This window comes from Pseudophryne corroboree, chromosome 1 (genome assembly GCF_028390025.1).
Source record: "Pseudophryne corroboree isolate aPseCor3 chromosome 1, aPseCor3.hap2, whole genome shotgun sequence".
NCBI lineage: Eukaryota > Metazoa > Chordata > Amphibia > Anura > Myobatrachidae > Pseudophryne > Pseudophryne corroboree.
The window spans coordinates 594,593,306-594,665,394 of record NC_086444.1 but is presented as its reverse complement, the minus strand read 5'-3'; the positions used below and the strand labels follow the sequence as shown (position 1 = coordinate 594,665,394).

Sequence of the window (72,089 nt, the reverse complement as noted above, 5' to 3'; positions counted from 1 at the left end):
CATAATATTAAGAATTACACACTGATCTAAAAACTATTGTCCATACAACACAGCTATGCCTATGTGTTGATCACCAAATAATGTAGGTCAATAAATCAATACCCTCTGTGAGTATGCCACCATATAATTTGTTGTGAACATCATAAATTGAGGCTGCACCCAGGTTTATTGTGATAAAGTATATTCCACACTGTACCTAAAAGTAGGTTAATTTTTAGGGAATTATCGTCTCAGTATACACAGAAATTTTTTATATATATTTCTCGGAAATTTTCATATATATATATATATACCACTGCTAACGGTATTTATTGGCGAGTTCTACACATTCATTGTCTAGCTCTAAATAATAATTTGACTGAAAGGAATAACAATCAAAAGGAAAAACCTGGACCCTAATTAACTAAACAATTGCAATTAAACAATATGTATCCTTATGTAATTCCTTTTCCGTAAGAACAATGAATAAGGATTAAGATGAAAGATCAGCAACTCATAACCAATTACTTCTGCTGTCTATCCGTCATGAGTTAGGACAAGATTGTCGACACAGCGGCCGGCAGATGAGAGAGCAGCGGTCAGAGTTCCTAGCTGATTTGAAGAAAGATAGAAGCCGTACTTCTTTTCCCGTTAGGATGTTCACAGTGTCCTGATATCAAAAGACATTGCAGACCACTATGTCATAATTCAGGAATGAGTGTTAGCCGAAAGAGTATTAGATCACAGTAATTGCTGATTAGTGTGTGATATTAATTAGGTCTACTGATTAGCATACTCAGCATGAACACTTCTTATCATAACATTGCAGCACAGGAAAAAAACCTTTGGTACACAAATCTAAACTCTTCATCAATCACTAAGGAGAACTGTTAAATCTCAATAAATTATTTAAGCTGTTTGAACCAATTATGGTAAAATCACATCATATTATAGCTAGATTATAGCTTACAATATTGTTGCAGTTTTTGTTATAGTAATTGTATCGAATCTAGGTACCAAGCTTTTGAACTAACACAGAAGTTTGTTAGTAGAAACTCGAGTTAAGCAGGAATATAGACAATAGTTACAGCAGACCTGACCACTCCATAACAGCCGTTTTCCCGTCATGAATTGAGGTCTCTAGACCAATACAGCGGACGGTGAGCGAGTGTATAGGGGTGGACCAGGTATTGTCTGTAAGAAAAAAGATAACAGTGGCCGTACTGCTGTCCACGTTAGTGCGGTTGCAGCTCCCTGATATCAAGAGACATTGCAGGGACGCTGCACCGCAATCGTGGATGAGAGCTGGCCGAAATATTTACCGTGTACGTATCTAAGACGAGCGGTCCCAGGTGGAGCAGAGGGTATTAAATGAGCCAGTGGTTAGACAGGTCTTTAGCGGCGGAATTGCCGTGTTAGGTCTTTGCGGCAGGATTGCCGTGATGACGCGTTTCACCCGTAGGGCTTGCTCACATCACTGCACCGTCTGACATAAGGATACATATTGTTTAATTGCAATTGTTTAGTTAATTAGGGTCCAGGTTTTTCCTTTTGATTGTTATTCCTTTCAGTCAAATTATTATTTAGAGCTAGACAATGAATGTGTAGAACTCGCCAATAAATACCGTTAGCAGTGGTATATATATATATATATGAAAATTTCCGAGAAATATATATAAAAAATTTCTGTGTATACTGAGACGATAATTCCCTAAAAATTAACCTACTTTTAGGTACAGTGTGGAATATACTTTATCACAATAAACCTGGGTGCAGCCTCAATTTATGATGTTCACAACAAATTATATGGTGGCATACTCACAGAGGGTATTGATTTATTGACCTACATTATTTGGTGATCAACACATAGGCATAGCTGTGTTGTATGGACAATAGTTTTTAGATCAGTGTGTAATTCTTAATATTATGTTTGTTATATTTTTCATATTTTAATGATATAAAATAAAAGTTATGTTTTATGAGTACTATGGACATTAATAAACCTGTCTTGGACTTTTAAGAGTGCCCCCAAAACTGAATTTGATCTAAGCTGCTCCACAGTGTAAACAATTCTTCGACAAATCGACTCCATTATAAATTATCCATGTAGTGCAAAAAAAACAGGAAAATATATAGAGCCAAATTAAAATATCCGCGGAAGCGTTCCGCAAGTTAGATCACAATAGCCTGATTTTGCTTGCAACCTATGGAGGTGTGAGCAGAAACAGTGAACCATAACTAGCCAAGATATGAGCAGCTCACGTGTAATTGAATCTAGTCCACGGGTGGGGTATTATTTAAGCTGGGGGGGCCGCTTAACACTTCCAGTGAATATTCGAGGACCACAAACACAATATCTTGTATATACAATACTGATCGGGTCTGAATTGCGCATGCGTATGGAGCGCCGGGCAGCAACCGGATGGTGCGAACAAAGCGATCGCATGGGCAATCACAAGGTGATTGACAGGAAGAGGCCGTTTGTGGGTGGCAACTGACCGTTTTAGAAGAGTGTCCAGAAAAAATGCAGGAGGGACCAGGCGTTTGGAGGGAGGGTTTCTGATGTCGGATCCGGCCCCGATCGTCGCACTGGAAGAGTAAGTCCTGGCCTGTGCAGAGACTGCACAAACTTCTGTTTGTGCAGCTCTCTGCACTTGCGATCGCACACCTGCACAGCAAATACTCCCTCCCCCTGTAGGCGGTGACTACCTGATCGCAGCAGTGCAAAAAACGCCTGCTAGCGATCAGGTCTGAATCAGGCCCATAGTTATGTATATAACTATAAAAACACACACCACAATATACATTACATTGCATATGTAGTTTTTTTTATAGGCAAAATACAAATTTTTAAAAAACACAGTAATCCAGCAATAAAAAAAAAACAAAAAAAAAAACCAGTGCTGAAAACAAACAAACAAACAAACAAACAAACAAACAAACAGCATCCTGTGTAAAGCTGTTATTCACTAATCCTGTCTCTCCCTGGGCACAGTTACTAGCTCCCCCTCCCCCTCCCCTGGACCCATATATCAGTCTCTATCCTCCCCTAAACCCATATAGCAGTCTCTACCCTCCTTCCCCCCTCCCCTGACCTATATAGCAGTCTCTACCCCCCTTCCCCACCCTACCCTGGACCCATATAGAAGCTTTTAAAGTTAAGCACAGATCCCCTTACCTTATTTTCACAGTGGCAGATCCGCTGCCCAGATGATCCGCTGCCCGCTGTCTGCTGCCAGATGATCCGCGCTGCCCGCTGTACTGCCCGGAGTTGCTGCTGCTGTCCGCTCCTGCTGTGACTCCACCCCCCTGCCGCCCAGCGCATGATGTCACAGAGGAAATCCTGGTCAGCAGACCCTGTGATGTGACCGGGATTTCCTCAGCGGCGCCGCGTCTGGGAGCTGTGTAGCGCAATGACAGGCGGCTCAGCCAGTCAAGCCGCTTGTCATTGCATACTGGTGGGGGACAGCGGGCCAAGTAGGATCGGTTTACGAGCCGCATCCGGCCCGCAGGCCGCATGTTGCCCACCCCTAATCTAGTCCATAGTGTGCACTGTTTTAATACAATGTGATTTAAGTTTTGTTAAATATGTTGCGCTCACCTAGAACTATGTGCATGCAAGTGTAAATAAAATTGTCTAGGGAAATTTCACACCTAAGGCATCAGAGCCATGGAGAAAGACTGTAAGCTTGCAAGCAGGCTCCTCTTACCTCTTTGAAACCACTGACACTGCAGTCCCTGTCAGGTCCGGTTCTAGAACTTGTGGCGCCCAGGGCGTATGTTTCCTTTGGTGTGTGTCCCCGCAGGTAAAACAGGGCATGGCTTCATAGGGGAGGGGCGTGGCCACAGTTATGCCTCCTGTAGTGGTGCCCCCAGTAGTTATGCCCCTTGTAGCTGTGGCCCCTGTAGTTGTGCCTCCAGTAGATTTGCCTCCAGTAGTTGTGCCCCCTGTAGTTGTGCGCCCAGTAGATTTGCCCGAGTAGTTGTGCCCCCTGTTCGATGTGCCCCCTAGTAGCGCCGCTTACACACACACAAAAAAACAAAACAAACAATACTCACCAGCCAAGCTCCCGCTTCCCGACCGCTGCTGCCACTGCTGCTCCGTCTCTGGCCGCCCGCTCCTCTCTATGGGAGAGACGTCATGACGTTTCTCCCATAGCGCAGCACAGACACTAGAGGTCAATTATAGCCTCTAGCGTTTGGTGCAGCCGGAGTGCGGGATGCGGGTGGGCGGCGGGTGCCTGCGAGGTGAAACTTTCCGGAGCTTGTTCCCGATAAGCAATGCCATATCTACTGAAGCCTATGGACTGCTTAATGCAGAGTTCCACTGAGAAGAATCCTGCGGCTTGCACATGCGCAGTAGGACTCCCGGGTCTAGGGATGGCCATTGATCATCGATGATTGAAAATCATCGATGGTTTATGGCCAATGTAGATTATTTTTGCCATTGATGGGGAGAACCAGATGGTTTCCATCGATGGTTTAGTGCTACCAAATGTATTTTTTCCACTTCTATTGTCTGGGCATGGAGCTTAGCCCCACCCCCTGACACCTGCGAAGCCCTGCCCCAGGTTCTGATTGGCCCGCAGTTTGTGTTACATTAATGCAGGGGTGACCATCGATCGGTAAAACCATTGATGGTTCCCTTATAGATAGTTTTACACCATCGATGTTATCCATCAATGGTACATCGATGGTGACAATCGATGGATAACCCACCGATGGCCATCCCTACCCGAGTCATAAACTTGGAAGTCCTCACAGTGCAAAGGACAGCTTTCTTCAGATGAACCGTCCTTTGCATTTTAATCGTATTTATTCATGCATACAGTATAAATAAACGCCGCTATATATGCAATAAGTGGTGGGATGTATCACAGGCAATGAGATGAAAGGTACATCCTGCCACGTCTGTTATTAACCAGTATTGTTTTGTAACTATTTTGTTCCCAACAGAAAATATGCTAGTGCTATACAAGTAAAGGTGCATACACACTAGAGATGAGCGCCTGAAATTTTTCGGGTTTTGTGTTTTGGTTTTGGGTTCGGTTCCGCGGCCGTGTTTTGGGTTCGAACGCGTTTTGGCAAAACCTCACCGAATTATTTTTGTCGGATTCGGGTGTGTTTTGGATTCGGGTGTTTTTTTCCAAAAACACTAAAAAACAGCTTAAATCATAGAATTTGGGGGTCATTTTGATCCCAAAGTATTATTAACCTCAAAAACCATAATTTACACTCATTTTCAGTCTATTCTGAATACCTCACACCTCACAATATTATTTTTAGTCCTAAAATTTGCACCGAGGTCGCTGTGTGAGTAAGATAAGCGACCCTAGTGGCCGACACAAACACCGGGCCCATCTAGGAGTGGCACTGCAGTGTCACGCAGGATGTCCCTTCCAAAAAACCCTCCCCAAACAGCACATGACGCAAAGAAAAAAAGAGGCGCAATGAGGTAGCTGTGTGAGTAAGATTAGCGACCCTAGTGGCCGACACAAACACCGGGCCCATCTAGGAGTGGCACTGCAGTGTCACGCAGGATGGCCCTTCCAAAAAACCCTCCCCAAACAGCACATGACGCAAAGAAAAAAAGAGGCGCAATGAGGTAGCTGACTGTGTGAGTAAGATTAGCGACCCTAGTGGCCGACACAAACACCGGGCACATCTAGGAGTGGCACTGCAGTGTCACGCAGGATGTCCCTTCCAAAAAACCCTCCCCAAACAGCACATGACGCAAAGAAAAAAAGAGGCGCAATGAGGTAGCTGTGTGAGTAAGATTAGCGACCCTAGTGGCCGACACAAACACCGGGCCCATCTAGGAGTGGCACTGCAGTGTCACGCAGGATGTCCCTTCCAAAAAACCCTCCCCAAACAGCACATGACGCAAAGAAAAAAAGAGGCTTTTTACTGATATTTGGTGTTTTGGATTTGACATGCTCTGTACTATGACATTGGGCATCGGCCTTGGCAGACGACGTTGCTGGCATTTCATCGTCTCGGCCATGACTAGTGGCAGCAGCTTCAGCACGAGGTGGAAGTGGATCTTGATCTTTCCCTAATTTTGGAACCTCAACTTTTTTGTTCTCCATATTTTATAGGCAGAACTAAAAGGCACCTCAGGTAAACAATGGAGATGGATGGATTGGATACTAGTATACAATTATGGACGGACTGCCACGGTTAGGTGGTATAAAAAAACCACGGTTAGGTGGTATATAATACAATTATGGATGGACGGACTGCCTGCCGAGTGCCGACACAGAGGTAGCCACAGCCGTGAACTACCGCACTGTACACTGGTTGATAAAGAGATAGTAGTATACTCGTAACAACTAGTATGACGACGGTATAAAGAATGAAAAAAAAACCACGGTTAGGTGGTATATATTATAATACAATTATGGTTGGACGGACTGCCTGCCGAGTGCCGACACAGAGGTAGCCACAGCCGTGAACTACCGCACTGTACACTGGTTGATAAAGAGATAGTAGTATACTCGTAACAACTAGTATGACGACGGTATAAAGAATGAAAAAAAAACCACGGTTAGGTGGTATATATTATAATACAATTATGGTTGGACGGACTGCCTGCCGAGTGCCGACACAGAGGTAGCCACAGCCGTGAACTACCGCACTGTACACTGGTTGATAAAGAGATAGTAGTATACTCGTAACAACTAGTATGACGACGGTATAAAGAATGAAAAAAAAACCACGGTTAGGTGGTATATATTATAATACAATTATGGATGGACGGACTGCCTGCCGAGTGCCGACACAGAGGTAGCCACAGCCGTGAACTACCGCACTGTACACTGGTTGATAAAGAGATAGTAGTATTATCACTGACCTGGTTTGGGAGTGTTGTGGACTCGGGGCTTCTTCCGATGACCGGGAAGAGGAACCGCCACTGGGTCGTAGTAGAGATGGCCGGATGTAGGTCTTCCTCATGCAGAACTAAGACGGCAGGCGGGAGGCCCAGAGGAATTCTTGTAGGTCTCCTGTAAGACAAGACTTGTAGAAATAATGAAGGCTGGGGTACTGAGATATTGGAGACACTGTGGTATTGAAGGCACTGAGGTACTGGGAGTACAGGGAGTGCTGGGAGACCCTTGGAGGCACGGAGGTGTTTGGAGGCACGGAGGTGCTTGGAGGCACGGAGGTGTTTGGAGACACCGAGGTGTTTGGAGGGACGAGGTGCTTGGAGGCACGAGGTGCTTGGAGACACGGAGGTAACTGGAGGCACGGAGGTGCTTTGAGGCGCGGAGGTGCTTGGAGGCACGGGGTGCTTGGAGGCACGAGGTGCTTGGAGGCACGGAGGTGCTTGGAGGCACGGAGGTAACTGGAGGCACGGAGGTAACTGGAGGCACGGAGGTAACTGGAGGCACGGAGGTGCTTGAGGCGCGGAGGTGCTTGGAGGCACGAGGTGCTTGGAGGCACGAGGTGCTTGGAGGCACGGAGGTGCTTGGAGGCACGGAGGTGCTTGGAGGCACGAGGTGCTTGGAGACACGGAGGTAACTGGAGGCACGGAGGTGCTTGTAGGCACAGGATGCTTGGAAGCACAGGTTGCTTGTAGGCACAGGATGCTTGGAAGCACAGGTTGCTTGTAGGCACAGGATGCTTGGAAGCACAGGATGCTTGCAGGGACAGGATGCTTGGAAGCACAGGATGCTTGCAGGGACAGGATGCTTGGAAGCACAGGATGCTTGCAGGGACAGGATGCTTGGAAGCACAGGATGCTTGCAGGGACAGGATGCTTGGAAGCACAGGATGCTTGCAGGGACAGGATGCTTGGAAGCACAGGATGCTTGCAGGGACGAGGGAGCTCTGGATCATAGCTTCCACAGGAGAAACGAAGATACTCAGGCATCGGATCTCTGCCTGGTATCTGATTTTAAATTCCCCGCCCTAGCCTGATTGGCGGAGCAGGCAGGTGACGTCAGACCTGCTCCGCCTCCTTGCCCTTGCTTGTGATGGCGGCGCCCTTGCTTCCGGGAAGCCGCCGGAGAGCAGCGCCGACCCGCCGCTGAAGCCGGAGACTGACAGGGGAAGAGAGGCGCCGGGCAGACCAGGCCACCCGCAGGGACAAGCGCGGTCGCCGCTGCCCGAGGTTCGTGACAGTACCCCCTCCTCCAGGAGTGGCCCCTGGACACTTCCCGGGCTTAGTCGGATGTCTGGAGTGGAAGATCCGAATCAGACGAGGAGCCGTTACTTCAGTAGCCCCAATCCAACTTCTCTCCTCAGGTCCATAACCCTTCCAGTCCACCAAGTACTGTAATTTTTTATGAAGATAACGAGAGTCCAGAATAGCTTTGATTTCAAACTCCGCTCCAGCTTCTGCCACTACGGACGTTGGCCTTGGGAGTGCTGAGTGGAATCGATTCAGTATGAGGGGACGGAGTAGAGAAACATGGAAGGCGTTAGGTATGCGAAGATGGGCAGGCAAACCCAGTTTACAGACCACAGGATTTAAGACTTGTAGCACAGGGTAAGGACCGATGAACCTTGGAGCGAATTTCATGGTGGGCACCTTCAACCGGAGATTCCGTGTGGACAGCCATACCCTGTCCCCAACTTTATATTGAGGTGCGGCTTGCCGTTTCTTATCTGCAAAGAACTTGTACCGAACAGAAACCTGCTTAAGATTAGCATGAACCTTTCTCCAAATTTGTCCAAAGTGTCGTAGAGTGGACGCTACAGCAGGAACCTCTATTATCGGAAGGCTTGGAAATTCCGGAACACGGGGATGGAACCCGTAGTTGACGAAAAATGGTGATTCCCCAGTGGAAGAATGAAACAAATGGTTATGGGCAAACTCCGCCCAAGGCAACAACTCCACCCAGTTGTCCTGTGAAGGAGAGAGATACAACCGAAGAAAAGTCTCTAGATCTTGATTGACTCGTTCCGTTTGTCCATTTGTTTGGGGATGATAAGCCGACGAAAACTTAAGTTTAATGTGTAGAGTTGAACAAAGGGCTTTCCAAAACCTGGCGGTGAACTGTACTCCACGGTCAGAAACAATCTCTTGTGGCAACCCATGCAAACGAAAATGTTCTCGGATAAACAATAGAGCCAGTTTCGGTGCTGTCGGAAGACCAGTCAAGGGCACAAAGTGTGCCATCTTCGAAAAACGGTCAACGATAACCCAAACGGTGTTGCAACCCTTGGAACAGGGCAAGTCAGTGATGAAGTCCATGGAAATGTGAGTCCAGGGTCTCACAGGGATAGGCAGAGGACGAAGTAACCCTGCAGGAGGCAGACGAGGAGATTTATGTTGTGTACATTGGGGACATGAATTAACGCAATCTTGTACATCCTTCCTCATGGTGTTCCACCAGTAAGACCTTTGCAGAAACTTGTACATCTTCTGAGCGCCGGGATGACCGGAAAACTTGGAGTTATGGACCCACCGTAGTATTCCTGGGCGGAATCTAGCTGGTACGGACATTCTTCCAGGAGGAGGAGCTGGAGTAGTTAAAGCAGCAGAGACAGAAACTGGATTCAGAATTAAACCCCGCTCCGGAGGTTCATCCTCGTCTGTGGGAACCTGTGAACGGGAAAGCGCATCTGCTTTAATATTGAGAGTCCCGGCACGGTACTTGATAATGAACGAGAATCGGGAAAAGAAAAGTGCCCATCTCGCCTGGCGAGGATTCAAACATTGTGCGGATTTGATGTACAGTAAATTCTTGTGATCCGTGTAGATGGTAAACACATGTTTAGCCCCTTCTAGAAGATATCTCCATTCTTCCAAGGCAGATTTGATTGCCAAGAGTTCCTGGTCTCCAATAGAGTAATTTCGTTCGGCTGGAGAGAATTTACGAGAGTGGAAGCCACACGGATGTAATTTCTTATCAGAGGAATGCTGGGAGAGGACAGCCCCCACCCCGACTGAAGATGCATCAACTTCTAAGAAGAAGGGTTCCTCGAAATTTGGTTGTTGGAGAACTGGAGCCGTCGTGAAAGCTAACTTTAAGCGAGAAAAAGCTACAATGGCTTCCGGAGGCCACAAACTAGGATTAGAACCCTTTCTCGTCAGGGCAGTAATGGGTGCAACAATGGTGGAGAAACCTTTAATGAATTTCCTGTAGTAGTTCGCAAAGCCCAGGAACCTTTGTATTGCTTTCAGGGAAAGAGGCTGAGTCCAATCACGAATGGCCGACAACTTTTCCGGATCCATGCGAAGCTCCGTCCCCGAGATGACATAACCGAGGAACGGAATAGATGTTACTTCAAAGGTACATTTGGAAAGCTTGGCGTAGAGATGATTCTCTTGTAAACGGTGTAGCACCTCTTTGACTTGAGTCCTGTGTTCGACAAGATTCTTGGAAAAAATCAGTATGTCGTCCAGATATACCACAACGCTCTGATACAGCATATCACGAAAGATTTCGTTGACGAATCCCTGGAAAACCGCGGGAGCATTACTAAGACCAAACGGCATCACCAAGTATTCGTAATGCCCATCTCGGGTATTAAAGGCAGTCTTCCATTCATCCCCCTCTCGGATGCGTATAAGATTATAAGCTCCTCTCAAGTCGAGTTTTGAAAAAATGCGGGCACCACGAACCCTATCAAATAACTCTGTGATTAGTGGCAAGGGGTATTTATTCTTAATAGTAATGTCGTTTAGGCCGCGGTAGTCGATGCATGGTCTCAACCCCCCGTCCTTTTTCTTCACGAAAAAGAAGCCTGCACCAGCAGGGGAGGAAGAGGGGCGAATGAATCCCTTGAGCATATTGGACTTAATATACTCCGACATGGCTTGAGTCTCGGGAAGAGACAGAGGATATGTGCGACCACGAGGTGGCGTCTTCCCTGGGACAAGGTCAATAGGGCAGTCCCAAGGCCTGTGAGGTGGTAACAGGTCAGCAGCTTGTTCCGAAAATACGTCCTTGTACCCTTGATATGCCTCCGGAATGTGCTCTTCATCCGTTTTGGAGGTAACACGGAGCGGACAAACAGGAGTAAGACAATTAGTGTGACAAAAGGAACTCCAGGACAGAATTTGTGACGACTTCCAATCGATGTGGGGGTTATGACTTTTCAGCCAAGGCATTCCAAGAACCAGATCATGGGGCATTTCTGGGATTACCAAGAGTTCCAAATCTTCCTGATGTAGAGCCCCGACCCGCAGCTTAACTGGCCCCGTGCGCCACATTATGAGACCTTTGGAAATTCTAGTCCCGTTGATAGCCGTCAGTGAAATTGGCCGCTCGATAGGCCGTAACTTTAAACCCAAACTTTGGGCACAGAAGGAAGAAACGAAGTTCCCTGCAGCTCCGGAATCCAATAGGGCTTCACAAGACCTGGAGACTGAATTGGAGACTAGAGTTACTGGAAGCAAGCAGTCCGAAGTTGGAGAAGCTTTTGTCGTAACTCCCAGCTTGACTCCTCCGGAACAAGCTAGGTCTGCCCGTTTCCCGGACGGACTTTACAAGATTTAAGAAAATGATCTGCGGCTCCACAGTAAAGGCAGAGTTTACCCTCACGACGACGCTGTCGTTCTTCCGGAGACAGTCGGGAGCGGTTAATTTGCATGGGCTCATCTGAGCTAGGTGAGGCCACCGGCCTAGGAGTAGGATTCCGGAACCTGGAACGATCCGAACGGTTACGTTCTCTTCCACGCTCCTGCATCCGAAGATCCACCTTGACGCAAAGGGAAATCAAATCTTCTAATGGATCCGGCAGATCTCTAGTAACCAGCTCGTCTTTCAGCCGGTCGGAAAGACCGTTCCAGAAGGCAGCTCTCAGGGCATCATTATTCCAGCGTAGTTCGGAAGCAATGGTCTGGAAATGAACCACGTACTGGCCCACGGAACGGGCGCCCTGCCGAACACGGAGCAAATCGGAAGAAGCAGTGGTCATTCTGCCGGGCTCGTCGAAAATCCTTCGAAAGGACGAGATGAAGTTGGTGTAGTTGGAAACCATGGGATCAGATCGTTCCCATAATGGAGACACCCAATCCAAAGCAGAACCTTCCAACAGAGAAATAATATATGCTACCTTGGACCGGTCTGTAGGAAAGTTGTGTGCAAGTAGCTCGAAATGTACCTCGCACTGGTTCAAGAAACCACGACAATTTTTGGGATTCCCATTATAGCGGGACGGAGTAGGCAACTGAAGGCGTGGAGTGACACCGGCCGATGGTTGAACATTGCTGGCAACGGCAACTGGTGCGACTGCTGGAACAGGAGCCGGAATTACTGAGGCCAGAGACGCCTGAATCTGATCCAGACGCCCGGACAACTGCTGGAGGTACTGCATCACCTGACCTTGTGCTGCTTCCTGACTTTGCACTCGAGAAGCCAGGTTCTGGATGGCACTAGAGTCCGTGTTCCGATCCCCCGAGTCCATGAGGCCTGAGTATACTATCACTGACCTGGTTTGGGAGTGTTGTGGACTCGGGGCTTCTTCCGATGACCGGGAAGAGGAACCGCCACTGGGTCGTAGTAGAGATGGCCGGATGTAGGTCTTCCTCATGCAGAACTAAGACGGCAGGCGGGAGGCCCAGAGGAATTCTTGTAGGTCTCCTGTAAGACAAGACTTGTAGAAATAATGAAGGCTGGGGTACTGAGATATTGGAGACACTGTGGTATTGAAGGCACTGAGGTACTGGGAGTACAGGGAGTGCTGGGAGACCCTTGGAGGCACGGAGGTGTTTGGAGGCACGGAGGTGCTTGGAGGCACGGAGGTGTTTGGAGACACCGAGGTGTTTGGAGGGACGAGGTGCTTGGAGGCACGAGGTGCTTGGAGACACGGAGGTAACTGGAGGCACGGAGGTGCTTTGAGGCGCGGAGGTGCTTGGAGGCACGGGGTGCTTGGAGGCACGAGGTGCTTGGAGGCACGGAGGTGCTTGGAGGCACGGAGGTAACTGGAGGCACGGAGGTAACTGGAGGCACGGAGGTAACTGGAGGCACGGAGGTGCTTGAGGCGCGGAGGTGCTTGGAGGCACGAGGTGCTTGGAGGCACGAGGTGCTTGGAGGCACGGAGGTGCTTGGAGGCACGGAGGTGCTTGGAGGCACGAGGTGCTTGGAGACACGGAGGTAACTGGAGGCACGGAGGTGCTTGTAGGCACAGGATGCTTGGAAGCACAGGTTGCTTGTAGGCACAGGATGCTTGGAAGCACAGGTTGCTTGTAGGCACAGGATGCTTGGAAGCACAGGATGCTTGCAGGGACAGGATGCTTGGAAGCACAGGATGCTTGCAGGGACAGGATGCTTGGAAGCACAGGATGCTTGCAGGGACAGGATGCTTGGAAGCACAGGATGCTTGCAGGGACAGGATGCTTGGAAGCACAGGATGCTTGCAGGGACAGGATGCTTGGAAGCACAGGATGCTTGCAGGGACGAGGGAGCTCTGGATCATAGCTTCCACAGGAGAAACGAAGATACTCAGGCATCGGATCTCTGCCTGGTATCTGATTTTAAATTCCCCGCCCTAGCCTGATTGGCGGAGCAGGCAGGTGACGTCAGACCTGCTCCGCCTCCTTGCCCTTGCTTGTGATGGCGGCGCCCTTGCTTCCGGGAAGCCGCCGGAGAGCAGCGCCGACCCGCCGCTGAAGCCGGAGACTGACAGGGGAAGAGAGGCGCCGGGCAGACCAGGCCACCCGCAGGGACAAGCGCGGTCGCCGCTGCCCGAGGTTCGTGACAAGTATACTCGTAACAACTAGTATGACGACGGTATAAAGAATGAAAAAAAAAACACGGTTAGGTGGTATATAATACAATTATGGTTGGACGGACTGCCTGCCGAGTGCCGACACAGAGGTAGCCACAGCCGTGAACTACCGCACTGTACACTGGTTGATAAAGAGATAGTAGTATACTCGTAACAACTAGTATGACGACGGTATAAAGAATGAAAAAAAAACCACGGTTAGGTGGTATATATTATAATACAATTATGGATGGACGGACTGCCTGCCGAGTGCCGACACAGAGGTAGCCACAGCCGTGAACTACCGCACTGTACTGTGTCTGCTGCTAATATAGACTGGTTGATAAAGAGATAGTATACAATACTACTAATATACTGGTGGTCAGGCACTGGTCACCACTAGTCACACTGGCAGTGGCACTCCTGCAGCAAAAGTGTGCACTGTTTAATTTTAATATAATATTATTTATCATGTACTCCTGGCTCCTGCTATAACAACCTGCAGTGCTCCCCAGTCTCCCCCACAATTATAAGCTTTATATACAATACATTGATGTGCAGCACACTGGGCTGAGCAGTGCACACAGACTGAGTCACTGTGTGACTGTGTATCGTTTTTTTCAGGCAGAGAACGGATATATTAAATAAAACAAACAACTGCACTGTCTCTGGTGGTCACTGGTCACTGTGGTCGTCAGTCACTAAACTCTGTCTGCACTCTCTTCTAATCTACAGTATCACAGCAATCTCTCTCTCTCTCTCTCTTCTAAATCTAATCTAAATGGAGAGGACGCCAGCCACGTCCTCTCCCTATCAATCTCAATGCACGTGTGAAAATGGCGGCGACGCGCGGCTCCTTATATAGAATCCGAGTCTCGCGAGAATCCGACAGCGTCATGATGACGTTCGGGCGCGCTCGGGTTAACCGAGCAAGGCGGGAAGATCCGAGTCGCTCGGACCCGTGAAAAAAAAAGTGAAGTTCGTGCGGGTTCGGATTCAAAGAAACCGAACCCGCTCATCTCTAATACACACTTGGCGAGAAAGTAAACGACGTTGCTCATTTTCACCCTTCCTGAGCGACATTTACTTTCTCGCCAATTGTGTTTGCCGCCAAGCAATCTGCCTGCACGGCCGCCATGTGACGTCACTGAGCGATATTGTCGTCATATCGCTCAGTGTGTATATACTGCTGCTATGACATACAGGCACCCTATCATTGTTTAGGATTACATGTAAACAAAATTGAATTTGATTTCCAGTGGAGTATTTATAACACACGAAGTCTAAAATAGTGTAGTACTTTATAACACACAGTAATCATATAAAATCATAACCAGTCAAAATATGATAAAAAAAATAATGGTCACACTGAATTCTCATGAATGTTATTATGTGTATAATACAGCCCCAAACTCTTACAAAACATCATTGCTCTGCCAGCAGTTGTGGACATCCTCATATAGTGGTTTCTAGTGACAGGCATGCACAGTCACTATTGTAAGAGCCAGACCAGTGTCTGCCCTGCTTGTGTGGGTGTGTGCAGGAGAGGAGGGTCCAACTGCATACATGGGAGGGGGGAGTATGCATGACCCTGAACTAGGAAACACTAGCTAAGCTGCAGGCTCGGTGGTGGCTGGATCTGATCACCATGAGAGTTATCACCGCTGCTGTATTAAAGCTTAGCAGCAGGGTCAGCCTCCCCACTGTGAGTACCCCCGCGCTAGCACTCAGCAGCATGCATGTCACTGCCGCACACACTTCCTTGCACTTCCTTTTAGATCACTAAACAAATGTTTTTTTTTTTATGCAAGGTTCTCTTTGCTATGTTCTTGTCACTTTAAATCCTTGAGGTGACTACACTTAACTGTTTGTGTGCTGCAATAGAGAGAGGTGTATGTACTATTGTATGCTAACAAGTTACTATTTTGTTAAAATCCATATTATTTAGCAAATCATAAAGGTAGACAAGACTTGCAGGAATTTTTATGAGCATGAGAAGTGAAACTGACCTGTTGTGTAATTGGTTAACAAAACTATGTATTAAAATAGCTGCCAGTTTTATAATATAATGCTTTATGTACAGTATGTGTTATCTAAGTAGCAAAGGGCCCCATTTATTAACAAAAATATAACACCAGCGGCTTTTTTTGGTTTAGTATCACTGATACAAATGAAAATGCAGCTGGTATTCAGCAATACTTACCTCTCCGGCGAGGTCCAGCGCTGTCTCCCTCCTCAGTGACGTCCTTCGCCTAACAATGGGCTACTGAGTCCTACACATACATGGCATCTAGGCCCTCATTCCGAGTTGATCGGTCGCAAGGCGAATTTAGCAGAGTTACACACGCTAAGCCTACGCCTACTGGGAGTGTATCTTAGCTTCTTAAAATTGCGACCGATGTAATCGCAATATTGCGATTACAAACTACTTTGCAGTTTCTGAGTAACTTCAACCTTACTCTGCCTGTGCGTTCAGTTCAGTGCTTGTCGTTCCTGGTTTGACGTCACAAACACACCCAGCGTTCGCTCAGACACTCCCCCGTTTCTCCAGCCACTCCTGCGTTTTTTCCGGAAACGGTAGCGTTTTCAACCACACGCCCATAAAACGCAGTGTTTCCGCCCAGTAACACCCATTTCCTGTCAATCACATTACGATCGCCGGAGCGATGAAAAAGCCGTGAGTAAAAATACTATCTTCATTGTTAAATTACTTGGCGCAGTCGCAGTGCGAATATTGCGCATGCGTACTAAGCGGATTTTCATTGCGATGCGAGGAAAAATACCGAGCGAACGACTCGGAATGAGGGCCCTAGTCTGTGCATATGCATGACTCCTTCACCCAGCAGAGACCAGGCAATGCCCTTAAGGCTTTGCTGAACCTGTAACGGCAGCGCTGGGTCCCCATTGCTGGCAGGACCGTACCGCACACCTCTCGCCATCCATAGCTGGCGAGAGCAGTACAGGGGCAAACTGCGGTAAACTTAGCATAAGCTGGCACTTTGGTGTCACCTCTCGGCAGGTGACACCCTCCTTGGACGCCACTGGTGTGCTGCAATAACAATATTAGCAGCGCCACTCCCTCTGCAACATCATCTCAATCCACACTCCCTCTCTCTTCTTCTTCTCCCACACCAGCATTCAAGACTTCTGTCTCACTACCCCACCCTAACAGCTAACTACTGTACCAACCTGCATTGAGTGCTCTGAAACAGCACCTGTTCTTCAGAGCCAGACGGGATGTACTAAAGGGAAAATGTGATAAAAACCCCGTTTTCTGGGTTTTTATCACATTTTCATATGTACTGACACCCGACCGCCACATTTTCGCCGCACAGGGTATCGCTATATTTGCATGGTGATACCCTATAGAAGCCTATGGGCTTCTTATCGCCGACCGCTGCCTCCGCCGGCGCCGACTCCCCCCCCCCGGCCTGGACTCGGAAGATAATCTCCTCCTCCTAGCAACGCAGCCAGAGGTCCTTCCGGCTACAGGGGGGAGGAGGAGGCGCCGGGGAGGTGATGGAGACCCCCCGCACATCACCTCACAGGTATCACGGGGGGGCCTCGTCACCGCATTGCGATATTGATTGCATATGTTAATACATCCCGCCCACAATCAGCTCTCCTCACATTCTTAGCTCTTAACTCTGTACTCTCTTCTCATCTCTTCCCAGTTCACTGTATACCACCAACTTTACCTAGACTTTTTAAGGTCTTTTCATAACGCAGTGAAAACAGTAGAGAAACAGACCAGTGGAGAAGTTGCCCATGGCAACCAATCAGCATTAAAGTAACATTTAGAATTTGCATTCTATCTAATTGTACGGAGCAGCTGATTGGTTGCCAACTTCTCCACAGACTCACTTCTCTGCTCTTTTCATTGCTTCATGAATAGTCCCCTAAATTCCCATGAGCAGGGCCTTCTAGCCCCTTGTTCTCTCACTGCACTATACTTTACTCCAGTGCACCTCCACTCATGGGCCCTCATTCCGAGTTGTTCGCTCGCTAGCTGCTTTTAGCAGCATTGCACACGCTAGGCCGCCGCCCTCTGGGAGTGTATCTTAGCTTAGCAGAATAGCGAACGAAAGAGTAGCAGAATTGCGAATAAATAATTCTTAGCAGCTTCTGAGTAGCTCGAGACTTACTCCTACACTGCGATCTGCTCAGTCCGTTTCGTTCCTGGTTTGACGTCACAAACATGCCCTGCATTCGGCCAGCCACTCCCCCATTTCTCCAGACACTCCCGCGTTTTATCCTGGCACACCTGCGTTTTTCCGCACAATCCCAGAAAACGGTCAGTTTCCGCCCAGAAACACCCACTTCCTGTCAATCACACTCCGATCACTTCAACGATTAAATTTCTTCGTTCGGCCGTGAGTAAATCTATTAAGTTTTGTGCTAAAATACTTAGCGCATGCGCGCTGCGTACCATGCGCATGCGTATTTTTGCCTTAATCGCTCCGTTACGAAAATCGTCAACGAGCGAACAACTCGGAATGACCCCCATGGTTAGCAGCTCTGAACCTTTATGCCCGCCCTTCTCAGGGCAACGAGTCATTCCCCGACATGACAGCGCGCAGAATTGAATAGCACCGGGAGCTAATTCCCGGCGCTATTCACTCTGCGCTGAATTAAATTGAGTCCATAAAGTTTTTATATGACACTCACTTTGTCTTAATTGTTCAATGTGTGATATATTATCTATTATGGTCTGTTTGTACCTATTTACACTAAATTATATATATTTTTTTAATCTTCCTAATTATTCCTGTATGGCGCTACACTCTACAGACATCATATAAATTTTATAAAATTGCTATTTTCATTATCTGTTTCTTCTTTTTGTCAGTTGTATTAATAAAATGTTACATTATGTGAATATGTTGATTTTTTTTTTTTTTTTTAAATATTATTATTTCCACTGCAAATTGCATTTTATGTATTTATTCTGTCTGTACCCTGATTATGTTGCATGCCAACTAAAAATGTATGTTTGTCCTCTTATTGTATTTATAGAATGTTCCAGTAAATGCTTCATATGGAATTTGGAAATTACCCAGATCTATTGCAGCAGGAAAACATGGATATACGACACAATCTGACAGGCCAATCAGTCGCTATCCTATTCCGTACAAAAAAGACTTACCGTATGATATAGCGGAATTGATGGAAGATGTAGAGAGGAAGGTAATTATACAGTAGCTGTAGAAGCAATATTTCTCTAACGTCCTAAGTGGATGCTGGGGACTCCGTCAGGACCATGGGGAATAGCGGCTCCGCAGGAGACAGGGCACAAAAAGTAAGCTTTTAGGATCACATGGTGTGTACTGGCTCCTCCCCCTATGACCCTCCTCCAAGCCTCAGTTAGGTTTTTGTGCCCGTCCGAGCAGGGTGCAATCTAGGTGGCTCTCCTAAAGAGCTGCTTAGAAAAAGTTTTTTAGGTTTTTTATTTTCAGTGAGTCCTGCTGGCAACAGGCTCACTGCATCGAGGGACTTAGGGGAGAGAATTTCAACTCACCTGCGTGCAGGATGGATTGGATTCTTAGGCTACTGGACACCATTAGCTCCAGAGGGAGTCGGAACACAGGTCTCACCCTGGGGTTCGTCCCGGAGCCGCGCCGCCGACCCCCCTTACAGATGCTGAAGATTGAAGGTCCGGAAACAGGCGGCAGAAGGCTCTTCAGTCTTCATGAAGGTAGCGCACAGCACTGCAGCTGTGCGCCATTGTTGTCACACACTTCACACCAGACGGTCACGGAGGGTGCAGGGCGCTGCTGGGGGCGCCCTGGGCAGCAATATATAATACCTTTTATGGCAAAAGAATACATCACATATAGCCATTAAGGCTATATGTATGTATTTAACCCATGCCAAATGTCTAAAACTCCGGGAGAAAAGCCCGCCGGAATAGGGGGCGGGGCTTATTCTCCTCAGCACACAGCGCCATTTTCCTGCTCAGCTCCGCTGTGAGGAAGGCTCCCAGGACTCTCCCCTGCACTGCACTACAGAAACAGGGTAAAACAGAGAGGGGGGGCATATTTTGGCGATATTTTTATATATTTAAGCGGCTATAAGGAACAACACTTATATAGGGTTGTTCCCATATATATTATAGCGCTTGGGTGTGTGCTGGCAAACTCTCCCTCTGTCTCCCCAAAGGGCTAGTGGGGTCCTGTCTTCGATAAGAGCATTCCCTGTGTGTCTGCTGTGTGTCGGTACGTGTGTGTCGACATGTATGAGGACGATGTTGGCGTGGAGGCAGAGCAATTGCCGATAATGGTGATGTCACCCCCCAGGGAGTCGACACCGGAATGGATGGCTTTGTTTATGGAATTACGTGATAATGTCAGCACATTACAAAAATCAGTTGACGACATGAGACGGCCGGAAAACCAGTTGGTACCTGCCCAGGCGTCTCAGACACCGTCAGGGGCTGTAAAGCGCCCTTTACCTCAGTCGGTCGACACAGACCCAGACACAGACACTGAATCTAGTGTCGACGGTGATGAAACAAACGTATTTTCAAGTAGGGCCACACGTTATATGATCACGGCAATGAAGGAGGCTTTGCATATCTCTGATACTACAAGTACCACAAAAAGGGGTATTATGTGGGGGGTGAAAAAACTACCTGTAGTTTTTCCTGAATCAGAGGAATTAAATGATGTATGTGATGAAGCGTGGGTTAACCCAGATAGAAAAATGCTAATTTCAAAAAAGTTATTAGCATTATACCCTTTCCCGCCAGAGGTTAGGGCGCGCTGGGAAACACCCCCTAGGGTGGATAAGGCGCTCACACGCTTATCGAAACAAGTGGCGTTACCGTCTCCTGATACGGCCGCCCTCAAGGATCCAGCTGATAGGAGGCTGGAAACTACCCTGAAAAGTATATACACTCATACTGGTGTTATACTGCGACCGGCCATCGCCTCAGCCTGGATGTGCAGTGCTGGGGTCGTCTGGTTGGATTCCCTGACTGAAAATATTGATACCCTGGATAGGGACAGTATTTTATTGACTATAGAGCAATTAAAGGATGCTTTCCTTTATATGCGAGATGCGCAGAGAGATATTTGCACTCTGGCATCGAGAGTAAATGCGATGTCCATATCTGCCAGAAGGAGTTTATGGACGCGACAGTGGTCAGGTGATGCGGATTCCAAACGACATATGGAAGTATTGCCGTATAAAGGGGAGGAATTATTTGGCGTCGGTCTATCGGATCTGGTGGCTACGGCAACTGCCGGAAAATCCACTTTTTTACCTCAGACCCCCTCCCAACAGAAAAAGACACCGTCTTTTCAGCCGCAGTCCTTTCGTTCCTATACGAACAAGCGGACAAAAGGACAGTCATATCTGCCTCGGGGCAGAGGAAGGGGTAAGAGAGGGCAGCAAGCAGCCCCTGCCCAGGAACAGAAGCCCTCCCAGGGTTCTGCAAAGCCCTCAGCATGACGCTGGGGCCTTACAAGCGGACTCAGGAACGGTGGGGGGTCGACTCAAGAATTTCAGCGCACAGTGGGCTTGCTCACAGGTGGACCCCTGGATTCTACAGGTAGTATCTCAGGGTTACAGGTTGGAATTCGAGAAGTCTCCCCCTCGCCGGTTCCTAAAGTCTGCTTTGCCAACGTCTCCCTCGGACAGGGCGACGGTATTGGAAGCCATTCACAAGCTGTTTGCTCAGCAGGTGATAGTCAAGGTACCCCTCCTACAACAGGGAAAGGGGTATTACTCCACGCTATTTGTGGTACCGAAGCCGGACGGCTCGGTAAGACCTATTCTAAATCTCAAATCTTTGAACCTGTACATACAAAAATTCAAGTTCAAGATGGAGTCACTCAGAGCAGTGATAGCGAATCTGGAAGAAGGGGACTTTATGGTGTCCCTGGACATAAAGGACGCTTACCTGCATGTCCCAATTTGCCCTTCACATCAAGGGTACCTCAGGTTCGTGGTGCAAAACTGTCATTATCAGTTTCAGACGCTGCCGTTTGGATTGTCCACGGCACCTCGGGTCTTTACCAAGGTAATGGCCGAAATGATGATCCTTCTACGAAGAAGAGGCGTATTAATTATCCCTTACTTGGACGATCTCCTGATAAGGGCAAGATCCAGAGAACAGCTGGAAGACGGAGTAGCACTAACCCAACTAGTGCTGCAACAACACGGGTGGATTCTGAATTTTCCAAAATCTCAGTTGACCCCGACGACACGTCTGCTGTTCCTGGGAATGATTCTGGACACGGTTCAGAAAAAGGTGTTTCTTCCGGAGGAGAAAGCCAGGGAGTTATCCGAACTTGTCAGGAACCTCCTAAAACCAGGGACAGTGTCTGTGCATCAATGCACAAGAGTCCTGGGAAAGATGGTGGCTTCTTACGAAGCGATTCCATTCGGCAGATTCCACGCACGAACTTTTCAGTGGGATCTGCTGGACAAATGGTCCGGATCGCATCTGCAGATGCATCAGCGGATAACCTTATCGCCACGGACAAGGGTGTCTCTTCTCTGGTGGTTGCAGAGTGCTCATCTGTTAGAGGGCCGCAGATTCGGCATACAGGACTGGGTCCTGGTGACCACGGATGCCAGTCTGAGAGGCTGGGGAGCGGTCACACAAGGAAGAAACTTCCAGGGAGTATGGTCAAGCCTGGAGATGTCTCTTCACATAAATATACTGGAGCTAAGAGCGATTTACAATGCTCTAAGTCTGGCAAAACCCCTGCTTCAGGGTCAGCCGGTGTTGATCCAGTCGGACAACATCACGGCAGTCGCCCACGTAAACAGACAGGGCGGCACAAGAAGCAGGACAGCAATGGCAGAAGCTGCAAGGATTCTTCGCTGGGCGGAAGATCATGTGATAGCACTGTCAGCAGTATTCATTCCGGGAGTGGACAACTGGGAAGCAGACTTCCTCAGCAGACACGATCTACACCCGGGAGAGTGGGGACTTCATCCAGAAGTCTTCCACATGATTGTGAACCGTTGGGAAAAACCAATGGTGGATATGATGGCGTCCCGCCTCAACAAAAAACTGGACAGGTATTGCGCCAGGTCAAGAGATCCTCAGGCAATAGCTGTGGACGCTCTGGTAACACCGTGGGTGTTCCAGTCAGTGTATGTGTTCCCTCCTCTGCCTCTCATACCAAAAGTACTGAGAATTATACGGCAAAAGGGAGTAAGAACGATACTAGTGGCTCCGGATTGGCCAAGAAGAACTTGGTACCCGGAACTTCAAGAGATGCTCACGGAGGATCCGTGGCCTCTACCTCTAAGACGGGACCTGCTTCAGCAGGGACCGTGTCTATTCCAAGACTTACCGCGGCTGCGTTTGACGGCATGGCGGTTGAACGCCGAATTCTAAAGGAAAAAGGCATTCCGGAAGAGGTCATTCCTACACTGGTAAAGGCCAGGAAGGAGGTGACTGCACAACATTATCACCGCATTTGGAGGAAATATGTTGCGTGGTGTGAGGCCAGGAAGGCCCCCACGGAGGAATTTCAACTGGGTCGATTCCTACATTTCCTGCAAACAGGATTGTCTATGGGCCTAAAATTGGGGTCCATTAAGGTTCAAATTTCGGCCCTGTCGATTTTCTTCCAGAAAGAATTGGCTTCAGTTCCTGAAGTCCAGACTTTTGTAAAAGGAGTACTACATATACAGCCCCCGGTTGTGCCCCCAGTGGCACCGTGGGATCTTAATGTAGTCTTGGATTTTCTAAAATCCCATTGGTTTGAGCCGCTCAAATCGGTGGAGATGAAGTATCTTACATGGAAAGTAACCATGCTACTGGCCCTGGCTTCAGCCAGGAGAGTATCAGAATTGGCGGCTTTATCATATAAGAGCCCATATCTGATTTTCCATACGGACAGGGCAGAACTGCGGACGCGTCCTCATTTTCTGCCTAAGGTGGTGTCAGCGTTTCACCTGAACCAGCCTATTGTGGTGCCTGCGGCTACTAACGAGTTGGAGGATTCCAAGTTGTTGGACGTGGTCCGGGCATTGAAAATATATATTTCAAGAACGGCGGGAGTCAGAAAGTCTGACTCACTGCTTATATTGTATGCACCCAACAAGATGGGTGCTCCTGCTTCTAAGCAGACGATTGCTCGTTGGATTTGTAGCACAATTCAACTTGCACATTCTGTGGCAGGCTTGCCACAACCTAAATCTGTCAAGGCCCATTCCACAAGGAAAGTGGGCTCATCCTGGGCGGCTGCCCGGGGAGTCTCGGCATTACAACTCTGCCGAGCTGCTACTTGGTCAGGGGCAAACACGTTTGCAAAATTCTACAAATTTGATACCCTGGCTGAGGAGGACCTTGAGTTCTCTCATTCGGTGCTGCAGAGTCATCCGCACTCTCCCGCCCGTTTGGGAGCTTTGGTATAATCCCCATGGTCCTGACGGAGTCCCCAGCATCCACTTAGGACGTTAGAGAAAATAAGAATTTACTTACCGATAATTCTATTTCTCGTAGTCCGTAGTGGATGCTGGGCGCCCATCCCAAGTGCGGATTGTCTGCAATACTTGTACATAGTTATTGTTACAAAAAAATCGGGTTGTTATTTGTTGTGAGCCGTCTGTTCAGAGGCTCCTACGTTTGTCATACTGTTAACTGGGTTCAGATCACAAGTTGTACGGTGTGATTGGTGTGGCTGGTATGAGTCTTACCCGGGGTTCAATATCCTTCCTTATTGTGTACGCTCGTCCGGGCACAGTACCTAACTGAGGCTTGGAGGAGGGTCATAGGGGGAGGAGCCAGTACACACCATGTGATCCTAAAAGCTTACTTTTTGTGCCCTGTCTCCTGCGGAGCCGCTATTCCCCATGGTCCTGACGGAGTCCCCAGCATCCACTACGGACTACGAGAAATAGAATTATCGGTAAGTAAATTCTTATTATCTCAATTTTAAATGTGGATTAAATATACCCTTGAAATACATGTTATTATAATAAAGCTTTACAGTAGTTGATCAAATTTGATTTTTAAATCTGCAGTGATATTCAAATCTGATTGAAAAAAACACAAAGTATTCCTTAATTAATTATTTACTTGTGTAGTATTTTTAGAGATGGTTTATTAGTAAGGCTAACCAGGACCAACTCCATTTTGCTCTTGGGAAAAAGCATATCTTCTTAGAATTCAGATTCCTAAGAATAAATGTATAACAACACAAATGAGGGGATGTAGTTATGTGACTGGTGGTCTGGAGACCACCGGTCACAACACCTCCCCCTACATCCCGCACGCTGAGAAAAAAATAGGTGCAGGATCAAGGGAATCCTATACAATATGAATTCAACTTACAATAATTTAAACTAGGCAATGTAGTATTTTCCAATCTTCTCAGTATGATCCTCTCAAAAGTTATAGAAAATTCAAATTTTGGGCAGGTACACCATCAGAAACTCCATGTTTTAGAACACTTAGGGATTTATATACTAATTGTCAGATGCAGTCTACACTAATGAGTAAAAGTAGAGCTTTGTGGTAAAAGAATCAGCTCATGGGCCAAATAGTATTCCTGATAAAATGTGTGGCTGTCTGTTTTTTGTAGTTTTGCACTGGAATGGGACAATATGTTACATGTATACTAAACAGTTGACTGCTCCTTCACAATCTTTCCCCCTACATATAAAGCAGGGATGGGGAACCTTCGGCCCTCCTGCTGTTGTTCAACTACACATCCCAGCATGCCCTGCAATAGTTTTAGCATGACCAAATAGCAAAACTGTAGCAAGGCAGGCTGGTATGTGTAGTTCAACAACAGCTGGAGGGCCAGAGGTTCTCCACCCCTGATATAAAGTATAGAGGTGGAGATTCCCCTGTCTGAAACCTCCTTTACCTGAATGGTTAAACATGGCAAAGCACTCCTACAAGTACAGCTATAGCTCTACGTAAGCACTGCCTGTGCTTCATGTAATAGATGAGAGGCTCTTAGAGATGGACCCGTCACCTACTTATTATACAAAGGGAGAAGTTTGTTTAAAGCAGGGCATGACAGATAGATTTTAGAGTTTCTATTAGTTATTGCTTTCTTCTACTGAGTTTAGCATTATTATTTAGCCTCTGATCAGTCTAGGGACTGGAAAGGAATAGACCTCACGTAAGCAGTGAAGGAAACGGATTATGATATCAAACGTCCCACCTGACTCGATTTCAGCGGAATAGTCTTAATTTAAGGGGAATATCCTGCAGTTAGCATGTTTGTCCCGAAAGTCAAGAGGTATGTTCTTGTTCACCATGGAGCACGTGCCACAGGCAAAGCCAGACTTGCCCATGGTAATTAAACAGTGATTTTCAAGGGATGGGTGCAGAGGGAGGCCTAGTGTTTTGTTTTGTATTACTATGCCTGTTGGGTATCCGGTCTCTAGGTTGACCACACTTAGACATTGTTGACCTAGGTCGAACACTATTGGTCGACAGTAAGTAGGTCAACATGGTCTCTTTGTCGACATGTTCCCAGGTTGACATGACAGAAGGTCGACATTAGTTTTTTTACCTTTTTCTCTTACGTCCCAGAGGATGCTGGGGACTCCGTAAGGACCATGGGGTATAGACAGGCTCCGCAGGAGACATGGGTACTCTAAAGACTTTAGATGGGTGTGCACTGGCTCCTCTCTCTATGCCCCTCCTCCAGACCTCAGTTAGATCCTGTGCCCAGAGGAGACTGGATGCACTGCAGGGGAGCTCTACTGAGTTTCTCTGAAAATACTTTTTGTTAGGTTTTTTATTTTCAGGGAGCACTGCTGGCAACAGGCTCCCTGCATCGTGGGACTGAGGGGAGAGAAGCAGACTTACTTAACTGATAGGCTCTGCTTCTTAGGCTACTGGACACCATTAGCTCCAGAGGGTCGGAACACAGGTGTCGTCCTCGCTGTTCGTCCCAGAGCCGCGCCACCGTCCTCCTCACAGAGCCGGAAGATAGAAGCCGGGTGAGTATAAGAAGAAAGAAGACTTCACAGGCGGCAGATGACTTCAGATCTTCACTGAGGTACCGCGCAGCGGTAACGCTGCGCGCCATTGCTCCCACACATACACACACAGAAGGCACTGTACAGGTGCATGGCGCAGGGGGGGCGCCCTGGGCAGTAATATTAACCTCAAGGGACACTGGCTAATATATTAGATACTGCGGAGGCAGTATATTGAAACCCCCCCCCCCGCCAGTATAAAGAATTTGAGCGGGACCGAAGCCCGCCGTTGAGGGGGTGGAGCTTGATCCTCCAGCACTAACCAGCGCCCTTTTTCTCCACAGCAGGATGCAGAGAAGCTGCTCCCCGGACTCTCCCCTGCTGAGCAAGTACAGAGGGCAAAAAAGAGGGAGGGGGCACATTTAATTGGCGCAGTGAGTGTATTGTTTATTCTATAATAGAGCGCTGTACAGTCTGGGATTTTATTCCAGTGTCCAGTGGCGCTGGGTGTGTGCTGGCATACTCTCTCTCTCTCTCTCTCCAAAAGGCCTTATTGGGGGGCTGTCCCCATAGTTGTATATCCCAGTGTGTGTGGGGGTGTCAGTACGTGTGTGTCGACATGTCTGAAGCGGAAGGCTCGTCTAAGGAGGAGGTGGAGCAGATGATTGTCGTGTCTCCGTCGGCAACGCCGACACCTGATTGGTTGGATATGTGTAATGTTTTAAATGCAAATGTGTCTTTATTACATAAAAGATTGGACAAAGCAGAGTCCAGGGATAGAACAGGGAGTCAATCCATGGCTTTGACTGTGTCACAAGGCCCTTCGGGCTCTCATAAACGTCCCCTGTCCCAGGTAGCAGACACTGATACCGACACGGATTCTGACTCCAGTGTCGACTACGATGATGCCAGGTTACACCCAAGGGTGGCCAAAAGCATTCATTATATGATTATTGCAATAAAAGATGTTTTGCATATCACAGAGGACCCCTCGGTGCCTGACACGAGGGTATGCATGTATAAGGAAAAGAAACCTGAGGTAACCTTTCCCCCATCTCATGAGCTGAACGCTTTATTTGAAAAAGCTTGGGAAACTCTGGACAAGAAACTGCAGATTCCCAAGAGAATTCTTATGGCGTATCCTTTCCCCGCACAGGACAGGTTACGGTGGGAATCCTTGCCCAGGGTGGACAAGGCTTTAACGCGCTTGTCCAAAAAGGTGGCGCTACCGTCTCCAGACACGGCAGCCCTCAAGGATCCTGCTGATCGCAGACAGGAGACTACCTTAAAATCAATTTATACACATACGGGTGCCTTGCTCAGACCGGCAGTAGCGTCGGCATGGGTTTGTAGCGCAATAGCAGCATGGGCAGATAACTTGTCATCTGACATTGACACCCTAGATAAGGATAGCATTTTATTGACCTTGGGTCATATTAAAGACGCAGCGTTATATATGAGAGACGCTGCGAAAGACGTTGGACTGTTGGGTTCAAGAGCCAATGCCATGGCAATTTCTGGTAGGCGAGCCCTGTGGACCCGCCAATGGACGGGTGATGCCGATTCAAAGAGACATATGGAAACTTTGCCTTACAAGGGTGAGGTTTTATTTGGGGAGGGCCTCGCGGACCTGGTTTCCACAGCTACCGCGGGTAAATCTTTTTTGCCTTATGTTCCGCCACAGCAAAAGAAAACACCTCAATATCAGATGCAGTCCTTTCGGTCGCATAAGTCCAGAAGAGGTCGGGGCTCTTCCTTCCTCGCCAGAGGTAAGGGTAGAGGGAAAAGAATGCCTGCTACGGCTGGTTCCCAGGAACAGAAGTACTCCCCGGCTTCTACAAAATCCACCGCATGACGCTGGGGCTCCACTGCGGGAGTCCGGGCGGGTGGGGGCACGTCTTCGACTCTTCAGCCAGGTCTGGGTTCTGTCAGATTTGGATCCTTGGGCGATAGAAATTGTATCCCAAGGCTACAAACTGGAATTCGAAGAAGTGCCTCCTCGTCGATTTTTCAAATCGACTTTGCCAGCTTCTCCACCAGAGAGGGAAATAGTTTTAGCTGCAATACAAAAGCTGTGTCGACAGCAGGTGATTATCAAGGTTCCCCTAATACAACAGGGAAAAGGGTACTATTCAACCCTATTTGTGGTCCCGAAACCGGATGGCTCGGTCAGACCCTTTCTGAATCTAAAATCCCTAAACCTGTATCTAAAAAGGTTCAAATTCAAGATGGAATCTCTCTGGGCAGTGATCTCCAGCCTGGAAGGGGGGATTTTATAGTATCACTAGACATAAAGGATGCATACCTTCATGTCCCCATTTATCCTCCTCATCAGGCGTACCTGAGATTCGCTGTACAGGACTGTCATTACCAGTTTCAGACGTTGCTGTTTGAGCTGTCAAAGGCCCCCGAGGATTTTCACCAAGGTAATGGCGGAAATGATGGTGCTCCTACGCAGACAAGAAGTCACAATTATCCCATACTTGGACGATCTCCTGATAAAAGCGAGATCGAGAGATCAGTTGCTGAAAAGCGTGTCACTCTCCCTGAGAGTGCTGCAGCAACACGGCTGGATCCTAAATCTGCCAAAAGTCGCAGTTGATTCCAACGACTCGGCTATCATTTTTAGGCATGATTCTGGACACGGAAAAGAAGAGGGTTTTTCTCCCAACGGAAAAGGCCAGGAACTCCAGATCATGGTCAGAGACCTGTTAAAGCCAAAAAGAGTGTCAGTTCATCAATGCACTCGAGTACTGGGAAAGATGGTGGTGTCCTACGAGGCCATCCCCTTCGACAGGTTCCATGCGAGGACATTTAAGTGGGACCTTCTGGACAAGTGGTCGGGGTCCCATCTACAAATACATCAGAAAATAAGCCTGTCCCCCAGGGCCAGGGTGTCTCTCCTGTGGTGGCTGCAGAGTGCTCACCTTCTAGAGGGTCGCAGGTTCGGCATTCAAGACTGGGTTCTGGTAACCACGGACGCGAGCCTCCGAGGATGGGGAGCAGTCACACAAGGAAGACATTTTCAGGTACTGTGGTCAAGCCAGGAGGCTTGTCTAAACATCAACGTGCTGGAATTAAGGGCCATATACAACGGCCTACGACAAGCGCATACTCTTCTTCGCGGCCTACCTGTTCTGATTCAATCGGACAACGTCACAGCAGTGGCTCATGTAAACCGCCAAGGCGGGACAAGGAGCAGAGTGGCAATGGCGGAAGCCACCAGGATTCTTCGCTGGGCGGAAAATCACGTAAGCGCGCTGTCAGCAGTCTTCATTCCGGGAGTGGACAACTGGGAAGCAGACTTCCTCAGCAGACACGATCTCCATCCAGGAGAGTGGGGTCTTCATCAAGAAGTTTTTGCAGAGATAACAAGTTGTTGGGGGCTTCCTCAAATAGACATGATGGCGTCGCGCCTCAACAAGAAACTTCGGAGGTATTGTTCCAGGTCAAGGGACCCTCAGGCTGTAGCGGTAGACGCCCTGGTGACACCCTGGGTGTTTCCGTCGGTCTATGTATTCCCTCCTCTTCCACTCATCTCAAAAATACTGAGAATCATAAGACGAAACAGAGTCCAGACAATACTCATTGTTCCGGATTGACCTCGAAGGGCCTGGTATTCAGATTTTCAGGAAATGCTCACAGAAGATCTGTGGCCTCTTCCTCCCAGGGAGGACCTGTTGCAGCAGGGGCCCTGCGTGTTCCAAGACTTACCGCGGTTACGTTTGACGGCATGGCGGTTGAACGCCAAATCTTAGCTAGGAAAGGTATTTCGGGGGAAGTCATCCCTACTCTGATAAAAGCTAGGAAGGAGGTGACGGTGAAGCATTATCACCGTATCTGGAGGAAATATGTATCTTGGTGTGAAACCAAGAATGCTCCTACGGAAGATTTCCACCTGGGCAGTTTTCTCCACTTTTTTGCAGACAGGAGTGATATGGGCCTGAAGTTAGGCTCCATTAAGGTGCAGATTTCGGCCCTGTCAATATTCTTTCAGAAGGAACTGGCTTCTCTCCCAGAAGTCCAGACTTTTGTAAAGGGAGTGCTGCACATCCAGCCTCCTTTTGTGCCCCCAGTGGCACCATGGGACCTTAACGTGGTGTTACAGTTCCTTAAGTCACACTGGTTTGAACCTCTTCAAACAGTTGAGTTAAATTTTCTCACTTGGAAAGTGGTCATGTTGTTAGCCTTATACAGATACAGTTGGAGAAGGGTCTCAAACTGTATGAACCTGGCGCTATATATATATTTTTTTTTTAACATAATTTTTTATTGAAGCAATATATGCAATACATACATAAACATTCCCTGTAATTCAAATTTTCAGTAGAAGGGTAACATATGAAAACAAAACAAGGGAGAATACAGTTGAGTCCGTAATCGAGAGACATATCCATTATAAGTAAGCAACAGTATCACATCTGCATGAAGCATGTCCCCGGAGACCACAGGCTCCACCGAACCAAAATCCAGCTCAGTCGATTGACCCGGACTTATACATAAGAAGAGAAAAAAAAAAAAAATTGTGTCCGTACCTTATTTCCCCACCCATCCGCCCCCGAAGCCCCGAGTCACAGTCAATTTTTAAAGCACAATCGGCGGATCTCCCGCAGCCATTCTAGTTAGAAACCATTCTGTATTGGAAAAGGAGTCATGGAGCTGTTTCCTAACCGTTATCGACAAGGTCGTTATATAGCTCTCCCAAACTTCAAAAAAGTTTTGTATCTTAGTATCTTTTTCCAGCAGGACGCTTATCCACTCCATTCTAAAGAGGTAGAATAGTTTGGCTTTAAATAATGATAGAGTAGGTGGATCCCTAGCTATCCACACTTGCAGAATGGCCTTCCTAGCCGCTATACTAACTGCCAGCAGCAGCTTTTTACTGCCCAAAGAGAGGCGTTGATTCGGTGGTAGGATACCGAAAAGCGCCCACTCCGGAGACAACCTCCAATAGTTCACCAGATTGGCCGTCAAGTAGTTTCTTATATGTATCCAAAACTGTCTGATTATAGGGCATGTCCACAGGCAGTGAAATAGATCCGCCTGAAGAGTGCCACACTTCCAACATGCATGTGTGTCAGCAAGTCCTATTATGTGTCGTCTATGAGGTGATAAATAAGTCCTATGTAAAATATTAAGAGACATTTCTTTATACCTAGAAGAGGGAAATAATTTGCAGGCCTTAACATGTGCCGCAAGTAAGTCCGTAGTCCCAATGTCTGGGAGACAATCCTTCCAAGACATAATACCTCCCAGTCCCCTCGAGTAGTCTAGGACGTTTCGAAAGTACCCATATGCAGTCGAAATTGCCTTATGAACCTTAGGGGTTTGTTTCAGCATTCTATCCAACGGATTGTCCCAATCCCCAGGTGAAAAACATCCAATAATGGATGAAACATAGTGATGAGCCAAAAGAAAGGCCACAGGATAGGCCAACAAAGTTGGATATTTAGTAGTGGCCTCCTGGAACGTGAGCGGCCTCAAGCTCCGCATATCCACTAGATCACCTATCCTGGACACACCCCCCCAACCGCCATATATTAAACGGATATTGTGCCCGACCATCCTGGAAGTCAGGATTAGCCATGAACGGAAGATGTAATGATTTGTGGGCATTTAGATCAAGTTTATGTCGCATATCCGTCCATAGCTTTTTAATGTTCCACAGTAGTGGGTTTCTCCTCAGCTCCTCGGACACCTCCCGAGCGTGTAGCTGTAGAAAGGTAATTAGATCCCCCCTTGTAAAAATTCCCTATCTAAGTCTGTGTTTGTGTACGTATTGTCATTATGCATCCAGTCATGGAGGTATCGTAGTTGGGCCGCTTGGGAGTACCAGAAAATATTAGGGAAGTTAATTCCTCCATTTCCTGCAGTCTGCTGGAGTTTGATCAACGCTATGCGCGGTCTCCTTCCCTGCCAAATAAATCTTCTAAAAAGAAAATTGAGACGTTGAACGTCTTTAGGTAGAAGTACATGCGGCATGGCTTGAATGAAGTACATCAAACGGGGGAATGATATCATCTTAATCAAGCTAGCCCTCCCCATATATGATGAAGGCATAGATTTCCAGGTCTCAAATTCTGTTTCAATTGTTCGGATGGCCGAGGTAAAATTTAGGGCATATAATCGCTCCGGTTTTCTCGATATTCGAATCCCTAGATAAGTTAGTTTATCTGATCTCCATTGCAATGGTAGGTTCCTCACCCCATGTTTCAAAAATGAACCATTCCCCAATCTGAGTGCCACCGATTTTGCCCAGTTAACATTGAAGCCCGAAACTTGTCCATAAGCCTGCAGTAAATTAAATATATGGGTCAATGAAGCCTCCGGGTCTGAGATATAAAGCAGTAGATCATCGGCAAATGCAGTAAGTTTTAGGTCTCTGCGACCAACCTGAATTCCCTGAAACTGAGTATCACTTAACAGCAAACGGTGTAGGGGATCTATGGCCAGGTTGAACAGCAGAGGAGACAAGGGGCAACCCTGCCGCGTGCGCCCGCGCATAACCACCGGGCTGCTAATATGTCCATTAAGGTTGAGGGTAGTAGAGGGGGAATCATGTAGGTAGCGAATAATATCAATGAAGTCTTGGTGGAATAGTCTACGTTCTAAGACCTTGAATAGATGGGGCCAAAGTACTGTATCGAAGGCCTTAGTGGTGTCTAAACTGAGGAGTATATTCCTGGATTGGGGCGATTGAGCAGAAGCTATAACAGCAGCGACCGCCGCCCTAATTCCCTTAACCGAATGTGTATTGCGAACAAAGCCAAGCTGGTGATTAGTTAAAGTGTGGGGGAGAATAGTTTGTAGCCGATCTGCCAAAATCTTAGTAAATAGCTTTATGTCGGTATTTAATAACGTAATGGGCCTGTAAGAGGTCACCAATTGTGGGTCCTGTGCGGGTTTAGGGATTAGAATAGTATGTGCTGTTGTGAAGTGGTGAAAGGGGGTGCGATGCTGCAAAAGGCTGTTGAACAGTTCCAGCAGAGTCGGAACCACGTGAGGCTGAAGGATTTTATAAAATTCATTGGAGAGGCCGTCAGGGCCTGGAGACTTGTGCAATTTGAGTTTGGATATTGCCGAGACTAGTTCCTCCTCAGTGATAGCTCTCACCAGTAAATCCGACTGTGCATTCGTTATTGGTGGTACTACTGTGTCTGGTAGAAGCGTGGTATGGGTAGTTTCGCTGAAGGGGAGATCAGAGTATAAGTCAGCAAAATAAGATTCAAAATGATCTAATATGGCAGGGGAGCTGGTAAGGAGTTGTCCCGAGGCTCGGTGTCTAACAGCTGTTATGAATTTGCGAGTGGTTTTTTTCCTAGCCATATTTGCCAGTAGTCGACCTGACTTATTTCTCCATTGGTAATATTTATGAGAAGAAAATACCACGTCACGCTTTGCTTGCGCTAACAAATGGTCATTTAAGAGTTGCTTAGCCTGTAAATAAAGCTGCAAAGACTCCTCAGTCTGCAGGGTAAGGTGACGCTGCAGTGCATCAGTTAATTCTGATTGTAAGGCGTTCTAAATCGCCAAATTTTTCTTTTTCAATCTATGAACATACTCAATAATTTGACCCCTTAGAACTGCTTTTGCCGCACCCCAAAGAATAGTTGGGCGGTCCCAGTGTTCCAGGTTATCGTCTAAATAGTTGGCCCAATTCGTTATCAAAAATTTCCTAAAATCATCACAATTATAAAGATAACTCGGAAATCTCCAAATCCTGGAGCCTCCCGACTGAAGAGTTCTTTGCAGCGTCAATGTCACAGGAACATGGTCCGATATCAAAATGTTGTGGATATCAGCTTGCGCGACTTGCGTAACTAGGGAGTCTGCAACCAAGATTGAGTCAATCCTGGACCAGGATCTATGAACCCCGGAAAAGAAAGTAAATGATCTGTCGGAGGGATTGAGGAGACGCCAAATATCAGTAAGCTGAAGGGAGGCCTTTAACGTTTGGAGATGTGTCCAAAAAGAGGAACCGGAAGTACGCGGGACAGGACGTTTATGAATAGTGGGATCATCCACTGTGTTCCAGTCGCCTCACAGGATAAATTGAAAATTATCGCGTTGTAACAGCTGAGAGCTTAATTCTTGGAGAAAAGCAGCTGTCTCACCATTGGGTGCGTAGACATTAACCAGTGTGTATTTGTTACCCCAAATTTCCACATCCAAAATTAAATAACGCCCCTCCGGGTCAGTAACAGTGTTTAAAACAGTGTAGTGTAGGTGTTTGCTAAATAGGATCACCACCCCCCTAGTCTTCCTCGTGTTATCTGCAGAAACACAGCTATCTATCCATGGTGCCCGAAGAGCAGAAGAGGCGTCCGACACCTAGTGGGTCTCTTGGAGAAATATAATTTGAGGTTTGAACCGTTTCAGGTGTGTGACAACTCTTTTACGTTTTATTGGGGAGTTAAGGCCGCCCACATTCCAGGATAAAATCTTAGAGCAAGAATCTGATGAAGAGGTTCTTACACTAGGATCGGTCATTAGTCTATTAACCTACACCCACCTGAGGGTGGCAGTCCAGCGGGAACATCACGTCACAAAGTCGTCGTCCTCCTTCCCAGCGAGCGGAGAGGAACGACCGAAACCATGCTGTACCATAGAGCTCAGGAACAGACCGGGTGAGGAAGGCACGGCACGGGCAAAACAAAAAAAAAAAACACACACATTGCTTCACATAACATTTTTCATTTTTTCCAAGCCAAACTAATAACAACGCAAGTGTTAAACCCTCCGGTAGCACTGGCGAGAAACCTATCAGAAGTAAATGCAACATTTAAATTCAAGCTGAGTAGCATGTAATGAGACCAAAGGTCTCTCTCATGTGAAAATTAAACTGACTCAGGACATAAAGTTTAGAACAACAATATATCTAGTACTGGACCAATTGTGGGAGTTTGCGATAAGAGCGCAATACATGTTCCTTCATACGAAAGTCCATGAATTTCGCAATAACTGGTCTCGGCTTCACTTCAACATCAGGTCGAGCAGGACCAATTCTATGCACCCTTTCAATATGTGATAAGAATGGGGCATCTGTAATTTCCAAAGCCAGGAATATATCAGTCGTTATAAAATCTGACAATTGTCTGTCTCTTAACTGTTTCGGGGATGCCCACAAAGCGTAGATTTGATCTCCTATCCCTGTTTTCAAGCTCATCTATTTTTGCCTGTAAGGTTTTAAGAGAGGAATCTTAAGTGTCAGTGGATCGCTGGATTGTGTGTATCTGATCTTCCCCATCACTAACCCGCTGTTCTAATGAGGTGATCTGTGAGGTGTTATGGTCAATTTTCGCAAGTGTCGAATCAAGTAGTGTCTGTATCTGTTCAAGCCTTTTGTCAATTAAAGGGATATTTTCAAGTTTCTTGTCAATTTGGGGCATGAGAAGCCGAGAGAGCTCTTGGGCCATATGCATTAACGAGGGCTGATCAGGCAGCACCTCCACCTCCTGAGTTTGGTCTCGGGAATTCCCTGCCTCCGGGGGAGGGGGGGGGGGTTAGGTTTCCCCGCCGTGTTCTTGTTCTTACTCATTCTTGTAGCGACTGAGGATTGGGAGGATCTAACCCAGGCATTCCCAACCACGGTCCTCAAGGCACACTAACAGTGCAGGTTTTAGTGATATCCAGGCTACATCACAGGTGACTTAATTAGTAGCTCAGTTATTTTGATTTAACCATCTGTGCTGCAGTTTGGATATCACTAAAACCTGCACTGTTGGTGTGCCTTGAGGACCGTGGTTGGGAATGCCTGATCTAACCGCTGGAGTTTTATGGACGTATTTGTCCATCCCCCGGTCCATAGACCACGATGTGCAAGAAGCTGGGGACTCTTATACAAACACACTGTAGTATATGATAATAAAACACCTCACGTAAGGGCCTGAGTCAGAAGATATGTCAGTGCTACTCAGCAAGGAAACAAAAACAAAATTTAACTAGACATTAACTCACATATTGTACAGATAATGGTAGTGCAGAGGCATTGCACCCTAAAGCCTCCGGGTTGAAGCCTATGTCAGGGCAAAACAACTGTGCGACAAATATTAGGAGAGAAATTATAAATTGCCCCAGTAAAAAGGCTTTGTAAAAGGTAACAGTGGATTAATATAGCCAATTAAATGTTAAAACTAGGTAGCCACCAGGTGGCGATATAACCTCAGAATTTCCTGCACAGGGGCTAAAGAGATTTCAATAAACTCATTTACCAGTGTCGCATGAGGCAGCTTCCAACATTACTAATAATTACAGTATTAATGGTGGGTAGATAGGGAAAGAAAAAAGGAAAGAAATAAAAGGGGAGAATCCAGCAAGATACAGAAGGAAGAGTAAGAGAGAGGCCTGGGTTCCCACACCTTAAGACAAAAGGGCCTAAGCAAGAAGGAGAGACTGAGCACACATCAGGCAGGTGTCAAGCAGTGTACAAGGGGGCTGTATAAGTCTCTCATGTAAAGATGCGGTCCCGGGTAGTAGGACCACGCAGCCAGTGGTCAGCGACAGGCAGGACCCCAAACCGCCACTATCCTCCAGAGTGATGTTCACTATGCCAGCGGGTACCCAAAGACAGTTCCCAGCCCCTTAGTCTAGCCACACTCGAAGGGTTCAATCGAGCAGGCACAGGGCTCACCTCAGCACTCACCGCCGCTGCAATGTACAAGGGCACAGTAATCCGGGTGTCCAAACCCGGGCACCAGGTTCAGAGGGCTGAAGAGGAATCGCAACACCCCGGGCGCCGAGGGTAGCAGCGGCCACCCCCCAGGTAACAATCGGCCTCGGTTCAGCAGGCTCTCACCTCACCCGTGTCGACAAGTACCTCCCGGGATCCTCCGTCGCCGCTCCGCCAGCGCCCGTCACGGCAGCCGATCACCGCCGCGTCGCCCAGTCTCTCCTCCGGACACTGCAGCACAGACGTAGAAGCAGGGGGGAGCCAGGTCAGCGTCCTCCGCTCCAGGGGCCGTCCTCGTCTCAGCGCCCCACCGCCGTCAGCCAAACCACGTCCCGCCGTTCGGTCCCGTCCCCAGACACTGCCGCACAGCCTTGGGAGCAGAAGCGGGGGGGGAGCCAGGCCAGGTACACCGCTCCAGAGATCGCCGCCGGTGCAGCGCTACACCGCAGCCCGCCGCGGGAGTCTTTACAAGCGTCCAGGGGCAGCCGAGTACCAGGGAGCAGAAGCCGCCGGGCTGCCAGCCGGACACGGAGCCTTCGCACCTTCCCAACACGGATTGGTCACCACCAAAGGGCCGCAGGTAATGGGAAATCCCCGCGTGAGCGGCAGGGGATGGGTATTACCAGGCCTCCATTCTTCGCGCCAGAACCCACGCCGGCGGTCATGCAGGCCGTCTCCTTGAGGGCCAAACTTCGGGGGGCACACAATCACGCTCCTACCCTTGCAGGGTATCTCCAGGCTCCCTATGATGTAGGGGTTGGTATAGAGGGTCTCTCAGGAGAATAGAGGGCGGATAGCAGGGGATGTTAGTGGATTTCCAACCTGCAAGCCGGAGCCCAGCTAAAAAGCAGCCATGCTGGATGGCCCGCCCACCGGAAGTGCGCTATATATATTTTGATAAATTTACCAACTAATAGTCCAGTATAAAGAACCGTAATAATGGGGCTGCTGAGCAAAACAGCTGGCTAGGCTGAAATACAAATTGAAAAACAGACAAAAAGAATGCTCTGCGCTCCAAAAATCACTCAAGATTAGTTAATTGATCAATTAAATGCAGTCTAGCAGGGAGAATAATTGACTCAATGAAGCTCAACTTTTGAAAAAAGATTATTTTATCATATCAAAAAATGTTAGTAGTTAACAAAGACACATAAGACAAACAAACAATTAATATATGTAGCAGTTTAAAAAGGTCAGAGGTTTCTAGGGGCGCCCCTTTCTACGAGTTCAGTTTAGTGGATATTTGCTACTTCACAGATTGGCTCTCCATTATCTTGGCTTCTGCACTCCGTCCTTTATCCACACTGCAGCCCATTGACCTTTCGGAACCAAACCTCCGCTGTGAGGTATAAGCACTCCAGCCATTTGCGGCACTATTACACCTGGATACCGCTGCGGTCAGCCGAACACGAACGGACTCCCGCTGTGTGGCCAATACAGCACTGGCTAATTGCAGCTTTGCCGTTTCTCACCGCTACCGCTAGCCAAACTGATTACGTCCTCTGCTGTGAGGCTCTCCATGCAGTGTTATCTTGTGGTCATCTGACGGCTGCTTTGACGGAGATTTTGGATTATCAGCGGGTCTGCTTTTCAACTGTCACTGAGGCATCAACCAAAATTTCTTTATTTACCTCGTGCAAATGCACACAGGACCCTGTAGTAAATTCTAGGAACCAGCACGGGGGTAATTATTATTGCTTGTATGCCTCTAATAATTTATTAGTTATTGTGGAGCCATCTGTGGACATTACTTATGATATTACACTGGGACGCCAGTGTTAAAATCAATTGACATTTTATTTATGGAGAGCTTTTCTCTCATGGTTAAAAATTCTTTATTTAGATTAACCAGCACGTTCATAAACACAGATACAGTGTTTCTATCTATTTGTGTATGCAAGAGGTAGAAACCTCTGACCTTTTTAAACTGCTACATATATTAATTGTTTGTTTGTCTTATGTGTCTTTGTTAACTACTAACATTTTTTGATATAAAATAATCTTTTTTCAAAAGTTGAGCTTCATTGAGTCAATTATTCTCCCTGCTAGACTGCATTTAATTGATCAATTAACTAATCTTGAGTGATTTTTGGAGCGCAGAGCATTCTTTTTGTCTGTTTTTCATGTTGTTAGCCTTGGCATCTGCGAGGCGGGTGTCCGAATTGGCGGCTTTGTCTCACAAAAGCCCCTATCTGATTTTCCATGTGGATAGAGCAGAGTTGAGGACTCGTCCTAAATTTCTGCCTAAGGTGGTTTCATCATTTCATATGAACCAACCTATTGTGGTGCCTGTGGCTACGGGTGACTTGGAGGATTCCAAGTCTCTTGATGTAGTCAGGGCCTTAAAAGTTTATGTAGCCAGGACGGCTCGGGTTAGGAAAACGGAGGCACTGTTTGTCCTGTATGCAGCCAATAAGGTTGGCACTCCTGCTTCTAAGCAGACTATTGCCCGCTGGATCTGTAACACGATTCAGCAGGCTCATTCTACGGCTGGATTGCCGTTACCAAATTCGGTAAAGGCCCATTCCACTAGGAAGGTGGGTTCTTCTTGGGCGGCTGCCCGAGGTGTCTCGGCATTACAACTTTGCCGAGCAGCTACTTGGTCGGGTTCAAACACTTTTGCTAATTCTATAAGTTTGATACCTTGGCTGATGAGTGCCTTCCTGATTGCTCAATCGGTGCTGCAGAGTCATCCGCACTCTCCCGCCCGGTCTGGAGCTTTGGTATAATCCCCATGGTCCTTACGGAGTCCCCAGCATCCTCTAGGACGTAAGAGAAAATAAGATTTTAAACCTACCAGTAAATCTTTTTCTCCTAGTCCGTAGAGGATGCTGGGCGCCCGTCCCAGTGCGGACTAAATTCTGCAAGGCTTGTATATAGTTATTGATTACATAAGGGTTATGTTACAGTTTTGATCAGTCTCTGGCTGATGCTGTTTTTGTTTCATACTGTTAACTGGTTCGTATATTCCATGTTGTACGGTGTGGATGGTGTGGGCTGGTATGAATCTTGCCCTTAGATTAACAAAAATCCTTTCCTCGTACTGTCCGTCTCCTCTGGGCACAGTTCTTTAACTGAGGTCTGGAGGAGTGGCATAGAGGGAGGAGCCAGTGCACACCCATCTAAAGTCTTTAGAGTGCCCATGTCTCCTGCGGAGCCCGTCTATGCCCCATGGTCCTTACGGAGTCCCCAGCATCCTCTACGGACTAGGAGAAAAAGATTTACCGGTAGGTTTAAAATCTTATTTCCCCCCCCCCCTATTTTTTTTAAGTTTTCATGCTTTACGATCCACGTGGACTACAATTGGGAACAGTAACCTGTGCCAAGTGCAGCGAGACACCTTGCCTGAAGCATGGCGAGCGAAGGAAGCCATGCGAGGGGACACGGTGCACTAATTGGGGTTCCCGGACACTCTACGGAGAAAGCAACACATTTTTTTTTTTTAATCATGTCGACCTAGAGACCATGTCAATCTACTTACTGTCGACCCTAGGATCCACACCCTGCCTGTTGCTATCAGTGTGGTTAGCCTTTTTACAATGTGACCGCTCCCCACTGTCACAGCCACTTCTTGCATTGCTTCTTGATTTAGATATGTCTGATCACTGGAGGTTTGTAACATTACTTTAGATCACATCTGTTCCTGAGATCTGACTTTGTTTTTCAAAGATTCCAAAACAAGATACTTCAAAAGATCCTTCCCCAGTTATAATTAATGGTTATTATTTACACAGTAATAATCCAAAGGCCTCATAAACACTGGTATTGTTTCTGTTACAATGTCAAACACAATGCATTTGACACTAGTTCGATATGAGTTTTACAAGTGGTTCAGGGAAGTGTAGGAATGTGCAATATATGTCCTTGTTGAATAATATTGTTTTTCTTCGAGATCCACGAGGAGTCCACAGGGAATACCATGGGGTGTAGGTGATGGCGGACGGACCAGGCACCAAACAATAAAACTTATGATATCCCAAGATGCGCCGGTCCTTCCCCTCTATACACAGCCTCCATGCTCAGGCATCCTCAGTTTCGTTTTGGTGCTAGCAGGAGCTGCAACTTTGAACAGTGGTGGCTGCTTAGCTTTAATTTTATGTTTTATTTTATTTTGACTTTATGAAAAGACATTTGAGCAGCAGCTGTAGGGAATCCTATGGACTGCTACTTCTGCTGGACAGGTACTTCCGGTGGGGCGAGGGAGCGCAGCTAGCACCACTGACCCTAAGGGGGGTGGGGAACCTGCGTCTTTATTGCAGTCCGCCTCCAGTCTCGGAAGTAGGACCGGAGATGTCAGTGTGAACCCGGTTCATCCACTGGACTCCACTAGACCACCAAGGCATGAATTATACTGGCGCAGGCTTAAAAAGGCCAGGTACATAGTGGGTAACACTCTCATAGGGGAGGACAGACCTTTGCTTATGGCCCCTCCCCCAGCTCAGGGTGCCAGTCCACTGTTTCCTTACCGCCGCTAAGCTACTCTTCCTCCACCCTCCTCCACTTCTGAGATCAGAGGCAGCCATTTTCAGTGCAGCAAGCAGGTCTCCGGGAACGCTGGGTCCAGTCTCCCTGTATACCTCTCCAAGGAGCCAGGTTATACTCGATGGACAATTGTCTTTTTTCAACCTTAGTTACTATGTACTATGTATTGTACAGCACTTACAGTATATCCTACCAACTAATACTGCTGAGTAGTTAATTTAGTGCCCATTGTATTATACTTAAATTGCATTTGTATTGTATTCTGCATCGTATGTGACTTGTGCTAGCTCTGCTGTCTGTTTTCTTTTCTTCTGTCAGCACATAACTATCCCTATCTTTCTACCCTGTTAGCCTTAATCCAGGTGTCAAAGGGTTCTACATTTTCTCTCAGCCCTTGGGCTGATGAAGTTAGTAACATTAAATCTTGCTGCCAATTACAATATTGTGTGCGCACATTCCCCCGCAGCCATGTCCGGCAGAGGCAATGGCTGCAAAGAGGCTGAGGCACCTCTATTAACTTCATGTAAGTCTCCTTCAGCAGGTCTGTCACCTCAGGACAGTATACAGGACAAGTTATGTGTTGTCTGTTATATCCCACTTAACCAGCCAGCACCAAACCAACCAAGACCTTCAGTCTCTGGGCAGGAACCACCATGGGCTTCTTTTTCTCAGTTACTGTGTCAGATAGCTGATCGCCTGGCAATGCCTGCAGTTACTCTCCCTGTGGGAATTCCTCAGCAGGTACATACTGCTATATCAGTCACAGCCATGTCTCTGCTTATACCAGTCACAACCATGAATCCCCCCTCAGGTGGACGTGCTCTCTACTTCGGTACAGAGCCTAAAGCAAACCTCTGTGGCTTACCACCAGCTGTTACAAAATGGCAGGCCTTTGCCCTTTAGTGCTGTTAGGCGCACTGTCTCTTTCTCTACGATCTACACCAATCACAGATTCTGAGGCATCATCTGGTGAGGAAGGGGAACTGATGTCTCACTCACGGAGCTCCCCTCAGGGAGGGAGAAGGCTCACTCTGCTCTGGATGTGTTTGCACTTGTGGTAATGGTCAAATCTATCCTGAAAATTGAGGAAGACGAACCTGCTCCTGAACTAAAAACCTTGCAGCTTATTAAGCGCCAAAAGGTGCTTAAAGCGGAGTTTCCTTGGTCTGAACACCTTTATGGAGCTAAGACGTGAAGCATGGAATACTCCAGGAAAAAAGTTTCTGCTACCTAAGCGTTTAACTTCTTTCTACCCTGTTACAGCAACTCCCACACTGGTGGATTCTCATGTAGCACGTTTACTAAAAAAATCTTTCACTTTACCTATTGCTTCAATGTCTTCCTTAAAGGAAACTACATGTTGGAGGATGGATCACTGTGTCAAGTCTATCTATTCCCTTAGAGGCGCTATCACCAGGCCTACTGTGGCGGCCGCCAGGGTGTCCAAAGCGATTAAACACTGGGCTGATGTTCTGGAAGATGAACTTCCCTCAGACATTTCTCAAGAAAGTCTGTCATACATTGCAAAAATCAGAGAAGCTGCCTCTTACTTAGGTGAAGCAGTTTTGGACGCTGGTCTCCTGGCCTCAAAAGCCTAGGCTACATCAGTGCTGGTTCAACGCTCATGGAAAGTGCATATGGATTATAAGAAGACCTTAGAATTTTTACCTTTCACATGGGATATCCTGTTTGAAGCAGAATTGGATAAAATAGTAGCGTCACCTGTGGAAGCTAAAACGGCTTTCATGCCCTCGGTCCCTATGCCACATGTTTGGACCTCCACTTTTTGTGACTTTCACCCAGAAGGCAAAGCTAAAGGCCAATAATTTCCTAAACAAACATGTACTAAATCTACAAAACCCAGGTCAAAGTAGGTATGGGCTGCAAGGCAGTCCCAAAACAAAACGCGACGGCAAGCCCGCAGCTTGACAGGGCGGGCCTCCTCCTCGGAGATCCCAGGGTGGGAGACCGACTTCTCCAATTTGCACACGCCTGTCGCCATACCACAATAGATGCCTCGGTGCAGAGCCGGCCCTAGGCATAGGCAAACTAGGCAAATGCCTAGGGCACTTGGTATGCCTAGGGGCACAAGTAGATTCTGCTGATTAAAATGATATGCAGCATGCCTATATTCTGTTTGTGACTACGGCTGCATACGAAATGGTACGTCACAGTGTATTCTTGGAAATCAGTGTAACGTAGCATTTCATATGCAGATACAGTCGCACACAGAATATAGGTGTGCCGCATATCATTTTAATTAACAGAAGCTGATTGTGCATCCTAGCCACATAGTAATGCAAATAAGACGCATAAAAAAAGGCGCCCGACGTTAGCAGAGCTGCCAGCTGTCTTGCGCCAGGCATCTCCTGCTGCATGGTGTATTGAGGCAAGATGTAAGAGGACACATCTGTATCCAAGCAGAGTCAGAGGTCACAGTGTTAGCGGCCATGTGAGTGCTGTGTGCGGGTAGGTTGGTTGTGCAGCAGTGTTTCGCATATGTGTAAGGGGCATTATGTGTTTCATGTGTATAAATGCATTAATAATGTGCGGCAAATGTGTAAGGGGCACTGTGTGTGTCATCATGTGCATAAGTGCACTAATAATGTGCGGCATATGTGAAAGGGACAGTATGTGTATAAGGGCATTAATAAAGGTTGGCATAATGTGTAAGGCACATTATGTTTATAAGGACATTAATAATGTGTGTCATATGTGTAACGGGCATTATTGTGTGGTATGTGTATAAATGCATTACTGTGTGGCATTATGTGTATAAGGTGCTCTACTATGAGGCGTAATGTATAGAAAGGGCACTACTCTGTGGTCTAATGTGAATATAGAGCAATATGGTGTGGTGTAATGTGAATAAGGAGCAATTCAGTGTGATGTAATGTGAATAAGTGTAACTACTGTGAGGAGTAATGTTTATAAGGTAAAGTAGTACTACTGTGTGATGTAACGTGAATTAGGGACACTATCGCATGATAAAATGTGAATAAAGTTGCAGTGCTGTGTGGCATAATTTGAATTGGTGGTAATATTGTATGGCCATACCCCTTCCCAGCAAGGACACACCCCTTTTCGGGCTGTGCGCCGAATGTGTGCACTGTTCCTATTTAAAATATAGGAGGTAGGAACACCAAAATGAGGACTGCTATGGGTGAGGGGTGATGGTGCTGGGAAAGTGGTGCAGGATCAGAGGCGAAACTGGTGCTGGTGCTAGGGGGCAGCTAAAATCTTGCCTAGGGCATCATATTGGTTAGGGCCAGCTCTGCCTGGGTGGATACAAGAAGTGGTCTCTCATGGGTATGCGGTCTCATTCAGGAGACTGTTTCCTCAACAGTTCTTTTACAGAAGGTTATTCAATCCCTCCTGCAATCAGGAGCGATAGTACCAGTACCATGATCACAACGTGGGACCGGGTTCTATTGAACACTAGTTCTGGTGCAGAAACCCATTGGGTTTCATTGACCTATCCTAAACCTCAAATCTCTCAACAAATTTGTCAGAGTACCTAAGATCTGTATAGAAACCTACATTCCATTGTTCTAGCAATGGAGCCGAGGGATTTAATGGTGTCTCTGGACATCCTGGATGCTTACCTGCATGTTCGTATATCACCTTCTGATCAACAATTCCTACAGTTTTGCTATTCTTTACCAACTTTACCAAATTCTTTATTTATACGTGGTTAAGCATAGTATAGAAACATTACATGAGCACAAGGGACCGGAGGCCAACAGGACCAACGTCCAGCATAAACCACAAATTTTCAGGTAAACATCAAAGTTAGTCAAAAAAGAAAGAACAGTAACATTCAAGTATAAAGTTCAGGGGGGGGGGAGGGAGAAATGGAAAGGGGGAGAGGGGTGGAACCACAGTATAATCTGTGCGCAGTGTATATCCTGGAGATGGTAGGATTAAGAAAAAGAGTGAGAAGGGGGTCGAGGGGGAGACAAAAAAAAAGAGTGGAAAAAGGGAAAGAGGGGAAAAGAGTGAGAGAGAAGAAAGGAGGGGGAGGAAAACAGAGGGGGGGAGCAAAAGGTAGTGCCCATGGGTCTGCGGAGTAAGTTAGGGGCAAGGGTGGGAGGCTGAGGCTCTACGTTCAGCAGCGAGCCAGGAGGCCCAGACCTGCTCAAAGACGTGGCCCCGGTCGTGGAGATAGTATGTAATCTTTTCCATTGAGGCTATGTGCCAAATTTTGGTTTTAAGGGACTGGAGAGAGGGTGGCGAGGGGTACTTCCAATTAAGAGCTATCAGCGACTTTGCCGCCGTCAGGATGTGTGTGGTCAGCTTCTGGGAGAATTTATTAAGTAACGGGGGAGGGAGACATAGCAAAAAGATCCAGGGATCTTTCGGCACAGGAGCATCCAAAAGCGAGTTGAGGAGGGAATGGACTAGGTCCCAAAAGGGAGCGATGGACGGGCAGGTCCACCATATGTGGAGCATAGTGCCCCTGGCCCCGCAGTTCCTCCAGCAATTAGGGGAGGAGGATGGAAAGAATTTGTTAAGTCGGTCGGGGGTGTAGTACCAGCGGTAGTATACTTTGTAGGCTGTTTCTTTGAAGGCAGTAGCGATAGAGGATTTAGCAATCCCCAGTCTCATGTCCTCCCAGTCCCCACTCTCCGGTGGGGGTCCAAGATCACGTTCCCATGCGAGCTCATGGGGCCGGGAAGGGGGAAGGGAGGAAGCTAGTAAAAGGGAGTAGAGTTGGGAGATTAGGCCTTTGGATAGATGGGAGTTAATACATAAGCTTTCAAAAGGGGTGAGGGCGCGGAGCAAGGCGGAGGAGGGGAGGGAGCCTAGGAAGTGGCGTATTTGTAAAAATTGGAAGGGGTTAAGTGGGTGTGAAGGGATCTTTTGTTGAAGGTCAGGTAGGGACAGCCATTGGCCCCGATCGGCAAAATTGGTCGGGAATTTGAAGCCCAGCTTTATCCATAATCGGAACCTCGCTTTTGAAAGTCCAGGAGGAAACATAGGATTCTGCCAGATAGGGGTCAAGGGCGAGGGAGTAGTAGTAAGACCCTTCTTCAGGGAGAGGGAGTCCCAAGTTTTAAGGTTAAGTTTAATAGTGGGGAGTAGTTTAGAGGTTGGGGGTCGGGAGGTGGGGGGCAGGCCCCATAAGGGGGTCAGGTCCGAGAGGCCAATGAAGGCTGCCTCAATATCCAGCCAGGATACAGATCCCGGAGGGGCATAAGAGGTGACAATGTGGGATAAGTGGGAGGCGAGGTAGTAATGTGTGATATCAGGAAGGCCCCTACCTCCCGCGGAGGTTGGCCTTTTTAGGGTATTGGCGGCTATGCGGGTGGTTCCAAATAAAACGCACAAGGGTCCGTTGGATAGTGCAAAGAAAGGAGGCCGGGACTGTCACTGGGAGGGTCTGGAAAAGATAAAGCCATTTGGGGACTATGGTCATTTTAACCGCTATGATCCTGCCCAGCCACGAAATGAAAAGACTGTTCCAGGAGGTCAGGTCAGCGAGTGTGTTGGTGAGAAGGGATGGAAAATTTTCCCGGAAGAGAGAATCATAGCGAGAGGTCAGGTAAATCCCCAAATATTTAATTTTTGTGGGTTGCCATTTAAAATTGAAGGTAGTGCGAAGAGACTCAGCTTCTCGGTGAGGGACATGGAGCAGCATGGCCTCGGATTTGGAACAGTTGATCTTATATCCTGATATAAGGCTATAGGAGTGTAAGAGTGAGAATAAGTTTGGGAGTGAGATGAGAGGTTGGGTCAGGGAGAGTAGGATGTCGTCAGCGAAGAGGGAGATTTTAGGGTCGGTGTGGCCTACTTGTACTCCGTGTATATCTGGATGGGCTCTAATTTGAGAAGCAAGGGGTTCAATAATAAGGGCGAATATTAGTGGTGAGAGGGGGCAACCCTGACGTGTCCCATTCGAGATGCTAAGTGGGGTTGACGGGATACCATTGATTAAAACTGTGGCAGAGGGGGCGGAGTATAGTGCCAGGACGCCAGTGAGGAAGCCACCAGACAAGCCATAGGCCTCCAGGGCGGCTCTCAGAAAACCCCAGGAGATCCGTCAAATGCCTTTTCAGCATCTAAGGAGAGCATGATGGTGGGGGATCTCCTGGAGTTCGAGATGTGTATAAGATCGACAGCACGCCTGGTGTTATCTCTCGCCTGACGGCCCGGGACAAACCCCACCTGGTCGTAATGGACAAGAGAGGGGAGGTATGGGTTAAGACGGTTGGCCAGGATCTTAGCGAAAATTTTCAGGTCCAGGTTCAAGAGCGATATAGGGCGGTAGATAGCGCAGTTAAGGGTATCCTTGCCCTCTTTAGGAATCACCACAATTCTAGCCTCCAGCATCTCAGGGGGGAAGGGGTCGCCATGGACAATCCTATTGAACAGTGACTGCAGGTGGGGGGCGAGAAGGGCAGAGAATTTTTTATAGTAAAGAGCTGTGAACCCGTCCGGGCCCGGGGATTTACCAACTTTTTGCATAAGTATAGTCTGAGCAATTTCTTCCACCGAGATCTCACTGTTAAGATGGTCCATGGCGTCCTGAGGCAATCTAGGTAGGTTAGAAGCTGAAAGGAAGTGAGAGACTAGATCGGAATGGGGCAGAGGGGAGGGACCAGGTGAGGGGGGCGGGAGGTTGTATAGGTCAGCATAGTAGGATTGGAAGGCAGCTCTAATGGCTGTGGGATCTTGGACGAGTCGGTTGAGGGAGTTTCTGATGGAGACAATATTAGTTTTGTCTCTCGTGGATCGGAGTCGTGCCGCTAGGATCTTGTCCGCCTTGTCTCCCTTCTCGTAAAAGGATTGGCGGAGCCACTTAAGACACCTAGCCACCCGGTCGGAGAGAAGGAGATCAAGTTCCGCCTTAACAGCACGAAGTTCAGACAAGACAGCTTGGTCGGGGGACTTCTTATGCTGAGTCTCAAGTGCGTGGAGTTTAATAGAGAGTTTGTTAACCTGGGTGAGAGATTGTTTCTTAGCTTTTGAAGCTATGCTAATAACACGTCCGCGAAGAACCGCCTTGTGTGCCAACCAGAGAGTGGACCTAGAAGTATCAGGGGTATCATTCAGGGAAAAGTAGTCGGAGATCGTATCCCGGAGGTGGGAACATATCTCCTGGTTGTGGAGGAGAGAGTCATTAAGGTGCCACGTCATGGGGCGAGGGCGTGAGGCCAGACCTAAGAGATCACAGGAGATAGGGGCATGATCGGACCAGACCAGTGGGTGTATGTGGGCTTCGTAGAGATTTAAGGCGAGGTCGTGGCTGAGCAGGATCATGTCAATGCGGGAGTAGGAATTATGAGGGGCAGAGTAGAAGGTATAGTCTCGAACGGAGGAGTCTTTTATCCTCCAGGAGTCATAGAGAAGCTGGGATCGCATGAGACTGAGGAGGGATCTGGAGCGAAGGGAGTCTGTCGAGGAAGCAGTAGGGGGAGAGGGAGAGCGGTCTATTTGAGGGTTTAGAACGGAGTTAAAGTCCCCAGCAAGTATGAGGTCGCCCTGGCGGACTCGAGTGAGGAGGTTATCTAGTTTTGTAAAAAATCGTTCCTGACTTTGGTTAGGGGCATAAACGTTAGCTAGAGTACAGATCTTGTTATTCAGTTTCCCCACTAAGACTAGGAACCGTCCGTCTTTGTCAGCATATGAGTCTAAAAGCTCAAAGGTGAGGTGGTGGGCAAACAAGATTGCAACCCCTCGTTTCTTAGCCGAATGGTCGCAGGCATGGAAGGAATCAGGGTATGGCCTACACTGCAGCGTAGGGTGGGAGTCATGTAGGAAATGAGTCTCCTGTAGGAAGACCAGGTCACCTTTGTGAAATTTAAGGGAGGCGAAAAGCTTACCTCTCTTTTGGGGGCTGTTCAAGCCCTTCACATTAAAAGATAGCACCCGGAGACCCATGGGCAAGCAGCGAAGAGGCAGGCAAGGTAGAGAAGGCGAAGAGCACTAAGAGTAAAAGAAAGAGGGAGGAAGAAAAAGAAGAAGGATATAGAGCGAGGGAGATTGTGGTCAGGAAGAAAGAGGGAGGGAAAGGAGACCGGGAAGGGAGGGAGGGTGGTTGGTCATCCGGCAGTAGGGGCCAGGACCGGTGGTGCTGGCAGGGGAAAGGGAGACTAGGTGTCAGGAGGGCACCTAGGCCAGCAGGAGGGCTCGAAGCCCTAAGGGGGCGCAGCATGGGGTCCGGACAGCGGATCACAAACCACTTAGCGAGGGAGAGGAGGCGGACCACCCCTGGGAAGGCCTGAGGAGAAAAAAATTGGAGAGAAGACAGGGACAAGAGACAGGTGGAGCGCCAGCTCCAGAAAGGAAGGGAGAGAGGGGGGGGGGGGGGGGGGGGGTAGGTAGAAAACAAAAAGTCTAGATTCAACAGGTTAACATTTTAGCAGCATAACTTTTCAGCAGGAGGTAACAACAGAGGGGTCATAAAGTATCTAAGGGGCCGGGAATTCAGGATACGAGGGGCCTAAAGTGGAACAGCTCCCGGGGTAGTGGAGTGCAACCAGGAAGGGTCAGCCCAACTGTATAGAGTAAACATTGAATTAGAGAACTAAGAGTTCATCAGGGCACAGGAGGCGGAGCCTGAGAGGTCACAGAGGCCGGGACCACGAGCCACTCAGATCGGGGGGGTTGAAGCGGGTCCCGCTGCGGCCGCGGTGGCAGGCCTTGAGTGTGGACGTCTTGTTCAGCGGTGTGGATGCCCAGGTTGGAGAGCAGCTTTTGTGCCTCGGGTAGATCCCGAGCCGTGAGGAGCTTCCCTTGGTGCCACACCAGGATACGAAAAGGGAAACCCCAGCGGTATTTGATATTATGACGGGAAAGCAGGGAAGTGATGGGCTTGAAATCTCTGCGTTTGGCCAGAGTGAGTGGGGATAAATCTTGGAAGATCTGGAAGGTCACAGAGCCCAGTCGTCGGGCCTCCCTCATGACAGCCTCCTTTGCAGTGAAGTAGTGCAGTCGGAGGATGACATCTCTTGGCTGGGAGGGGTCCTGAGAGCGAGGACGCAGGGCTCGATGCGCTCGGTCCAGGAGCAGATGTTCTTCTGGGGTGTCAGGTGACAGGTGGGCGAAGAGGTGCTTGAGGTAGAGGTCAAGGTGGGCCGTCTCGACCTCCTCGGGGATACACCGGATCCTCAGGTTGTTTCTCCTCGCCCTATTGTCCTGGTCCTCATGCTCCTCCCGCGGTGTGGTCAGCCCAGCACAGCAGACGGGGCAGGATCAGGGGGCCCCAGACGGGCGAAGGGTCCACGCCGACCCCGACAGGGGGTGGTATGAGGCGGGGTTTCGTGGAGGGCCTCCCCCGCCGATGGGCCCCGGAGATAAGCCCCGGGCACGGACCAGCCAGTGACCAGGACAGTACCGGGGCCAGAAAGCAGGGGGAGGGGGGGTCCGCGGCCGGCAGTGGCAATGGGCCCCAGATGGTATATGATGCAGGCTTTGGAGGACTGCAGCAGGGTCCGGGGGCCTGCAAGATGGCCGCTGTTAATGTGTTGCAGATGGAGCAGCTGGGTGGCCCAGCGCTATTTCGGAGTCCTGCAGGAGGGCCGGGGTGATCAGCAGGTATATGGGGACGAAGGAGGGGTCCGTCGGGCACCCGCGGGAGCCCCCCGCGAGCGCAGACCGGGTCCGGAGCTCTCGGTCAGGCCAGCGCTAAAATCAAGGCCCCGGCTTCAGGTCGGGGGAGAAGGCCGCAGTCCCCGGGAGCCGAGGGGAGCCTCCTGAGCGCCGGGGCCCAATGCAGGGGCAGGGGCGCAGCGTGTCGCACCTACCATGAGGGTCCCCGCCGACCGCCGTCAATTCCAGGCCTTCACGTCCGTGTCCCGGCTCCCGGCGTCCTCCCGCCAGACGACCGCCGCCCACACCGCAGGCCCTAGGGAGCGTCCGCTGGCTGGCCGGCCCCTGGTCCCAGGCTCCAGGGATAGACGGGTGGTGATGCAGGCCGGGTGGGTAGGAGGGTGCGGGCCTCAGCGATGACACGGCCCTGGACCGCCGCTCCCATCCGGCTCCAGACTCGAGCCCCCGGCTTCAGGTAGGGGGGGAGGCCGCAATCCGCAGGAGTGCTTTAAAAGCACTCCCCGACTCCGCGGGTCCCCCACAGCAGCTACAGATATACACAGGGGATCACGGCCGAGAATCTGGGGTAGCCCAGTGCAATGCTGGAGGAAGAGAGGCAATTTAAAAGGCCTGTGGGTGCAGGAGCTGAGGAGAGCACGTCCTCTCTCCAAGACGACCAGGCCACGCCCCAGGCATTGCCTTTTTGACTTTTCACTGCGCCCAAAATTATGACGGTTATGGAGGCGTCATCAGGTAGTCAGATTACTTTCTTCATCTGGATGACCTGCTCCTCCTGGCGCACTCCCCAGAGGTCCTACACCACCATCTCCAGCTGACTATTACCTTCCTAAATAACATGGCTGGCTTATAAACTGGAAGAAGTCATCCCTCACGCCTCCAGAATGCATGATACATCTGGGAGCTCTCCTGGAATCTCGAGTCCAGAGACGTTTCCTGACCCCAGACAAAATATCGAAGTTACAGCAACAGATATGCCACTTACTCAGCAGTCGCCGTGTGTCCATATACTCAACCATGCTAGTCCTGGAATCCTGGCTTCCACAACACCTGTCCGGATGAAACGACAACCATATCGGATCAGGTCCCAGACGATGGTCCTCTCTCCGGATGTACGAATGTCTCTATCCTGGTGGCTCCAGACAACGCACCTGGACAAGGGGCGGCCCTTCTAGATTCCGGATTGGGTACTGCTGACCATGAATGCCAGTCTCCGCAGATGGTTCGCAGTAACTGGACAATTCTCCTTACAGGACCTTTGGACCCCACGCAGAAACTGGCTTACCAATCAACGTCCTGGAGTTATGAGCTGTCTACGGAGCACTAATTCTGGCACAGGACATTCTTCAGGGCAAACCTGTGCAGATCTAGTCTGACAACGCCACAGCAGTATTCTACCAAAACCATCAGGGAGGCACCCATCGGTTGGCAATGAAAGAAGTGGCTCCCATTCTTCAGTGGGCTGAACGCCACCATCCAGCCATATCGGCGGTATTAATACCAGGAGTACTAAACCTGGAAGCAGATTTCCTCAGCCGTCACAATGTACACACCTGAGAGGTTTTCCAACTCTTGGTACACAAGTGGGGTCAGCCGGATGTTGGCCTCATGGCTTCCAGACGCAACCACAAGGTTCCAGTCTACAGGTCCAAGACATGATCCAGCAGCAGCCTTCATGGACACCTTGGCCATGTGGTGGAACTTCCGTCTGCCATATGTCTTTCCTCCAGTTTCTCTTCTTCCGCGGGTTATTCGGAAGTTCAAACAAGTAGAAGGCACCATTATATTGATATCCCCTACATGGCCCAGACGTCATTAATTTTACGGTCTACAGAGCCTGTCCGTAGAGGCTCAATTTTCACTTCCCCCAACGACCATATCGGCTGTCTCAGGGCACCTGTCTACACCTGAACTAAGCTTGTGTGTCTTGAGTCATCTATCCTAAGCGCGAAAGGATTCTCCTGGTCGGTTGTCCATGCCATGCTTAAAGCGAGGAAGCAGGCCTCTGCCCACATCTATTATCGGGTATGGCCTACATACCTACAGTGATGCGCTATGTGGCTCTATAACTCACAGGTTTTTTGGGTGTCCAGGATTCTCGCTTTCCTCCAAGCTGGGCTAACTCTAGGACTCCACCAGGCAGCGTTGAAAGTGCATGTCTCTGCGCTGTCTGTTTAGTTCCAACTAAAAATTGCTCCTCTCCCGGATGTTCGTACTTTTCTCAAGGGGATACTCCAGGCTCAACCTCCATTTGTACCTCTGGTGGCTCCATGGAATTTAACAATGGTCCTCACAGCCCTTCTGGAGCCTCCGTTTGAACGTCTGGAATCAGTGGACCTGAAGTGGCTATCGGGAAAAACTGTCTTCCTGCTGGCTATTGCATCAGTTTCTAGAGTATCCAATTTGGGAGCGCTCTCCTGTCACTCCCCCTTTCTTATTTTTTTTTATCCGGACAGGGCTCAGCCCAATTATCTCCCGGTTCCATCTTAGGAGCAAATTGTGGTACCAGCCTTTCTGTCTCTGAACCTTTCGACTGGAAAGGCTTCCCTTGATGTGGTTCGGGCTTTCCAGATCTATGTGGATCGTACCGGTTCTCTTTGGAAATCTGAATCTCTCTTTGTCGTCCATGGCTTTCATAAGAGGGGTTGGCCAGCCATAAACAGACTCTGGCCATATGGATTTGTATGACCATATCACAAGCGTACACCCAGGCTGACCTTCCAGTACTATCTCCGTTCATTCTACTCACTTTGTGGGTCCCTCGTGGGCACACGCTATGAAGCATCTGCAGAACAATTATGCAAGGCTGCTGTGTGGTCTTCTGTCCACACTTTTCTTTTAAGCCTTATCATTTCCCAAAATTCTTCATTTGGGCGCCGGATTCTTCTGTCCGCACAGGAGCATGCCCTTCCTTTAAAAACTGCTTTGGGACATCCCCATGGTATTTCCTGTGGACTCCGTATGGATCCTGAAGAATAAAATGAGAGTTATGGTAAAACTTTTCTTTTGTTAACGCTTTCTTTGAGGTCCATAGGGTCCACAGGGTACCCACCCTGGCGCACCTAGGTTCTATGGGTTACTCTTCTTGGTCACTGGTTCCATACTCTTATCAGAGAGCGCGTGTTCTCGTGTGTGCCACAGTTTCCTCCTCTGATGTCCTGTTCCTGCCTTGAGCTTGTTGACAAAACTGAGGATTCATGAGCATGGAGGCGGGGTATAGGGTAGAAGGACCGGAGTATCTTGGGATACCAAAGGCATACAGTAACTGTTTGGTGCCCGGTCCTTTCTCCATCACCTACACTCCATGATATCCACTGTGGACCCCATGGACCTAGAAGAATGAGAGTTAACAAAGTTTTTTGTTTTTTTACAGTTCGGCTAGGATTTACATGTCTATTATTTCTTTTGTACTTTTAGAGTGATTTCTTGCCAAATGTTTTTAAAGTAATGGCACATCGACCAGATGAGTTCAGAGCATTTTTTGCTTATTATAATGTCATTATGAACAAGGATACTGGTAAGCAGAACTTTGTTTTTCCTAACTTCATTTTTATAGATACAGTGTAAATGTACATGGGGGGTTTATTCAGTACGGATTGCAAATTCTGCTAAAAAGCAGAATTTGCAATCTGTTCTTTCGCATGCTGGTGCTTGCCCATCGCAGGGCGAGGCTGCCCAGCATGCTGCCCACCAACTGCGACCGCACTCTAATTGCAATCGTGGCGCAATTAGTACACGGTCGCAGAAACCAGGGAAGCCTCCTGCCGACGCAGCCTAGCCGCAACAACAGGTCGGAGTCCTGCCTCCATGTTTTCGTTAGGAGCGGCTGCGTGTGACGCCACATAGCTGCCCTGAAAATGCTGCTGACCTATCCCCACTTTTGACGCGCCACCCCCGCAGTGATCCGTCGCCTCCCCGCAAACACCTCTGCCTGTCAATCAAGCAGAGGTGTTCGCAGTTAATGCAACTTGACAGCATTAACTGCACACGCAGCACAGGACCTGCGCATGCGCACTGCGGCCCGATCGCCAAAATTGTGGTTGCATCGTTTTGTGATGCGAACTGCATAAGGCCCACGGTGCAGTATTCCTATAGACACCTGCATATTATTTTTTTGGAACTATGGTTGGAATATAATGAAATAAAAATATGAGTAATACCCCTTTCACACTGCCAAAAATAGCCCGGGTTATTGCATGTGAACGCGCAATAACCCAGGTTTTTGTGCAGTGTGAAAGGGGCCAGGGGAAATATCCTGGGTAAGGCAACCCGGCATTTCAACCCATGTTTAAAGCAGGGTTAAACATGAGTCTGATCGGGTTGCTGTTGCGGTGTGAACAGGTTGCCGGGTCAATGCGTCATGTTACCCATTCACACTATAGGAGCAGGTGGCGCTTGGAGATCATCTGATCTCCAATCGCCACCTCGCACATGGCGCGGTGATGTCATTGACACGGCAGTATGAAAGGGGTCTCAAGCGGGTCACACCTGGGAAGGACACGTGTGGAAGTCCCGGGTGTAACCCGCTAAAACTTGTTTTTGTGAAAATTAAATATTATTTTAACAATGCATCCAAAACAGCAATGATGTAAACTTTAAAATATTGTTCCTTTTTCTTGCAGGCAATTTATCCAAAGCTGATAAAGAGCTAATAATTGTAGCAACCAGCGCACACAACAAATGTCCATATTGTGTAACAGCTCACAGTGCATTACACAGAATATATTCAAAGAACAAAACATTGGCTGACCAGGTAAACCAGTGACATTTACTTACTGAAATACCATCATTTGAGTTATGTAAACCCCAGTGCTGGTTGGACAATAGAGGGCTTAGCTTCATTTGACCATCCAGTATATTGGAACTATGGTGGTCATTCCGAGTTGATCGCAGCAGCAAGTTTGTTAGCAATTGGGCAAAACCATGGCCCTCATTCCGAGTTGCTCGCTCGTTTCCGAGTTTCGCTATATTGCGATTAGTCGCTTACTGCGCATGCTCAAGGTTCGCAGAGTGCATGCGGTTAGTTATTTTACTCAAAAGTTAGGTATTTTACTCACGGCATTACGAGGATTTTTCTTCGTTCTGGTGATTGGAGTGTGATTGACAGGAAGTGGGTGTTTCTGGGCGGAAACTGGCCGTTTTATGGGTGTGTGTGAAAAAACACTGCCGTTTCTGGGAAAAACGCGGGAGTGGCTGGAGAAACGGGGGAGTGCCTGGGCGAACGCTGGGTGTGTTTGTGACGTCAAACCAGGAACGAAACTGACTGAACTGATCGCAGTGGCAGAGTAAGTGTCGAGCTACTCAGAAACTGCTAAGAAATTTCTATACGCAATTTTGCGAATCTTTCGTTCGCAATTCTGCTAAGCTAAGATACACTCCCAGAGGGCGGCGGCTTAGCGTGTGCTAAAAGCAGCTAGCGAGCGAACAACTCGGAATGAGGGCCCATATGCACTGCAGGGGAGGGCAGATATAACATGTGCAGAGAGAGATAGATTTGGGTGGGTTATTTTGTTTCTGTGCAGGGTAAATACTGGCTACTTTATTTTTACACTGCAATTTAGATTTCACTTTGAATACACCCCACCCAAATCTAACTCTCTCTGCACATATCTGTCCCCCCTGCAGTGCACATGGTTTTCCCCAACTGCTAACAAAATTGATGCTGCGATCAACTCAGGATTAGGCCCAATGTTCTAAATATCTTGAACAATTGGTTTGGAATGCAGGTCATGAGAGGACGGGTCATTGCTAAAAATCATAGTTTGCATTTCAGTCGTGGGTATGCCAAAGAGTTAAATCTAAATATTTTGGAGTACACAACTGTTAGTTATTTTTTTTTACAATTATTGTTAAACATTTTATTTTTAATTTAGGTTGTTGTCAACTGTGATCTAGCTGATCTTGGCCAGAGAGAACGTGCCATGCTAGAGTTTGCTTTGGCAATTGCTAAACCTGAAAACATAACGGAGAAGCACCTCAGCAAACTGGAAGAAAATGGCTTGGACCGTGAAGATGCCTGGGATATTGCCATGGTTACTGCCTTTTTTGCCATGGCCAATCGTATTGCTCACTTAACTGATATGCGACCCAATGAAGAGTTTTATGCCCTTGGGAGACTTCCCAAAGAAAAATCTGAAGAACCAAAATAAATGAGTTGTGTGACAAAACTGCTTCATATTATGTAGGCAAGTGATCAGTCTCCAATGAATTCATTAGTAAACATCTAATACTCAGGTATTGACTAATCTCACAAAATGAAAGTTCGCACACTTCTTTGTGTTTATTATGTACTACAGCACTAAGCTTGAATTAAAGTGTAACAGTTGTAATATGGTTACTGGTTTAATGACCTATAGCGTCATCCAGGTATGTTTTACTGACACCTTAACTCTAATAATTTGAATAATGTAAATAAAAACAATGAATACTGAAATAAGTATAATAAGCAACAAGCCTCACGCTTTTCTTATTCATTAAAACCCCTTTCAGACTGCCAGCTATGAACATGGGTTATTGGCACATGAAACGACCCGGTATTCCAACTCTGCTAGCGAGCAGGGTTGAACACATGTTCAACCCGACTCACTGTGCGGTGCGAACAGGAGCCGGGTTCATGCAACCCATTTCCCGCTCACTGTGTGTGGACGGACGGTGCTTGGAGATCATATGATATGCCAGATTGCATACAGCGGCAGCGGGGCGCCTGAGGCGGGTTGCACCCTGGGAGCTCCCGTGTCAGGCTCCCGGGTGCGACCCGCCTCAGGTGGTGTGAAAGGGGTATAAATTTGGAAGGGTAAAGGGGGATAGATAGATAGGAATAAAGGAGAATTTTTTTTATTTATTTTTTAATCTAATCAAGAGATTAAACAACCCGTAGCATGCCACCCTTCCCTCATTTTCTTGCCCTTTTAATAAATATGATTGGATTTATGTTACTATCAGTCGCTTTAAGAAGAAGATTGGCAACCACTGGTCTTAATAATGTTATGGGTGATCCCAGCGATCTGCATATGGACGCCAGGATCCCAGCTGCCAGAATGCCGGCAGGGGGCCGAGGACTATTCCCAGTCATGGGTGTCCACAACACCCATAGAGTGGGAATAGAACCTGTGGCGAGCGCAGACAGCCACCGAGCACGCTAGGGCTTTGTTGCTCTTGCCCCCCTGACGGCATTCTGGCGGCTGGGATCCTGGTGTCCATATGCAGATAGCCGGGATCACCCATAACATTATTAAGACCAGTGGTTTCCAATCTTCTTCTTAAAGCGACTGATAGTAACATAAATCCAATCAGGCGCTTTAAGAAGAAGAAGTCGGATTGACATTGTCGGAAACGGGGTTAAAACCTGTCTGATTTGGCCGCGCTTCCGACAAAACACATGGATCCACGACTACAGTATATCGCTGATCTGCGTGTTTTCCAACTTGTCAGAAAAAAAGCAGGGGGATTGAATAGGTTGGAACAGTTTCTGACCTAAAAAAGTCGGAAACTTCTGTCTTTCCGACAAGATGGCTGTTTCCGACTACAATTGAATACCCTCCATAAACACAATTTGCATAATTTAATATTTGCTGAATTTCTCAATAAGAAACTTTTGGATTAGGGGTGCCGTAAACAAAATTCGAATACTCCTAGGATGTCGTGATTTAAAAAAGGTTTTATGGGAATTCAACTCCAGACCAGACTGTTGGCACAATCCTACTGGAGACCTGGTCCCAATTTAACAGCCAGACTATGTCCATCTGCTGAAACATTTTGCTGAAAGAAATGTCATTGTAAAAAACGCTTCCTATCTTTGGCAGTCTGACTGCCACTCACATGGATGAACTGGGAGAAGAATTGGACAAACCAGTCGCCATAGCATACATGCTTCTATATTGGTCAGTTACTCATTGGTTGTTGATCTGGTCTCCTAATGTAAAAATCTTTTGACATGACCAAATGACCAGGATTGGATGAAACCAGAGGTTGTGTCAGCGTGCACATTCTACCAATGTCCTACCAACTGGGAGGTTGGATTGAACTGGGGTGCATAGTACAGTCAGAGGAATCAGGTTAATTGCCACAGATTGTCATAATTTAATTTAAAATTCAATATTTATCTGACTGGGGCGATAAATTACAGGTTTTTGGATGATTACTAATAGGTCAGCTGCAAGTAATGCTATCCTGTGGTTTGTGCCCCACTGATGGACCACAAGTATAGAAGGGTGACCCCCAATAGATCTACAGTAGATAAAACATCCATACCGTGTACTAAGATCATAGGCATTTTGTTAAGTCCAGCCGTGCACGAGTCATTTAATTCCGGCTGAAGGATTCTTACAGAGGGCAAAGGGAGACAAACCCAGTCCCCGATGCCCCCAGGAAGAAAGTGCAAATCTCCTGTTAAAAGCATTCTCTGTATCTACGGATATGAGTACAGCAGGGATTGCTTGGCCCTGAATCAGGTAATAATCTTTATGGTGCTGTCCCAGGCCTGTGTTTCTGTTGTAAAACCATACTGATCAGAGTAGTGTAAATCAGTTATAAGAAGTTTCAGGTGTTTGGCTGTCCTCTGCATGTATCATTTTAGCTCTACATTGAATAGAAAGATTGACAAGTAAGTAAAGCACTGGGAGGGTAATTTCCTTTAGAGAGAATCATAGTATGCAAATAAAGACTATTGTAAGAACAGAATCATTTAATTTCAATGAGGAGGATCGGATTAAGCTTGTCCCCAAAGGTTTTATAATGTGTAATGGTGAATCCATCTGAGTTTAGGATCTTACCACATGGGTTACATCCAGTGTGAGTGGCTGGGCTGAGATATCTCAGGTCATCTTTGAAGTTTTAGGGAAATAGTCTTGGCTTTCTCTTTTAAAGGTGATATTTACTGGGGATAATGTCCCAGTGATGATTTGAGTGTAGGACATCCTCACTATCTCTTAGTTATCTAGCTCTACATTCAAAGTCTGATTATGTGTATGAAAGAATTGGTCCTTTACTGACACTGTATCTTCGGTAAGAGATGAACTAACAATAGTCCTGATTCTGATGTGGTTGTTGTTATTATTACATTTTATTTATAAGGCGCCACAAGTGTTTTGCAGCGCCGTACAAAGGACAGTACAGGAAAACAAAACTTAGCATTACAGTAAATAAATAACAGAAATAGAGTACAGGTAACATAGGGCACCACACTTTCTCAAGACATAATACAGCTAAGATGTAAGTATTGAGGGAGTGATCATCGTGCTACTAGGGGCTGGTGGTTATAGATGGAGATGAGCCTTTACTAGCAGGAGAGAAAGCGGGTAAAGATGGTCGTTGAGTAGGGGAGAGTTGCGAGTGAAATGTGTCGAGACGATGGATTAGATAACAAGAGGAAAGAGGGCCCTGCTCTGAAGAGCTAGCAATCTAGTGGGGTGGGGCGATAGACAGATAACAAGAGGTGTAAGCAAGCGAGAGGTAGCCTGATGGTAGTATGCAAGCAAAGCTGATATGTTCACGGCATGACGAAGGGGGTTGGATGCGCGGCCTCAGGACTGGGTTATGCATCGGGCGGGTATGCTTTGTTGAATAGGTGGGTTTTTAGTGCCCGTTTGAAGCTTTGCAAAGTCGGGGAGAGTCTAATGGAGCGGGGGAGTGCGTCCCACTGAAGGGGTGCAGCACGGGCATAGTCTTGAACACGAGCATGGGAAGCAGTGACCAGGGCGGTGGAGAGGCGACGGTCATTGGTCGACCGTAGGGGGCAGGAGGGAGTATGAAGGGAGAGGATGTTGGAGATGTAGGGAGCAGTGGAATTACAGATGGCCTTGTATGTGAGGGTGAGGAGTTTAAAGAGGATTATGAGGAAGCTTCTGTGCTATACTGTACCACAAATATTGTAATGCTGTAGGAGGCGTCTGTATGTAATAGACTTATGCGCTCTGAGTGTTGTGTCTGAAGACTCAGCATCAGATAGACATCGCTGTCATAGCCCTCAGCTAGTGTCAACGCTTACTCAGACTGCCGTATCCAGGAAGTCTGCATCCGATGACACAGGCCCTGGGCTTGGCACACCTATAAAATGGGGACGTGTTGCCAGCTGCCATGCCCGGTATGCCGCCGAAATGGCGGAGCATTTCAATCATGCTGCGGCTTAAGAGGGAACTGTGAGCGATAACCCAGGACCTGTTCTGCACATGCGCAGTTCCCCAAACATTGTTTTTTTTACATAAACCATCAGGTTTGCGTACAAGTCAGAATCAGGTCCTTTGTTCTTGTTCTGACAGTTCTATAAGAATCCCATCGGCTGAGAAGGATTTATGGGAGGTTTCTGTAACAATCAACTTTCAAAAGAAGTTTTTCTTTTACAGATTCCTTTTGTTGTTTTTGCATAAATGTCACAGCTGGATTGATTTGCCTCTAAAGAAGCATCTTCCAAGGTTCCATTGCCCATCTGAGTTCTCCTCCCAGTCCCACAGTACACTCCACCTGTGATTATAGGGGGTCATTCCGAGTTGTTCGCTCTGTAAATTTATTCGCATCGCAGCGATTTTCTGCTTAGTGCGCATGCGCAATGTTCGCACTGCGACTGCGCCAAGTAAATTTGCTATGCAGTTAGGAATTTTACTCACGGTTTTTTCTTCGTTCTGGTGATCGTAATGTGATTGACAGGAAGTTGGTGTTTCTGGGCGGAAACTGGCCATTTTATGGGTGTGTGCGAAAAAACGCTACCGTTTCTGGGAAAAACGCGGGAGTGGCTGGAGAAACGGAGGAGTGTCTGGGCGAACGCTGGGTGTGTTTGTGACGTCAAACCAGGAACGACAAGCACTGAACTGATCGCAGATGCCGAGTAAGTCTCGAGTTACTCAGAAACTGCAGAGATGTCTTATCGCAATATTGCGAATCTTTCGTTCGCAATTTTGATAAGCTAAGATTCACTCCCAGTAGGCGGCGGCTTAGCGTGTGCAAAGCTGCTAAAAGCAGCTTGCGAGCGAACAACTCGGAATGACCACCATAGTCTCTCCAGTGTTTCATTTAGCAACGCAGCCTAGGCCTGGTTAGGAGCATAAAGATTAATTAAATATATTGCTGGTGAAAAATTCATATCCTCCAACTGTACCTTTTTTTTGTGTGGTCTGTACCGATTTTTGGCTGTACAAACTTCCATTGAAAGTATAGAAATTACCTGTTGCCACGCCCCCTTTTCGGATTTGTACCGATTTTTATGTGTAACATTTTGGAGGGTATGAAAAATCATGTATTTCATTGATACATTTTGGTAATATCTCTTTTACTCTTTGCACACATTACTAGGATATAAGATGCTGGCAGGAGGCGTCTTTATCCGTCAGACACCACCTGCAGGTATTAGCATATTTTTGCACAGCAGCTGCATCCAAAGATATAGCTGCTGTGCAAAACCATTTATTTCTGCAGCGGGGTACACTTTGTTCCACAGGGAAAACATTGGGGTGTAGAGTGGGATCTTGATCCAGAGGCACCATCAGGCAAAGCTTTGACTGTCCCAGGATGCATTGGGGCCTCCTCTATAACCGCGCCTCCTGGCACTGAGAGCTCAGCGTCGAGTGGTGCCTGCAGGCAGCATGTCACCTAACAGGCAGGCTGCACCTACCAGGCAGGCCGCATACTTCTGCGGCTCAGATCCTAGGTACTTGCGGCGGAGACGCTCCAGCTTAGGCACATGGTCGCAGAAGCTCTCCTGGTTTACATGGATGCTATGAAGGGAGGAGGTAAGCGGGTTCCCCAGGTGGGACCCGCCACTTAATCGCGTACCTGGTCGCAATCTAGGGAGACGGACTGCGACATTGGTGTGGGCACTGTCACCGAGCAGGGACCTCACTATATCCGCCAGGGCATAGGAGCACAGGTCGGATGTACTAGCGCCCCTATTGGTAAGGCTCCATAGTACCAGCGATGAGGCCCAGCATAGGGGAGTTAGCGCTTGACCTGTAGTCCCTCCCCCGGGCCCAGGGCGCCATCTCCTCACAGATTTCCCACCCTGGAGTTGCCTCACACTCTCCCTCAGTTCCTGACAGAGAAGCTGGGCACCATCTTCTAAGCATAGCTGCTGCTGGTCTCTGGGATTGCAGGGCAAGGTCTTCCCTGTAAAGTCGCCTGTTCACAGCGCTGAGACTTTACATTCTACATGTCTTATTACAAACAGCGTTAGTTAAGAAAAAGTGTACCTATGCCAGAATATATTGTACGAGTATTCTGATATATACCTTCGGTCTAGGACCGCGCTGTGTATTATATACTGTGTATGTATGTATGTATGTATGTATACGTGTGTGTGTGTGTGTGTGTGTGTCTGTGTGTGTATGTATATATATATATATATATATATATATACATACATTAGTCCAGTGCAGTATTATTGTTCTTATAATAATCTCTGCATTGCCTGTGACTGTGTGTGCCTGGATCTACTGTTTGGTTTCACTCTCATGTGTATCCCATCTAAGGTAGCCGTCACTATGTTATGTACCCGAAGGGACTAGGTGCATCAGGGTCCTTTAATATAGTTCACACAGTACTTATTACTATACGGATATTTTACTGTGTTACAGTCACGTACACCGGGATTTAGTTCACAAGGTGTGTACTCTTACGCTGGTTGTGTACTTTGTCCGCAGGTTGTGTACTCTGCCAGGCTTCATCATACTAATAGCCTGATTGTTGCTTTATTACAATGTCTATCAATAAGGGCAGTAAAACTCTGGAGGCTCCTGTAAAATGCAAGGTATGCTGCAGAGGTTTACCTGAGGGGGAAGTATTGTGTGATGGCCTGTGTTCTAAATGGCATACACCTCCCAGTCAGCCTGCAGCTCCTGTATCCACCCTGGGCTATGTTCACTACCCTCCTGGGGACTCTGGTAGACCGTTTAATACCCCCCCCCCCTATGGGACCTCCTGTGCCACTGCCACCACAAGTTGTCCCTATAGTAAATCCGCCTTGGGCGGAAAATTTGTCTACCCAGCTGCAGCAGTTGAATCAGTCCATGGTTAGACAGAAATCTACTCCAGGTCACTCCCATGTCCCTGGGTCCTCTAAGCAGGCTGCTTCCACCTCACAGTCCACTAACCTCTCTGATGTTTCATCTGATGAGGAGGGGGAGCAATATGGTCCTGTCAGAGTCTGAATTGTGTTACTGACGAGGATTCTACCTTACAGGTTGATGTCCCTGCCCTGGTGTATGCTATTAAGCAGATCCTACAGATCACTGAGGATGAGGATTCCACTACAGTGGCCTAGAAAACTGATACGTTTAAACAACAGAAGGTGGTAAAAACTGTATTACCCCATTCTGATCATCTTGTGGACATCAGGAAGGAACCCTGGTGTACCCCAGGTAAGACATTCCCGCTACCTAAACGGGCTTTGGCTCGTTATCCTCTCCCTGCAGAGTTATGTAGCAAGTGGGAGACTCCACCGCCGGTGGATTCTCACGTCACCCGTCTCGTGGTGTTGTCTACTCTGCCTGTTACCACTGTCACCTCACTGAAGGAACCGACCGATAAGCGCGTGGAGGGATGCCTGAAATCTATATATTCCCTCGCAGGGGCCATTCATAGGCCCACCATAGCTGCCTCTTGGGCCGCAAAGGGTATTGAGACGTGGGTTCAGGCATTAGAGGATGAGCTGCCCGAGGATATTTCTGACAAAGCCAGACAATACCTGTCTCACATATGCACCTCTGCCTATTACATTCAGGAAGCGTCCTCTGCGGCGGGGGTACTGGCAGCCAAAGCGTCATTCACGTTTGTCCTGGCTCACCGTATACTGTGGTTAAGGTAGTGGAAAGTGGATTTGGACTCCAAGAATACCTTGGAGGCACTACCCTTTACTGGGGACATTTTTTTGGGAGAGGACCTGAATAAAATAGTGTCTGAATTAGCAGCTGCTAAGACTGCTTTTATTCCTCCTACTAATCCTTCTACTCAGAAGACGAAGACTACCACTTTTCGTTCCTTTCGACCTAAAAGGGAAAGCCAAGGGTCAGTCTTACTTCAGACAATCTTGTGCTCCCAAGACCACCAAGCCCAAGACGAAACAGTCCTAGGCAGCCCATCAGCCTGCTTTGAAACAAGACAAGCCTGCTGCATGACGGGGTGGGCCTCCCCCTGAGGGACCGCAGGGTGGGAGTCCGACTTCTACAATTCGCCCAGGTCTGATTAAAGACCACTTCAGACGCTTGGGTACTGGAAGTTGTCTCTCACGGGTACGCTGTCTCATTCAGCAGACGTCCACCTCACCAGTTCTGCACTACGGTACTCCCTTCAGATCCGTTGAAGGCGCAGGCTCTACAAACGGTGGTAGGTTCCCTCCTGAGTACAGGAGTGGTAGTGCCGGTACCTCAGTCCCAGTGTGGCAGAGGCTATTATTCGACATGTTTCTGGTGCAGAAACCCAATGGGTCTTTTCAGCCTATACTCAACCTCAAGTCACTGAACAAATTTGTGAGTGTCGCCAAGTTTCGTATGGAAACCTTGCGCTCTATTGTGCTGGTGATGGAACCCGGAGATTACATAGTATCCCTGGATATACAGGATGCTTATTTGCATATTCCTATTGCCATATTGCATCAGCAGTTCCTGCGGTTTGCTATTGGCGACAGTCACTACCAATTCCAGGCTCTGCCGTTCGGACTAGCCACGGCTCCACAGATCTTCACCAAGGTTATGGCTGTGATGACGGTGTACCTCCGTCGCCAGGGAGTCAGAATCCTGCCGTACTTGGACGACCTGCTGATTCTGGCGAGTTCCCATGATGTCTTCCTCAGTCGTCTACAATTGACGGTGGGGTTGCTTACAAGCCCACGGATGGCTGATAAATTGGAAAAAATCCTCGCTGGTCCCAGCTCAGAGCATGGTGCACCTAGGGGCACTTCTGGACACACACAGTCAGATCGGATCAGATCCCAAATTATCTTGTTGACTCCGGAGGTTCGTTTGTCGCTGGCCTGGTGGCTCCAGGACCAGCAACTGAGCAGGGGCCGTCCCTTTTGGATCCCCGACTGGGTCCTCATGACGACGGATGCCAGTCTGAGGGGATGGGAAGTGGTGTTGGAGCAACACTCTTTTCAGGCTCGGTGGACCAAGGAAGAATCACTCCTTCCAATAAACATCCTAGAGCTGAGGGCGGTATTCAATGCATTATCACTTGCACCTGCCTCTGGTACGGAACAGACCAGCTCTGGTACGGTCAGACAACGCCACGACAGTGGCATACATAAACCATCAAGGCGGCACTCTAAGCCGCATGGCTATGAAGGAAGTGTCAAAAATCCTTTGTTGGGCAGAACACCATCTGCCAAGTATATCGGCAGTGTTCATTCTGGGTGTCCTGAATTGGGAAGCGGAGTACAGTACTTCAGTCACCAGGACGTATAGGCCGGAGAGTGGAGTCTTCATTCAGAAGTCTTTCAACTCCTCGTGGACAGGTGGGGTCTACCGGATGTAGACCTCATGGCGTCTCGACACAATCACAAGGTTCCATTCTTCGGATCAAGGACAAGGGATCCTCAAGCAGGGTTCGTGGACCCACTGGCGATTCCATGGAATGTTCGACTGCCTTTCGTGTTCCTTCCGGTGTCACTCCTGCCCAGAGATCTACGGGAGTTCAAACAGGAAGGAGGAATGTTGCTTCTAGTCGCTCCAGCGTGGCCCAGAATGCACTGGTTCTTAGACCTGCAGGGTCTATCGATGGAGCATCCCCTTCTACTTCCTCAACGACCAGACCTCCTCATACTGGGCCTTTGTCTCTAACCAGACCTGTCCAGACTGGCTTTGACGGCATGGCTCTTGAAGCATCACTCCTGAGAGCCAAAGGATTTTCAGAGGTGGTTATTCAAACGATGTTGAAAGCCCGCAAACTTCCAGAATACTGGCTTTTCTGCAAAGAGAATTTGAGGGGATACCGCACTAGATCAAAGATGTTATGCTTACCAGCATAGGAAAGCAAAATTATTTGACATATGTAAAGGATAAATTCCTATAAATGTATGTATTGGTGGTGCACCCCGAGTTTGTGGAGTAAGTACAGTTACACAAAGGAGAAAAAGAAGACACTTTTGTGGGTGCACTCTTAGAATGTCAGAAAACGACTGTAGTATTAAGAGAAATTAGTTAAAACATAAAAGCTTTATTGGTACATAGTTAAACTAAAGCAATTAATGCATCCTGGACAAACATGACAATAGCAAATTACAAATAACACATAAACAAAATATTAAAAAGCTCCACAAATAAATGGCCTAATATCTCATGAATTAATATGAGAATAGGCCCTAAATTAGTGGACCACAAAGTATAAAATATGGTGAGTGTCAATGCCAAAAGCGTCAAAACATAAATCTTTTGTGAATCCACAGATATGGAATAATATCACAATAAAGAGATACCACATATAAACCAGTGCCTATGTAAGGTGAGTCAATAAGAAAGATGGTTAAAGGACAAATATCAAGTCATTCAGAGTGATGAGAGTACAATAGATAGTGAAGAGATTGTGCCTAACGCTGACAGCAGATTCACTGAGTGTACCATCTCTCAAGCCTCTACTAAACCGGGCATTCCTAGGAGGTCACCCAACCCAGTACTGGCCCGACGCAACACTGCTTCGCTTCCAAGATCGAACGGAATCGGGCGTTTACAGGGCCTAATTCAGAGTTGATCGCAGCAGCAAATTTGTTAGCAGTTGGGCAAAACCATGTGCACTGCAGGGGAGGCAGATGTAATATGTGCAGAGAGAGTTAGATTTGGGTGGGGTGTGTTCAATCTGAAATCTAAATTGCAGAGTAAAAATAAAGCAGCCAGTATTTACCCTGCACAGAAACAATATAACCCAGGCAAATCTAACTCTCTCTGCACATGTTACATCTGCCCTCCCTGCAGTGCACTTGATTTTGGCCAGCTGGTAACAAATTTGCTGCTGCGATCAACTCTGAATTACCCCCACAGTGTGGTGTGATAGAGGAAACAAATGCCTTTGTCACTCCGGGATCACTGATGAGAGTTCATAGGAGCAAAAATCAAAGGTATGAACAAGGAGAAGCAATTTAGGATGAGAAAAATAGAAAGGAAAAATTTGAAGAGAAAGTATATTTTCGATGGATCTGCTGCCAGCGTTAGGCAAAGGTATGCAGGGCGGAGCCGCCCATTAACCAGTGGATCGTTGGTGAGAGTCCAGAAAATGAGTGGAAAGATAAGTAATGTAGATATACTACATGAAAAAAAGGGATATGAATTATCAGAGCAGATGCATATACATCACATTATTATTTGGTCAAAGATTAGATCTTTTAATACAATTAAAGGCACAGTAGGTGGGATATTGTGAGGCTGGAAATAGGCACAAGAAAAAAGGACAGGTCAATACCAACTATTAATACCAATGAAATAGGCAAATCCTATTGTTAAATTACGTCTCACAGAAGCACAATATGGCCTAACCCGCCCGCTGACAAATGCTTAAATAGATGAATCTGAAAAAATAACTAATCCGAAAATTAACAAAGTAGCATAATAGGTACCAATGTTATAATCACGTATCCAAATCAGATAGTGCACACTGAACATTGAAAAAATAGGATTTTAATTACCTACCGGTCAATCCTTTTCTCGTGGTCTGTAGAGGATGCTGGGGTCCACATTAGTACCATGGGGTATAGATGAGTCCACCAGGATCCATTGGCACTTTAAGAGTTTGCAAGTGTGGGCTGGCTCCTCCCTCTAAGCCCCTCCTACCAGACTCAGTCTAGAAACTGTGCCTGAGGAGATGGACATCTTCGAGAGAAGGATTATATATAGATAGTGGCGAGATTAACACCAGCTCACACATACAAGGCAAACCAAGCTAACTAGCTTGAAACTCAGCAAAAGCTGAAACAGTACTTAACCAAGTAACAAAGACAGTACTCAATCAAGAGCAAAGTTAAACTGAATTCCAGAATATTTATTGGAAAAATGGCATCCTCATTTGGCCATCTTCCTTGGAAGGTTTACACTTGGGTGACTGCTCCCCAACCTCTGAGACTTGCATCCGTGGTCAGAAGGATCCAGTTCTGAATTCCGAACCTGCGGCCCTCCAGAAGGTGAGTCATTTGCAGCCACCAGAGGAGCGAAATCCTTGCCCTCGGCGACAGACGTATCCTCTGGTGCATGTGCAGATGAGACCCCGACCATTTGTCCAGGGGATCCAGTTGGAAGGGTCGAGCATGGAATCTTCCGTACTGTAGAGCTTCGTATGAGGCCACCATCTTCCCCAGAAGGCGAATGCACTGATGAACCGCCACCCGGGCAGGCTTCAAGACATCCCGGACCATAGACTGTGTCACCAATGCTTTCTCCCTTGGAAGAAACACCCTCTGCACTTCCGTGTCGAGGATTATCCCCAGGAAAGACAATCTCCTTGTCGGCTCCAAATGTGATTTCGGAAGGTTCAGGATCCAACCGTGATTCCTGAGCAGTTGAGTCGTAACACAGTAATTGACTGTAACAACCTCTCCCTGGATACTGCCTTTATCAGCAGATCGTCCAGGTATGGAATTATGTTTACTCCCTGCCTGCAGAGGAGAACCATCATCTCCGTCATCACCTTGGTGAACACTCTCGGTGCTGTGGAGAGACCGAATGGCAGAGACTGATAGTGACTGTCTAACATTGCAAATCTGAGATAAGCCTGGTGCGACGGCCAAATTGGAATGTGGAGGTACGCATCCTTGATATCCAGGGATACCATAAACTCCCCCTCCTCCAGACCTGAGATCACCGCTCTCAGAGTTTCCATTTTGAATTTGAACTCCCTCAGATAGGGGTTTAATGATTTCAAATTCAAAATTGGTCTGACCGAACCATCCGGTTTCGGTACCACGAAAAGGTTCGAATAGTAACCCTTGTTGTGCATATGAGGTGGATCGGGACAATGACCTGTGACCCTGCTAATTTTTGGATGGCTTCCTGTAGGATAGCCCTGTCTGGCAGCAAAGCTGGCAAGCCTGATTTGAAGAATCGGTGAGGCGGGAGCTCTTAAAATTCCAGCCTGTACACCTGGGACACAATATCTTGCACCCAGGGGTCCAGGCTCGACGTCACCCAAACCTGACTGAACCTTCTGAGCCTCGCCCCCTACCGGTCCTTCCTCCAGGCCGTGCGGTCCACCTTCATGCTGAGGATTTTGATGTACCAGAAGTAGGCTTCTGGTCCTGGGAGCCTGCAGCAGCAGTTTTTTTGGATTTTGCCCGCCCTCCTCTAAAGAAGGTGTTATGCGGCTTTTTTGTTCTCATTTTAGGAGTCCGAAAGGACTGTGATGTAGCTGAAGAAAAAGGTTTCTTCGTGAGAGGTGAAGCTGAAGGAAGAAAAGGTGACTTACCGGCTGTTGCTGTGGAGACCCACGCATCTTGCGCTTACCCAAATAGGGCCTGACCTGTGTAGGGTAGGTTCTCCACGCCTTTCCTGGATTCCGTGTCGGCAGACTATTGGCGCAGCCAGAGCCCTCTACGAGCTGAGACCGACATGGAAGATATCCCAGCAGCCATCGAACCCAGGTCCTTCATGGATTCCACTGTAAATCCCACAGAATCCTGTATGTTACGTAAGAACAATTCAACGTCACATTTATCCATTGTATCCAATTCCTCAAGTAACGTGTCAGACCACTTTACTATAGCTTTAGAAATCCATGCACAGGCAATAGTAGGCCGTAATATCACCCCTGAAGCCGTGTATATGAAATTGAGCATAGTGTCAATTTTGCAATCAGCCGGTTCTTTCAACACGGCAGATCCCGGGACAGGTAAAACCACCTTTTTTGACAGTCTGGATACCGATGCGTCAACTATGAGTGGGGTTTCCCATTTCTTTCTATCCTCCTCAGGGAAGGGGAATGCAACCAGCACCTTTCTTGGGATCTGGAATTTTTTTTCTGGGTTCTCCCAGGATTTTTCGAATATAGCATTTAATTCTTCAGATGTAGGAAAGGTTATCGAGGCTTTCTTAGTATCGGTGAAGTAAGCCTCCGCAACCTGTTCAGGTATTGTGTCAACAATATTTAACACATCTATAATGGCTTCAATCATTAACTGTACCCCTTTTGCAAGAGATGCCGCCCCCCTCAGCACTTCCCCATCACTGTCTACCGTGTCAGAGTCCATGTCTGTGTCGTCTTGCATAATCTGGGAAAGAGCAAGTTTTTGAGAGTGAGTGCTAGGGGGCCCAGAGGTCTGTAAAACCTGTGTTGCATTTTCAATTTGTGCTACTCTAGTAGAAATCTGAGAAATCATACTCTTGATAGAGGTTAACCACTCCGGTTCTTTTAATGGAATCTGTGCTAAACCAGAGCAATCCTGATTACATGGAATGGGGTCATTCTGAGATGACATACCTTCCGCAGCATATGACACAGAATCCCTAGACATGACTTATGTGAGACAGCAAGTACCCCCACACACACAGGGAAATGGCAGACAGAGTTTCCCCACTAAGAATGCCAAGAGAGACACAGAGTTTGGAGCCAACCTACACACAGTGCCTTGGGAGATAAGGACACCCCTTACCAGCACTAACTGTGTACCTTAATAGGTTACACAGTCTAAATCACAAGCTCTCCCCCCTTCTACAACCCCCTGATACCGTTACAAGGCAGCTGGAGTCGATGTGGAGGGACAGCTCTCCCCTGTCAGCTTCTGCATGCAGGAAAGATGGCGCTGAACGCTGCTGGGTCTGCTCTGAGAAGCTCCGCCCCCTTCCATGGCGCTGGCTCCCGCTCATATTTACATTTTTATACTGGCCTGAGGTGAATTGTTGGCGGTGATCCGGAGTCCCCAACAGGCTGTGTGACCAGTTTAGGG

The 72,089-nt window shown here is 47.8% G+C and overlaps 1 protein-coding gene across 1 annotated transcript; it reads left to right on the top strand.

The window, feature by feature from the left end:
* The first annotated feature begins 15,237 nt into the window (after positions 1-15,237).
* Positions 15,238-57,702, top strand: LOC134926769 (uncharacterized). The gene is made up of 5 exons (XM_063921019.1): positions 15,238-15,346; positions 18,658-18,828; positions 54,668-54,767; positions 55,873-56,003; positions 57,124-57,702. The coding sequence occupies exons 1-5, from the start codon at positions 15,290-15,292 to the stop codon at positions 57,397-57,399; spliced, it is 735 nt and encodes a 244-aa protein (XP_063777089.1). The 5' UTR covers positions 15,238-15,289; the 3' UTR covers positions 57,400-57,702.
* The last annotated feature ends 14,387 nt before the right edge of the window (positions 57,703-72,089 follow it).

Excerpts from the sequence above, each read along its gene's own strand:
- LOC134926769 (XM_063921019.1), top strand. The coding sequence starts at position 15,290 with ATGAGAGTTATCACCGCTGCTGTATTAAAGCTTAGCAGCAGGGTCAGC. Across the intron at positions 18,829-54,667 it reads TGGAAGATGTAGAGAGGAAG|AGTGATTTCTTGCCAAATGT; the intron begins GTAATTATACAG and ends TTGTACTTTTAG. Across the intron at positions 56,004-57,123 it reads ACAAAACATTGGCTGACCAG|GTTGTTGTCAACTGTGATCT; the intron begins GTAAACCAGTGA and ends TTTTTAATTTAG.